This window comes from Scyliorhinus canicula, chromosome 31 (assembly GCF_902713615.1).
Source record: "Scyliorhinus canicula chromosome 31, sScyCan1.1, whole genome shotgun sequence".
NCBI classification, from domain to species: Eukaryota; Metazoa; Chordata; class Chondrichthyes; order Carcharhiniformes; family Scyliorhinidae; genus Scyliorhinus; species Scyliorhinus canicula.
The window spans coordinates 10730130-10801625 of record NC_052176.1 but is presented as its reverse complement, the minus strand read 5'-3'; the positions used below and the strand labels follow the sequence as shown (position 1 = coordinate 10801625).

The 71496-nt window shown below is 46.0% G+C and overlaps 1 protein-coding gene and 13 non-coding genes across 14 annotated transcripts; 10 read left to right on the top strand and 4 right to left on the bottom strand.

Moving 5' to 3' along the window:
- Positions 1-3969: 3969 nt before the first annotated feature.
- On the top strand, positions 3970-4036 carry trnak-cuu. The gene has a single exon. It is a non-coding gene; the product is annotated as a tRNA-Lys (tRNA).
- A 2669-nt stretch (positions 4037-6705) lies between these two features.
- On the bottom strand, positions 6706-6777 carry trnaw-cca. The gene has a single exon. It is a non-coding gene; the product is annotated as a tRNA-Trp (tRNA).
- A 4322-nt stretch (positions 6778-11099) lies between these two features.
- trnam-cau lies at positions 11100-11171 on the top strand. The gene has a single exon. It is a non-coding gene; the product is annotated as a tRNA-Met (tRNA).
- Positions 11172-18092: 6921 nt separating this feature from the next.
- On the top strand, positions 18093-18175 carry trnal-cag. The gene has a single exon. It is a non-coding gene; the product is annotated as a tRNA-Leu (tRNA).
- Positions 18176-22382: 4207 nt separating this feature from the next.
- trnal-aag lies at positions 22383-22465 on the top strand. Its single transcript has one exon. It is a non-coding gene; the product is annotated as a tRNA-Leu (tRNA).
- A 5232-nt stretch (positions 22466-27697) lies between these two features.
- trnal-aag lies at positions 27698-27780 on the top strand. The gene has a single exon. It is a non-coding gene; the product is annotated as a tRNA-Leu (tRNA).
- Positions 27781-39459: 11679 nt separating this feature from the next.
- trnar-ucg lies at positions 39460-39548 on the top strand. Its single transcript is given in 2 exon segments — positions 39460-39496; positions 39513-39548. It is a non-coding gene; the product is annotated as a tRNA-Arg (tRNA).
- A 4666-nt stretch (positions 39549-44214) lies between these two features.
- On the top strand, positions 44215-44287 carry trnak-cuu. Its single transcript has one exon. It is a non-coding gene; the product is annotated as a tRNA-Lys (tRNA).
- A 3317-nt stretch (positions 44288-47604) lies between these two features.
- Positions 47605-47676, bottom strand: trnaw-cca. The gene has a single exon. It is a non-coding gene; the product is annotated as a tRNA-Trp (tRNA).
- Positions 47677-48142: 466 nt separating this feature from the next.
- trnag-ucc lies at positions 48143-48214 on the bottom strand. Its single transcript has one exon. It is a non-coding gene; the product is annotated as a tRNA-Gly (tRNA).
- A 3639-nt stretch (positions 48215-51853) lies between these two features.
- trnam-cau lies at positions 51854-51925 on the top strand. Its single transcript has one exon. It is a non-coding gene; the product is annotated as a tRNA-Met (tRNA).
- Positions 51926-55410: 3485 nt separating this feature from the next.
- Positions 55411-57554, bottom strand: LOC119958861 (histone H2B-like). The gene is made up of 2 exons (XM_038787365.1): positions 57234-57554; positions 55411-55894 (listed from the first exon to the last, which is right to left on the bottom strand). The coding sequence occupies exons 1-2, from the start codon at positions 57552-57554 to the stop codon at positions 55553-55555; spliced, it is 663 nt and encodes a 220-aa protein (XP_038643293.1). The 3' UTR covers positions 55411-55552.
- A 1377-nt stretch (positions 57555-58931) lies between these two features.
- Positions 58932-59014, top strand: trnal-cag. The gene has a single exon. It is a non-coding gene; the product is annotated as a tRNA-Leu (tRNA).
- A 9506-nt stretch (positions 59015-68520) lies between these two features.
- trnal-aag lies at positions 68521-68603 on the top strand. The gene has a single exon. It is a non-coding gene; the product is annotated as a tRNA-Leu (tRNA).
- Positions 68604-71496: the final 2893 nt, after the last annotated feature.

Below are 71496 nucleotides of genomic sequence, written 5' to 3'. Positions count from 1 at the left end.
TTGTGAACAATTGTGGGCCAACACGGATCCCTGAGGGACACCACTAGCTACTGATTGCCAACCAGAGAAACACCCATTAATCCCCACTCTTTGCTTTCTATCAATTAACCAATCCTCTATCCATGCTACTACTTTACCCTTAATGCCATGCATCTTTATCTTATGCAGCAACCTTTTGTGTGGCACCTTGTCAAAGGCTTTCTGGAAATCCAGATATACCACATCCATCGGCTCCCCGTTACCTACTGCACTGGTAATGTCCTCAATAAATTCCACTAAATTAGTTAGGCATGACCTGCCCTTTACGAACCCATGCTGCGTCTGCCCAATGGGACAATTTCTATCCAGATGCCTCGCAATTTCTTCCTTGATGATAGATTCCAGCATCTTCCCTACTACCGAAGTTAAGCTCACTGGCCTATAATTTCCTGCTTTGTGCCTACTTCCTTTTTTAAACAGTGGAGTCACGTTTGCTAATTTCCAATCCACCGGGACCACCCCAGAGTCTAGTGAATTTCGGTAAATTATCACTAGTGCATCTGCAATTTCCCTATCCATCTCTTTTAGCACTCTGGGATGCATTCCATCAGGGCCAGGAGACTTGTCTACCTTTAGCCCCATTAGCTTGCCCATCACTACCTCCTTAGTGATAACAATCCTCTCAAGGTTCTCACCTGTCATAGCCTCATTTCTATCAGTCGCCGGCATGTTATTTGTGTCTTCCACTGTGAAGACCGACCCAAAAAACCTGTTCAGTTCCTCAGCCATTTTCTCATCTCCCATTATTAAAACTCCCTTCTCATCCTCTAAAGGACCAATATTTACCTTAGCCACTCTTTTTTGTCTTATATATTTGTAAAAACTTTTACTGTCTGTTTTTATATTCTGAGCAAGTTTACTCTCATACTCTATCTTACTCTTCTTTATAGCTTTTTTAGTAGCTTTCTGTTGCCCCCTAAAGATTTCCCAGTCCTCTAATCTCCCAGCAATCTTCACCACTTTATATGCTTTTTCCTTCAATTTGATACTCTCCCTTATTTCCTTCGATATCCACGGTCGATTTTCCCTCTTTCTACCGTCCTTCCTTTTTGTTGGTATGACCATCAAGTCCTGGTAGTGTCCTTGTAAATCACTTCCGCACTCTTTCTAGTTTAACAAAATCTTTCCGAAAATAGGCTGACCAGAACTGAACACAATATGTCATGTGTGCTCTTCTCAATGTCTTGTACAACTTCAACAAGACGTCCCAACTCTTGTATTCAATATTCTGACCTTAAAACCTAGCATGCTGAATGCCTTCTTCGCCACCCTGTCCATCTGCGACACCACCTTCAAGGAGCCGTGAACCTGTACCATAGATCTGTTTGTTCTGTAATTCTCCCCAACTCCCTACCATTAACTGAGTAGGTCAATCCCTGATTTGATCGACCAAAATGCATCACCTCACATTGATCCAAATTAAACTCCATCTGCCATTCATCGGCCCACTGGCCTAAGATGTTTAATAATGAGCTGAATCAACTGTTTTTTGTTCAGAGGGATGAAAGATTATATCACTGGATTGGGAATCCAGGGGCCTGAACTAATCTTTGGGACAGGGAATAAATCCCACCATTCAAATTCACTGATTGAATAGATTTTCAGGGGGTTGACAGGGTGGATGCTGAGAGGTCGTTTCCCCATGTGGGGGAGTCGAGGACCAGAGGGAATGATCTCAGAGTATGGGGCCTCACATTTAAACCAGAAATAATGAGTAATTTATTCTCTCAGAGTATAGTGTACCTGTGGAAATAGCGTTTCTAAGCGAATAGGATTGTCGAGGCTGGGTCAGCTAATATGTTCAAGATTTAATCAGTAAGGAAATCAACGGTTATGGGGATGAGGCGGGAAAGTGGGTTTGAGGATTATATCAGGACAATCATAACCTCGTTAAATGGTGGAACTTAGAGGGTGGGCCGAATGGCCTGCTTCTGCTCCTACGTCTTACAGTTTAATGAGATCATCTGATTAACTTGTTTTGACGGTTGGGCGGCCGGTTCTGGAAAGGCAATATCTGCCAGCAATGCCCCAGATGAAGCTGGCGTCTGTTTTGGAGCTTCTGAAGCCGCATGTTTTCTTGGTGCCAAACTGCTGCCGAAAGCTGGTGTCGTGATTTAAATCGATTATCAGACAGAGGATTACTAATATCTGTATACAGATTGGTGCTAGATGATTCATTCATCAGGGCTGTTGAATCTAAATTTCATGCTAGTTCCGCAATATACACAGAAATGTGTATTTTCTGACAGAGTTTAATTTGGATCAATGGGAGGTGATGCAGTTTGGTCGATCAAATCAGGGATTGACCTACTCAGTTAATGGTAGGGAGTTGGGGAGAATTACAGAACAAACATATCTATGGATACAGGTTCACAGCTCCTTGAAGGTGGTGTCACAGGTGGACAGGGTGGTGAAGAAGGCATTCAGCATGCTAGGTTTTAAGGACAGAATATTGAATACAAGAGTTGGGACGTCTTGTTCAAGTGGTACAAGACATTGAGAAGAGCACACATGAAATATTGTGTTCAGTTCTGGTCAGACTATTTTCGGAAAGATGTTGTTAAACTAGAAAGTGTGCGGAAGTAATTTACAAGGATGCTACCAGGACTTGATGGTCTGAGTGAAAAGTAGAGGCTGGACAGGCTGGGACTTTTTTACCTGCAGCGCAGGATGCTGAGGGGTGATGTCATAGAGGTCGATGAAATAATGAGGAGCATCTGGAACGGGCTGCCAGAGGCATTGCTAGAGGCGGGTATCATTATGTCTTTTAAAAATCAGTTCGACCGTTACATGGGCAGGTTGGGAATAGAGGGATATGGGCCAAATGCGGGCAAGTGGGACTAGCTTAGTGATAGAAACTGGGCGGCATTAACAAGCTGGGCCGAAGGGCTGTTTCCATGCTGCAAACATCTATGACTCTGTCTGTCTTCCTGGCGAAATTAGAATTTCCTCCACAGAATTGTATTGAACCGATTGATACATAATGTTATATTCTATACTATATCCAAGTCAAACAGACACTGTGGAAGCATCGGGAGCTAATCAAAATTGAATTGAATGAACAATGTTACAAGAAATTATATTCCAAAAAAATCCCTGCAATGTTTGGATGGAAAAGTGGAACTCTGAGCAGTAGAGTGAAAACTCGGCTGTCAGCAAGTATGATTCTATGTCAGTCGCGGGCTGAGGGGCTGAAGCCCTTGTGCCATACTGCCCACTTCCAACACCATGGAGAAATTCTGATCTCTCAAAGACTGGCGACCAAGGACTTGTAACAAAAAATAATGTATTTACTGTTTGAGCAGCTGCTCCAGGCTTGTGCCCTGAGCGCGATCCGGGAAGAACAGCTGATCATTGTGGATGCGTCATCACGTAACCACGTGACCATTCGGTGTGCACAGGTCTCCTTCTGTGCTGTCAGTTTCTCTGATTGAATTGCTTTAATCTGGATCTAGACTGGGAAGTTCGGTGCTGTTCCATGTAAAGCAAAAATGAACTTCTAGGATATTTCCAATAGAACAGATTTTCTTCCGCAAACAATTGAATCAGTGGAATTGTGCGTTTGGGGAGCCGGGAATTTCGAGTCTCTCAAGGCTTCTCTCCAAATCCAATGGTCATTTTTAAGGCCGATTCAACCGCTCCTCACATAAACACCGGGTCACCGTTCATCGCAGGAATGCAAGAAATTCCTGGAGTGATTCCAGGCTGGTTTTATAATGTTTTATATCGACCACATTATTAATGAATGACCGACTGAACATAGCTGCGATGATGAAATGGTTAAGGTGTTGAACTTTCCCCAGCAGGTTCGAGCCCTGCTCCCAGCGACCGAAGAATGAATCGGAATTTTAGGAAACTATGTGACACAAAATTCGCTGCTTAGCATTTCTAAGCTCCTCAGGAAGAGGGTTAAGGATGCTTTCGGAAGCAGCCCGGCTAGCTCAGTCGGTAGAGCATGGGACTCTTAATCCCAGGGTCGTGGGTCCCACGTTGGGCGGCTCATTGTTATCTGAGAATGTTCAGGTGAACGAACTGTTTTGTTAACAGGAACCCAAAGGTTCTGTCTCTGGACAATGAATCCAGCCGCCTGAACTCATCTTTCGTGAGAAGATTTGATAAATCTGGGATTGGAATTTCGTCTCAGTAATGGCGGAGAAAGGTTCTGCTTCAGACAGATTATATTTCCACAACCGGGAACACATTTCCACAACAGGGAATGATTTGAGACAACCACAGTGAATAACTGTCACCGGCAGAGTCACAATTCCACGACAGAGAGAACAGTTACACAGCAGAGAGCTCAGCACGGTAGCATGGTGGTTAGCATCAGTGCTTCACAGCGCCAGGGTCCCAGGTTCGATTCCTGGCTGGGTCACTGTCTGTGCGGAGTCTGCACGTACTCCGTGTGTGTGTGGGTTTCCTCCGGGTGCTCCGGTTTCCTCCCACAGTCCAAAGATGTGCGGGTTAGGTGGATTGGCCATGCTAAATTACCCGTAGTGTCCTAAAAAGTAATGCGTTTCTAAATACTTATTTTTGTATAAATTTAGAATACACTACTTTTCCAATTAAGGGCCAATTTAGCGTCTTTGGGTTGTGGGGGTGAAACCCACGCAGACATGGGAAGAATATGCAAACTCCACACGTGACCCAGGGCCGGAATGTGGTTTCTATTTATAAAGACTGTTCCGGATGGTAACTAAGGGCAATTTAGCATGGCCAATCCACCTAATCCACGTCTTCGCACTGTGTTGAGAAAACCGGAGCACCCGGAGGAAACCCGCGCAGATACGGGCAGAACGTGCAGACGCCGCACAGACAGTGAATCGAACCTGGAACCCTGGCGCCGTGAACCACTTGTGCTGCCGTGATTTGTGTCCAGAGAAGATATTGCAGCGAATATATCAGTGGAGAACACGTGAAGAAATGAGAACGACATTTTAAGACCGTTTCACCATTCTGTGGAACTGATATATCAAATACAAAACCGCACGCTTGTGCACCCAGGTAACTGGCTGAATGCAATGTTTGCACGGAACCCCGATAAACCTTTGATTTATTTGCTGAACAAGAATTTCCTCATCTCTGCCTTGAAGGTAATCAATGATCCGCTTCCGCCGATTCCTGAGGCAGAGTTCCAAAGTCGCACAGCTCACTGAGAGTGAGAAATTTCCTCATCTCCGTCCGAAAAGGGCGACATCCTTGTTTTTAACTGCCCACCACTTCTGGTCTCACCCACGAGCGGTGAGATATTTTTTAACGTGACGCAAGCCGGTAATCGAAACTGGAGCCTTGGAGACGTGAAGATACTGTGCTAACCACTGTGCTACCGTGCTGCCCAAACAGTTGGTTCAATACTCTCAGATAGTAATATGGAAACGCCCAACTTGGTGCTCGAAAGCACGACCCTGGGGTGTAGAGTTTTACGCTCCACCAGGCCGAGTTTCCTAATGGATTGGATTGGAATGGATTTGTTTATTGTCACGTGTCCCGAGGAACAGTGAAAAGTATTTTTCTGCAAGCAGCTCAACAGATCATTCAGTACATGGAAGAAAAGGGAATTAAACAAAATTCAAGAAAATACAAGAAAACACATGAGAATACATAATAGGGCTACACAAGATATGCAATGCAACTACATAAGCATTGGCATCGGTTAAAGCATACAGGCTGTAGTGTTAATGAGGTCAGTCAATAAGAGGGTCAATTGGGAGTTTGGTGACAGTGGAGAAGCAGCTGTTTTTGAGTCTGTTCGTCCGTGTTCTCAGACTTCTGTATCTCCTGCCCGATGGAAGAAGTTGGAAAAGTGAGTAAACCGGGTGGGAGGGATACTTGATTGTGCTGCCCACTTTCCCCCCAGCAGCGGGAGGTGTAGACGGAGTCCATGGATGGGAGGCAGGTTCGTGTGATGGACTGGGTGGTATTCACGACTCTCTGAAGTTCCTTGCGGTCCTGGGCCAAGCAGTTGCCATACCAGGCTGCGATGCAGCCCAATAGGATGCTTTCTATAGTGCATCTGTAAAATTTGGTAAAGGTTAATGTGGACATGCAAAATTTCCTTAGTTTCCTGAGGAAGTATAGGCGCTGTTGTGCTTTCTTGGTGATAGCATCGACGTGAGTGGACCAGGACAGATTTTTGGTGATGTGCACCCCTAGGAATTTGAAACTGCTAAACATCTCCATCTCGGCCCTGTTAATGCTGACAGGGGTGTGTACAGTACTTTGCTTCCTGAAGTCGATGACCAGCTCTTTAGTTTTGCTGACATTGAGGGAGAGATTGTTGTCGCCACACCACTCCACTAGGTTCTCTATCTCCCTCCTGTATTTGGACTCGTCGTTATTCGAGATCCGGCCCACTATGGTCGTATCGTCAGCAAAATTGTAGATAGAGTTGGAACCACGTTTTGCCATGCAGTGGTCTGTGTACAGGGAGTAGAGTACGGGGCTAAGCAGCCTTACGGGGCACCGGTATTGAGAACGATTGTGGAGGAGGGGTTGGTGTTCATTCTTACTGATGTTTGATGTTTGATAATGTTGGATGAAACTGCTCAAAAATATAAACTGAGCGTGCAAATCTGAAATATCCGGAAAAAAAATTAACAGCATTGTGATTTTGAGCAGAGTCATTTCCGGAACATTCCCACACAGAGATAAATTCCTGAAAACAGCTGAGCCTCACGTGATTTGAACACGCAACCTTGTGATCTGGAGTCAGACGCGCTACCGTTGCGCCACAAGCCCAACTGCTGAGCAGTTAGTGTTTCCCCTCATAGATTCATGTTTTATTTACAAGCAACGGCGAAAAAAACTCAAAGATGTCAGATTGAGGGATATTAAAGGGCCATGCAGTAAAGCAGCTGTACCACGTGGTTAAGGTGATGCACAATAACCCATTGTGCTCTGTACACGTGGCTTCAAATCCCATCCTCGTCTGTGACGTGTCTGTTGTGTTTCTGTTTGATCCACTTCGTGAGCGCGAAGTAAAAATGCTGCGATTTGTAGCTTTTGTTTGACGGCTGGTGGGGGGGGGGGGGATGGGGTGGGGGTGGGGGTGGGGTTGGGGCGGGGGTGGGGGTGGGGTTGGGGCGGGGGCGGTTAATAGTCGAACACTGTCCATACTGAAACCCAGTTAAAAAATTGGTAAATTCTTATTTCATTCCCCGCCGGACCTGCGCATAAATTCTGAGCGAAAAGTTGCTTCTCTTCCTCAGGAAGCGGGGCAGAAATTTCTAACTTGTTGATGCGATGGCCGGGAATCGAACGGGGGTCAACTGCTTGGAAGGCAGCTATGCTCACCACTATACCACCATCGCTCACTGGTTGGGTTCTTGTCATTTTGGTTCTTTTGATTAATTTGATAAACTGTTTCGGAACAAATACATACTTTGCGTAAGTTATTTCACTCCAATTTCAAATGCTCCTGGATGAAAATGTCCGTATCGTACGGCTCCCGTTCCGCCAGCAGACGGCACCAGTCCACAATAAATGTATTTATCTAATTATTTTTCATGTTCTATGTGTCATTACATAGGCCACTTACTCTGGTCTGCGACCTTAACTTGTCCTTGTGTCCTGATGCTGCCATTTTCACCCTGTTTAAATAATAATAGAATGCCTCCAGTGCAGAAGGAGGCCATTCGGCCCATCGAGTCGGTACCGAGCCTCGGAAAGAGCACACGATTTCGTCCTAATCACCCCTCACCTTTCGAATACGTCAGGGTGGCCGAGTTCAGGACGCAGTCTCCTCTGGAAGTAGGGGCTCGAATCCCACTTCTGACATTGACTTTTCCTCCGCGAGGCACCATCCAAACCTGGAACCCCTCCCTAACAGCACTGTGTGTGTACATACACCATATGGACTTGCAGCGGTTCCAGAATCCACCCCCCACCCCCTCATTCTCATGGACAATTAATGATAGGATGTAAATGTTTGGCCGAATCAGCGACAGCCACATCCAGAGAGATCTGCAATAACCCTCAGAGCAGGAAAGACAACTCATTGTCCTTTGACCCAAAAACTAAATACTGCGGATGCTGCAAATCTGAAACAAAGATTAGGGGCCTTACGGTAGCATGGTGGTTAGAATGAATGCTTCACAGATCCAGGGTCCCAGGTTCGATTCCCGGCTGGGTCACTGTCTGTGTGGAGTCTGCACATCCTCCCCGTGTGTGCGTGGGTTTCCTCCGCGTGCTCCGGTTTCCTCCCACAGTCCAAAGATGTGCGGGTTAGGTGGATTGGACATGCTAAATTGCCCGTAGTGTGAGGTTAATGGGGGGATTGTTGGGTTATGGGTATACGGGTTACGTGGGTTTAAGTAGGGTGATCATTGTTCGGCACAACATCGAGGGCCGAAGGGCCTGTTCTGTGCTGTACTGTTCTATAAAAAAAAGACAGAAAATGCTGGAATGTTCAGCTGATCCGGCAGCTTCTGTGAAGAGAGAAACAGGTCATTGCAATGAAAGGTCAGGATGTGAAATGTTGACTATTTCTGTTTTGACAGATACTACAGATCCGTAAAGTATACCAGTGTTCATAGAATTATAGAATTGACAGTGCAGAAGGAGGTCATTCGGCCCATCGAGTCTGCACCGGCTCTTGGAAAGAGCACCGGCTCCTGGAAAGATCCACCCCAACCACTAAAACTGGTCTCGTCCGGGATCGCTCGCATTTTACCGCAAATGAAAGTCCCTAAGCGAGAATCATACCCCGAGATAACGAGCCGACCTGCTGCTCTTTGTGATCAGCTGAACATCGTCACACTCTGTAACTTCGTGCGTGAATGTGTCTGTTCTCCAAAGAAAAATATGGATTAAAATCCCAGCCCAGCCATATTCCGGTTGACCATCTGTGCGATTGACAATTTCAATAACAGTGGGAAATGTGTTGGATTTCTAGTCGAAAAGTATGCCTTTTGCAGGTTTCAATTCACTGGAATATCTACAGAGATTGTAACGCGAGGACTGATTTCAGCTGCCATCATCCAGTTGTTAAATCTTTCCACTAGAAATCCAATGGATTTTCCCCTTTGACTTGTGTCCTGCTCCCAGAGGATCTGTTCAGTGTTTTCAAAAATGTTTTATTTTGAATCCTCTATGTCCAGAGAATTGTGACGCTGAAATTGCTCACACTTCTCGCCATTGTTATCTGTTCTGCAGGTACTGACTGTACCAACTACTAGAGCCATGCTCACAGGGCTGTGAGAGAGGCTTTCTTTCAGGTTGTTGGCCTCCTTTCGTCCATCACCAGCAACCGGATGTCTGCAGTGTACCTCGGAATGCCGAACCCCTCTTCCCAAGATGCAATTAATCAGGGACAAGGTGTTGGTTGAAGAGCAAATCAACGGTCTGAAGATTTGGTCTGAGATTGCTGGAGTTTTGTGAAGAGAACAATGTGGGGGTGCAATGTGACAATAGCAGGATAGGAGTTTGGGATATTATCCAGTCTGTGCTGGGGGGCTGCGGGAAGGAAGTTGTCTTGTCTGCCCACCCAAGCTGAATGTTAGGATTGAGTTGTGATCAGATTCCGAGAGGTGGTGAAATCCTTTCACTGAGTTTCAAGCTTACAGTGAGGTTGAGGGTCTTGAGTTACAGGAAGATATAGACGGGATGGGCAAATGGGCAGAAAAGTGGCTGATGGATTTTAACGCTGAAAAATAAGATATGGTGCCTTTGGTCGGGGATTTTCGCATTAACTTCATTGCAGTGTTAAGATAAGCCTCTTTGTGACAATAAAGAATATTATATTATTATAGGATTAATGTGAATGGCCTGACCCTGGGAAGTCCTGAGGAACAAAGGGCCCTTGGAGTGTTTGCCCATAGATCTCTGAAGGCAGAAGGGCAGGTTAATAGGGTGCTGGAAAAGGCATCTGAGATATTTGTCTTTATCAATCGGGGCATGGATTACAAAAGCAGGTCATGTAGTAGTTGTATAGAATGTTGGTGAGGCCAGAGCTGGAGTACCGTGTGCAATTCTGGTCACCACATGACAGGAAATATGTGACTGCACTGAATGGGGTGCAGATATGATTCAGCCGGATTTTGCTGGGGATGGAATATTTAAGATAAGAAGAGAGGTTGGATAGGCTTGTTCTTTTCTCTCTTGCAGGTACAGAGATGACTGAGGGGTGACCTGATCGAGGTGCACAAGATTAAAATAGGTATAGACAGGGCGGATAGGGAGCACCTGTTCCCCTCACTGGAAGGGTCTTTCACGAGGGGACATTGCATTATTCTGTGATTTTGTTACAGTTCAGATCTTGGAGGTATTGCTGCCGTATTCCAAGGCGGCGGTCGTCCAATTCTTAGAGCAAAAGCTTCCATCGAGGACGGGGTTCTCAATAGGAACAAACTGGAGGTCTGGGATGTTAGAATCTGCTGAACACTGATTCACTTTGATTCATTGTTGTGTCTCAGAATAAACACGAGGATTGTAGCTGTCCATTAAAACAAAAATAGAGTTCGGAAGTTTCTGGCCAGTAACTTCACAATGTCCACCATACATCACTCATCATCCTCAGCTGCAACACATCTGGTCCACATTTCCTCAGCAGAGAGCACAGTTTGACAGCAGAGAACACAGTCCCACAGCAGAGAGCACATTTCCACAGGAGAGATCGCAGTTTCCCAGCGAAGTGCCCAGTTCACAGCAGAGATCATATTCCACAGCAGAGAGCAGTTACACAGTACAGAGATCTCGGCTCCACAGTAGAAATCACAGTTCAGCGGGAGAGAATATACTTAAATTTCGGAAAGCAGATTAATTAACGTCAGGGGAAACCTTTCAATAACAGAGCGAAGTTGCAGAGAACACAGTTACACAAGAGGAAGAGGGTAGATTTTAGGAGGGAACACTTTCTATATATGATCAGACAGTCGATTCTCCTTTGCGTGTGTGTTATCTTGTGTAAGGTGACAGTGTCCTGCTGCTGTTGTGTGGGTGTGTGTGTTTTCCATTGTTGGTGAGTTATGCAGTGGAATTGTGCCGCCAGGGTGCGCTGTCGAGAACAAGTGCTCCTGATGAACAACACTGCGGAAGTCCAGAATTGTATCCTTTCAATCGAGAGCAGAGTGGCGCAGCGGAAGCGTGCTGGGCCCATAACCCAGAGGTCGATGGATCGAAACCATTCTCTGCTAGTTATTTTTTTACTTTCCGGTACAGTAGAAAGAAACATTCAGCTGCTCGCCACAAGTCTGTCTGATCTGACATTTCTTTACAGGACACGGTTTTGTTTTACTCGGCTTCCCCCTTCCAGCAAACACTTAATATGTGCAATCAATGTCTGAAATGGCATTTACTCACACAGGGACACACACTGTAAATGTTGCAAACACCCACAATCGCAGGCTTTCCATGACTGCACAATGTTTAGCACCATTCACAACTCCTCTGTTAATGAAACAGTCCATGTCCAAATGCACCAACCTGGACAATACCCAGGCTTGGGCTGAAATGTTCCAGGAAAAGACCATTCCCATACCAGCCACCACGAACAGGCGCCGGAATGTGGCGACTAGGGGCTTTTCACAGTAACTTATTTTGAAGCCTACTTGCGACAATAAGCGGTTTTCATGTTTTCATATTTCATAATAAGTGAGAATCTAACCATCACCCCTTGACATTCACCGGAATTACCATCACTGAAACCCTACTACCTACATCTTACTGATTGCCATTGGCCAGGAACTGAACTGTTCATATAAATACTGCAGCTGCAAGGCAGGTCAAAGACTCGGACTCCTGTGGCGAGTCACTCACTCCCTGGCTCCCCAAACCCTGTCGACACGGCATAAATCAGGAATGTAATGGAATGATTTCCATTTCCTTAAATTGTTAAAATTTCAACAACACTGAATAAGTTTCACATCATCTAGGACAAGGTATCCCGCTTGATCGGCATCCCATCTGTAAACACTCACTCGCTCCACCACTGATGCAGATTGGCAGCGTGTATACCAGCTACAGGATTCACTGCAGGAAGTCACCAAGGCTCCTTTGGCAACACCTTCCAAACCTACATCCACCACCATCTAGAGAGGGACAAGGGCGGCCGACACATAGCGACACCACGACCTGGAGGCTCTCCTCCAGCCACTCAATACCCTGTTTTGGAAATATATCGCTGTTACTTCACTGTAGCTGGATTAATTATTTCGTTGATACAATGTATCTGTCTCTGTGTATATCTGTGTGTGTGCACATATGTGTTTATTTATTTGCATGTGTATTTGAGAATATATGTGAATGTTTATGTGCCTGTGTGTATATACCTGTGTGTGCGGGTGTGTACTACTGTGTGAGTATAATGTGTATGGCTCTGTATACTGTGTATACACGTGTATATATATAACTGTGTGTGTGTATACCTGTGTGTGTATGTTTGTGTGTACGTGTGTGTGCATAATTTGTGTGGGCCTGTATACTGTGTGTGTATCTGAGTGTAGACGTGTGTGTATTGGTGTGTGTGTGCATACCTGTCTGTGTGTGCGTGTGCAGTCTTCCATTTGTATGTCATTATTGTTTCCTCTCTGAGAGTCTTTTAACCATTTCTAAATCTCTCAGAGGTACAATTGTTGAGTCTGTTGCTTTTTGCGACTGCTACTGATGAGTGAGTACAGAGCCTTTCAGCATCTTACTCTCAACAACTGTTTGAGAATTATCCTGAATCTGTCATGTTCCAGGACTCAGTGTGAGGATGGATTGTAGTATGAACATGTGTTTGAGGATTATCCTGTACTTGTAAGTCTCTGTGACTCAATGTGAGGATGCGATTCAGAATGTGACCTTTCAATCTCAGGGACAGTTTATAAGTTTGCATTCATTCCACGTAAATTTCCAGCACAGAAAGAGACCATTGCTGTGGGAGGTTTTAAGCAAACAATGTGTGATAGTTTTGGACCGGCATTTAATATCAAACACAATTGTGAAAGATAATGTAACCTTCAATCTGATACTGGATTGTTCTGGAAGTTTAACTCAAGATGCTCACATGGATTTGATCTGTGACACTCAGTCTGATTCTGAGTCAGAATTCTGACATGAATGTAAAATGGACCACAGTCTGGAATTGCGGCAGTGTCTTCCATCTGGAACAGATTGAGTGAGGATTTTCGAATAGTTTGCAAGTTACTGCTCAGTTCTCAAGTCATCGAAATTGTATTGTATCATTTATTTTCATAAATTAGGTGAGTTTTAAATGAGAATCAGAATTTATATCTTTGTCACATTCAGCATATCTCAATCTGAGAATGGAGCTGATATTTGGGTTTGCATCTAATGTATTTGTAAGGACACACTCTGGGGATTAGTACAGCCACCCATAATGTGAGTGATGTGACTCGTATTTAACTCGAATCTCAGAGTACATTATTAAGGTTAATTGTGTAATTCTTAACTGGAAGCCAGTTTTCTCTGATATTGATAATTTCACTAAGCCTGTTCCATTGTGGAACTGATACAGTGATGATGAGAGTGGGTGAGAATTTGCACTGGGATTTATGGAGCCTCCTGTCAGTGGTACTGAGTTAGGGTGACATGGACACAGCGTCTGTCTCTCCTGCTGTTTGATTGATGGGTTGAAAATGTGTCTCTGGAACTATTTCTGCTGCCTGAGACTGTGGAACTGATGACCTGTCTGTGTCTCTGTGCTCTGTCCGTGACAATGTCCGGACTGTGTGTGAGGAGCAGGCGACACTCTTCCCTGTAACTTGTGTGGAGCAGACGTCACATTTATTCATGTTCAAAATATTTTGATATTTGTCTGTGGATACAAATTATATTTGAAAACTTAAGTGCAGTCAACAATTAACCAATCACAGGCCAGGCAGAAGAATCTGGAGGTTTTGATTGGCTGACATTTTCAAATTCGAAACTCCCGCCAATTTCGGTTCAAGAAAATCCCAAATAACGGAACGGATCATTTTTCAGGAAACTATTTGAATCTCACACTTTGTGATCTGTTTATTGGATTTTCCCTCCCAGAATCCTGGCTCTATTTTGGGAACAGTTTGAATTTGTCAGTCTCTTATCTGTAACCGGCGGTCATAAAACCCCGTTCAGCAATTTAAAACAGAGCAAATCTCAACTCTGCAAAAGCAGAAACATAGAGATTACCAACCAACTCCTTCACACAGGCTACACAGGGACAGAGAGAAAGGGCTGATTTCTGAGCCTCTCTCCTGAAAGCGGCCGGGAATGTTACACTGGGAAGTGTGGAGAGAATCCCCGACTCTATCCCGCCGGTGGAACAGGCAGCTTTGTGTCCGGGGAATAGGGAGGGCCGGGGAGAGGCAGATCTTAAAGCGCTGCAATGGACACAGGTCCTGTGTGTGCTCAAATCTCGCTGATTCCGTCTCCGGGAAACTGCGGAATAAACACATCAGACCGAAAATAACCTCTTCATTCCCGCCTTTACTCTGTTCCGGGAGCGGGAACCAGGTCACCCGAGAGAAACAAAATAATAATTACCTCATGAATTCAACTCCCCAATTGTTAAACTCTGAATATATTTATCATTAAATTTATATAATTCCCTTCTGAAATTGTGTTTCTCCTCATTATCCGTCACAAATACCAGACTGGGTTTAAAATCCGCTCTCAATTCAGTTTGAGTGTCTCGTCTCTGTGAAACTATCTGTGACGGGCGGGTATGAAGCCACATTCACAACATTCTGGAACGGGACAAATCTCTATCCTCCACAAAGAGATTTCTCATGAAGTCAATGCGGGAAAAGATGGTGCAGCTTTTTCACAGAGATTGTGGGTGGCTCTAAAAAGAGCTGTTGTGGTTTTCAGTCCATTGTGCAGTGTTACTTGGAGCTGGTATGCTTGGTGACAGCCTCTCTCCCGGGCGCTTGTTGTAATGGGCCAGGCGGGAAGCCTCACCCGCGATACGACGAAAATATCGCTGACGAACGAGTTCATGATGCTCATGGCCTTGGAGGAGATGCCGGTGTCGGGGTGAACCTGCTTCATCACTTTGTAGATGTAGATGGAGTAACTCTCCTTCCTCGACCTTCGCCGCTTCTTGCCGCCCTTTACTGCCGGTTTCTTAATGACTTTCTTGGCTCCCTACTTGGACACAAGGTGAACGCGCAGGCGCCGCACAGACAGCTCGCTGGAGCTGTGAAGCAACTGTTCTAACCACTGTGCTACTGTGCTGCCCCATTTGATTGCAAGTACAAAGCCACAGCCACTCCGTCTAACTGAACTGCTTTTAACAGGACAGTCATTGACAATTTGTTCGATATAAAGCATTATAAACCCAGCCTGAAATCACTCCAGGAAGTTAGTGCTTTCATGCGATGTCCGGAGTCCCAATCTGTCTGTGAGAAGGGATAGAATCTCCGTCGAAAAAGGCCATTGGATTTGGAGACCAATACTTGAACTATTGGAAAATCTCAGCTTCCGAAACGCACTGTTCCTCTCATTACATTATTTGTGCAACAATATCAGTTACATTGGAAATATCGTGGAAATTCAACTGTTATTGAAAACATTGTGGACAGTCGGTGAAGAAGTTGTGTATTTACTGCGGAGCATTAAACAACCAATCAGAAAGTGTGCCAGCTTGCACCTGGCCAAATTTAACCAGCTCCGATGCCTTTAAATTCCAGATTCACGAAATCAGTGAATTTAAATTTCACCAGCTGCCGTCCTGGGATTTATTCTCTGTCCCAAAGATTATTGCTGTCCCCTGGATTCCCAATCCAGTGATATAACCTTTCACGCCGTGAACAAAAAACAGATCATTCATCAAATCATTAAACATCATCCTGAGGAGATTAGAATTCCCTCCACAGGATTGGTTTGAATCGATTGACACACAACATTTTGTTCGAATTGGAGCATCGATTATTTGTTCAGATCAAACAGATAGTGTTGACTGCTTAGCATCTAAACAAAGCACAAAGATGAGAGATAATTGAACGAACAGAATAGCAAGAAAGTAAGGTCTGAGAAAATCCCGGCCATGTTTGGAAGGATAGGAAGAATGTAAATAGCAGAGAATAGCCTCGATTCCTCGACTCCGATTAGACACGGCACGTCGCTCAGATCTTGGACTCTCAATATCTTCGGGTGAGGAACAGGACGGCGGCAGTTCGGTCTTTGTTGATTGGAGCAAACTGATCAATGCAGCAATGCGAAGCTCCTTAACCCCGAGCGGCACGGACAGGGGTGGCGCTCAGATACAGGACTCTAGCTGGCGATCAAAAGTAAGAAAAGCATATCTTGTTTGAAATGAAATGACAATGAAGATAGAATTTAAGTCGATTTGTGTACGAATCTTAGATTCGACTTCAATGCATCAGGATGGCTGCGCGGTCAAAGGTGCCGCGTTCAGATCGCAGTCGCTTCTGGAAGCGAGGGTTCGAATCCCACTCCTATTGTTTTCTTTTCCTCCAAGAGGTTAAATTTCTCCAGCAAGATTTTAAACCTCAGGAAGATCCAATTCCTCCAATTCAATGGAAAATCGTTGGTCTCAGGACATGAGATTCCTGCTAAAATACGCACAGCAAGACCCGACAGGCGGCAGCCCAGTTAATGACTCGATAATCTCTGGTTGATGAATTAATATTGAGCCCAGGACTTCGGGTAAAAATCGTCTTCTCTTGTTGTAAATAGTCTGGCTGGTTGGATTGTTCACATCCGTCCGAGAGGGGAAGTTGGGAACTCGGTTTCTGTTGTGATTTATTGTTCGATAATGCTTTATTTCCTTATTGAGAGCCATCCACGAACATCAGTATGTATCTATATTGCTCCTCTGTGGGGTACTACTGGATAACGTTTCTAATCCAGATTTGACAAAGGGTCACCTGGACTCGAAACGTTAGTTGTTTTCTCTCCCTACACATGCTGTCAGACCTGCTGAGACTTTAAAGCATTTTCACTGTGGGTCCCTATTTGTGAGCTTTACAATGTTGTAATGTGTCATGCTGTCTCCTTGATTCCTGGGACGAATGTCGGGATGAGCCAGCAAGAAAGATTCTGATTGGTATTTGCTGCAAAGCAAACAGGAACGTGCGTTATGATTACTTTTGATGAGAGGGAGAATGTAAATAGCCGAGAATAGCCCCGTTTCCTCGACCACGGCGTAACGGCCCAGCACGCTTCCGCTGCGGCACTCTGCTCCCTGAACCAGGAGCTGCGACATTACTGCCCTTCGGTAGCCAGACAACTATTCACTTTCTCATTTGTTCTTCCAACAAGAACAGACGTTTGAGCACACTGATTCTGGTCAGCATAGTTCAGATATTTTTCTTTCGTGCTGAATGGTTGTTCTGTGAAGGCGATGTTATTTTTTCTGTGACGTTGTTCTGATGGGAAAGTGGGGAGTGACTGGAATCACCTTCATAGAAGGAAGTTCCGGGCGGCAGTTTCACATCTCTGGCACCATTGATCAACCTGTTACTGATTTCTTCAAACTTTGCCTCAAGTACGACTACGGAGGGCATCAACCACGACCAGAGTGGCGCTGCGCAAGCCTGGTGAGCCCATAACCTAGAAGTCGATGGATCAAAACCATCCTCTGCTATTTTATTTTCTCACTCTCACCAAAAGCAAACAAGTCGCGAGCACCCAGCAGAACATCCGCCTTCTTCTTTATTAGCATCAAACTTTTGCTTTCAGTCTGTTCCGCTCTTTGACACCTGTTCTTCAGCTACCCACAGTACAGTCGAGGTGACAAAGTTGACTTCTCCCAAAGACTCTTCTGCCTCCTCCACTGGCTGAATGTTCTCCGGTTTGGGTATTGGTGGGGTTCTTCGGCTGCTTGTCTGTGAAAGCAGCACCGGAAGCAGCTGTGGAGAGAGATTCCAGTCGCCAGAATGTAATTCTCCAATTGGATACTTCACGTCGCTCAGATCTTCGACTCTCAATATCTTCCTGTGAGGATCAGAAAGACCGGGAATTTGGTCTTTGTTGATTGGAGCAATATGCAGCAATGAGAAGCTCCTTACCCCCACCGGCTTGAACAAGGATGGCATCAGATCCAGGACTGACGATGAGGATAGAATTTAAGTCGATTTGTGCACGGATCTTAATTTAAACGACAACGCATCAGGATGGCCGAGCGGTCTATGGCGCTGCGTTCAGGTCGCAGTCTCCTCTGGAGACGTGGGTTCGAATCCCACTCCTGATATTGAGTTTTCTCCCACGAGGTTAGATTTCTCCGGCTAGATTTTCAACCTCAGAAAGTTAAAAAATCTCCCTTTCAAAGGCAAAGCTTTGTTCTCAGGAGATTCCTGCTGAAATACGCACAGCAAGTCCGGCAGGTGCCCAGTTAATGACTCGATGTTCTCCTTCAGGGACTCTGGTTGAGGAGTTAATATTGATCCCTGGATTCCGGGTGAAATTCGACTTCTCTTGTTTTAAATAGTCTGGCTGGCTGGATTGTTCACACACGTCCGAGAGGGGAAGTTGGCAACTCGGTTTCTCCTGTCCCGGATGAATTTCCTTCTGTTTGGACACGGGAGGAGTTATTTGTCTACTTGTCTGTGAAAGCAGCACCAGAAGCAGCTGTGGAGAGAGTTTCCAGTCGCCAGGATGCAACTGTCTAATTGGATCCATCACGCCGCTCAGATCTCAGACTCTCAATACCTTCGTGTGAGGAACAGGTCAGCGTCAGTTCCGTCTTTGTTAAATGGAGCAAACAGGAAAAGCACATCTAGTTTGAAATGAAATGGCGATGAAGAAAGAATTTAAATCGATTTGTGCACGTAGCATATCCGTTGCCATAACGCGTCAGGGTGGCAGAGCGGTTGCAAGCACAGCGTCAATGTCGCAGCTTTCTCTGGAGGTGTGGGTTCGAATCCCACTTCTGCCATTCACTTTTCCTCAACGAGGTTAAGTTTCTCCTGCAAAATGCTCAACTCCAAGGAGATCCTACACCTCTCATTCAATGTGTAAGCAGAGGTTTCTGGCCCTGAGATTCCAGCTGGAATCCGCACAGCACGATCCCACAAACAGAAGCCCAGTTCAAGACTGAATGGACTGTTTAGTGACTATGGTTGAGGAATTAATATTCATCCCAGGACACCGGGTAAAATTTATCTTCTTTTGGTGTAAATTGTCTGGCTGATTGGATTGTCGAGGTGACTCAGAAGACCTCTCCCAGAATCCTCTTGTGCCGCCTTTTCTGGATGAACTTCCTCCAGTTTGCACACTGAACGGGTTCTTTGGCTACTTGTCTGTGAAAGCAGCCCCAGAAGCAGCTGTGGAGAGAGATTCCAGTCGCCAGGATGCAACTGTCTCATTGGATCCTTCCCGCTGCTCAGATCTCAGACTCTCAATATCTTCGTGTGAGGAACAGGTCGGCGGCAGTTCGGTCTTTGTTGATCGCAGAAAACTGATCAATGCAGCAATGAGAAGCTCCTTGACCCCCCAGCGGCTTGGACAAGGATGGCACTCAGATACAGGAATCTGGCTGGGGTTGAAAAACAGGAAAGGTACATCTGGTTTGAAATGAAATGACGATGAAGATACAACTTAAATCGATTTGTGCACGGAGCATATCTTTGCGGTAGCGGGTCAGGATGGCCGAGCGGTCTAAGGCGCTGTGTTAAGGTCGCAATCTCCTCTGGAGGGTTCGAATCCCACTCCCAACATTTACTTTTCCTCCAGGTGGCTACGTTTCTCCAGCATAATGTTCAACTCCAGGATGAACCAGACCTCCCATTCAATGGGGAAGCGGTGGTCTCAGGACATGAGATTCCTGGTTAAATTCGCAACCCAGGACCCCACAGGCAGAAGGTCTGTCCATGACTGGTTGCTCACTGCAGATTGCAGATTGCTCACTGTCTCCGGTTAATGAATTAATGTTCATACCAGGGCGCCGAGCAATATGCCTCTTCTCTTCTCGTAAATAGCCTGTCTGGTTGAATTGTCGAGGTGACTCAGTTGACCTCTCCCAGAATCCTTTTCTGCCGCCTTTCCTGGAGGAACGTCCTCCTGTTTGCATACAGGAGGGGTTATTCGGTAACTGGTCTGTGAAAGCAGCCCCAGAAGCAGCTGTGGAGAGAGATTACAGTCACCACGATGCAACTGTCCAATTGGATCCATCACGCGGCTCAGGTCTTAGTCTCTCAATACCTTCGTGTGAGGAACAGGTAAGCGGCAGTTCGGTCTTTGTTGATCGCAGAAAACTGATCAATGCAGCAATCAGAAGCTCCTTCACCTCCAGCGGCTTGGAGAAGGTTGGCACTCTGATACATGACTCTGGTTGGTGTTCAAAAATAGGAAAGGCACATTTAGTTTCAAAAGAAATGACAATGAAGATAAAATGTGTTGCACCTGATGATCATGAGTGATGTACGGTGGACATTGGGAACATACTGGCCAGAAACTTCCGAAATCTATTTTTGTTTTAATGGACAGCTACAATCCACGTGTATATTCTAGGCTCAACAATGAATAAAAGTGAATCAGTTTTCAGCAATTTCTAACGTCCCAGACCTCCAGTTTGTTCCTATTGAGAACCCGTCCTCGATGGAAGCTTTTTCTCTAAGAATTGGACCTCCGCCGTCTGGGAATACGGCAGCAATACCTCCAAGATCTAATCTGTAACAAAATCACAGAATAATGCAATGTCCCCTCCTGACTGACCCTTCTCCTGAGGGGACAGGTGCTCCCTATGCGCCCTGTCTATACCTATCATAATCCAGCACCCCTCGAAAAGATCACCCCTCAGTCATCTCTGCCCCTGCAAGAGAGAAAAAAACAAGCCTATCCAACCTGTCTTCAAATCTTCAATGTTCCATCCCCAGCAAAATCCGGCTCAATCATGTCTGCACCCCATTCAGTGCAGTCACATATTTCCTGTCATATGGTGACCAGAATTGCACACGGTACTCCAGCTGTGACCTCACCAACATTCTATACAACTACTACATGATCTGTCTGCTTTTGTAATCCATGCCCCGATTGATAAAGACAAATATCTTAGATGCCTTTTCCAGCACTCTATTAACCTGACCTTCAGCATTCAGAGATCTATGGACAAACAGTCCAAGGTCCCTTTGTTCCTCAGGACTTCCCAGTGTCAGGCCATTCACATTAATCCTATAATAATATAATATTCTTTATTGTCACAAATAGGCTTATCTTAACACTGCAATGAAGTTACTGCGAAAATCCCCGACCAAAGGCATCATATCTTATTATTCAGAGTTAAAATACATCAGCCATTTTTCGGCCCATTTGACCATCCCGTCTATATCTTCCTGTAACTCAAGACCCTCAACCTCACTGTAAACTTGAAACTCAATGAAAGAATTTCACTCTCCTCTCGGAATCTGATCACCACCACAATCCGAACATTCAGCTTTGGTGGGCAGACAAGACAACTTCCTTCCCGCAGCCACCCAGCACAGATTGGATAATATCCCAAACTCCTATCCTTCTATTGACACATTGCTCCACCATTTTGTTCTCTTCACAAAACTCCAGGAATTTCCGACCATATCTTCAGACTGTTGATTTGGTCTTCAACAAACACCTTGTCCCTGATTAATTCCATCTTGGGAAGAGGGGCTCGACATTCCGAGGTACTCTGCAGACATCCGGTTGCTGGTGATGGACCAAAGGAGGCCAACAACCTGAAAGAAAGCCTCTCTCACAGCCCTGTGAGCGTGGCTCCATTAGACGGTCCGGTCAATACCTCAACGAGGTTAGGTTTCTCCAGCAAAACGCTCAACTCCAGGGAGATCCAACACCTCTCATTCAATGGGGAAGCAGAGGCTTCAGGACATGAGATTCCAACTTGAATCCGCACAGCAAGATCCCACAGGAAGAAGCCAAGTTCAAGACTGAATGACCTGTTTAGTGACTATGGAGGAATTAATATTGATCCCAGGACACCGGGTAAAACTCATCTTCTTTTGTTGTAAATAGTATGGCTGATTGGATTGCCGAGGTGACTCAGAAGACCTCTCCCAGAATCCTCTTGTGCCGCCTTTTCTGGATGAACTTCTTCCACTTTGCACACTGAACGGGTTCTTTGGCTACTTGTCTGTGAAAGCAGCCACAGAAGCTGCTGTGGAGAGAGATTCCAGTCGCCAGGATGCAACTGTCTCATTGGATCCTTCCCGCCGCTCAGATCTCAGACTCTCAATATCTTCGTGTGAGGAACAGGTCGGCGGCAGTTCGGTCTTTGTTGATCGCAGAAAACTGATCAATGCAGCAATGAGAAGCTCCTTGACCCCCCAGCGGCTTGGACAAGGATGGCACTCAGATACAGGACACTGGCTGGGGTTGAAAAATAGGAAAAGTACATCTAGTTTGAAATGAAATGACAATGAAGATACACATTAAATCGATTTGCGCACGGAGCATGTCTTTTGCCACAGCGCGTCAGGATGGCCGAGCGGTCTAAGGCGCTGCGTTAAGGTCGCAGTCTCCTCTAGAGGCGTGGGTTCGAATCCCACTCCTGACATTAATTTTTCCTCCAGGTGGTTACGTTTCTCCAGCATAACGTTCAACTCCAGGATGATCCAGACTTCCCATTCAATGTGGAAGCGGTGGTCTCAGGACATAATATTCCTGGTTAGATTCGCACCCCAGAACCCCACAGGCTTCGTGTGAGGAACAGGTCGGCGGCAGTTCGGTCTTTGTTGATGGCAGTAAACTGAACAATGCAGCAACGAGAGGCTCCTTGACCCCCTAGCGGCTTGGAGAAGGTTAGCACACTGATACAGGACTCTGGCTGGGGTTCAAAAATAGGAAAAGAACATGTAGTTTCAAATGAAATGACAATGAAGGTATCATTTGTTGCACCAGATGATCATGAGTGATGTACGGTGGACATTGTGAACTTACTGGCCAGAAACGTCCGAACTCTATTTTTGTTTTAATGGACAGCTACAATCCACGTGTTTGTTCTAGGGCACAACAATGAATAAAAGTGAATCAGTGTTCAGCAGTTTCTAACACCCCAGACCTCCAGTTTGTTCCTATTGAGAACCCCGTCCTCGATGGAAGCTTTTTCTCTAAGAATTGGACCTCCGTCGCCTGGGAATACGGCAGCAATACCTCTAAGATCTGATCTGTAACAAAATCACAGAATAATGCAATGTCCCCTCGGTGACTGACACTTCTCCTGAGGGGAACAGGTGCTCCCTGTCCGCCCTGTCTATGCCTATCATAATCGAGTACCCCTCGAACAGATCACCGCTCAGTCATCTCTGTTCAAGCAAGAGAGAAGAAAACAAGCCTATCCAACCTCTCTTCAAATCTCAAAGTTTCCATCCCCAGTAAAATCCGGCTGAATCATATCTGCACCCCATTCCGTGCAGTCACATATTTCCTGTCATGTGGTGACCAGAATTGCACGCGGTACTCCAGCTGTGGCCTCACCAACATTCTCTACAACTCCAACATGACCTGTCTGCTTTTGTAATCCATGCCCCGATTGATAAAGACAAATATCTTAGATGCCTTTGCCAGCATCCTATTAACCTGACCTTCAGCCTTCAGAGATCTATGGACAAACAGTCCAAGGTCCCTTTGTCCCTCTGGGCTTCCCACTGTCAGGCCATTCACATTAATCCTATGATAATATAATATTCTTTATTGTCACAAATAGGCTTATCTTAACACTGCAATGACGTTACTGCCAAAATCCCCGACCAAAGGCATCATATCTTATTATTCAGAGTTAAAATCCATCAGCCATTTTTCTGCCCATTTGACCATCCCGTCTATATCTTCCTGTAACTCAAGACCCTCAACCTCACTGTAAACTTGAAACTCAGTGAAAGGATTTCACTCTCCTCTCGGAATCTGCTCACCACCACAATCCGAACATTGAGCTTTGGTGGGCAGACAAGACAACTTCCTTCCCGCAGCCCCCCCCCCCCCCCCAGCACAGACTGGATAATTTTCCAAACTCCTATCCTGCTATTGACACATTGCTCCACCACTTTGTTCTCTTCACAAAACTCCAGGAATTTCAAACCAAATCTTCAGACCGTTGGTTTGCTCTTCAACCAACACCTTGTCCCTGATTAATTCCATCTTGGGAAGAGGGGCTCGACATTCCGAGGTACTCTGCAGACATCCGGTTGCTGGTGATGGACCAAAGGAGGCCAACAACCTGAAAGAAAGCCTCTCTCACAGCCCTGTGAGCATGGCTCCATTAGACGGTTCGGTCAATACCTCAACGAGGTTAAGTTTCTCCAGCAAAACGCTCAGCTCCAGGGAGATCCAACACCTCTCATTCAATGGGGAAGCAGAGGCTTCAGGACATGAGATTCCAGCTTGAATCCGCACAGCAAGATCCCACAGGAAGAAGCCAAGTTCAAGACTGAATGACATGTTCAGTGACTCTGGTTGAGGAATTAATATTGATCCCAGGACACCGGGTAAAATTTATCTTCTTTTATTGTAAATAGTCTGGCTGATTGGATTGTCGAGGTGACTAAGCAGACCTCTCCCAGAATCCTCTTGTGCCGCCTTTTCTGGATGAACTTCCTCCACTTTGCACACTGAACGGGTTCTTTGGCTACTTGTCTGTGAATGCAGCCCCAGAAGCAGCTGTGGAGAGAGATTCCAGTCGCCAGGAGGCAACTGTCTCATTGGATCCTTGCCGCCGCTCAGATCTCAGACTCTCAATATCTTCGTGTGAGGAACAGGTCGGCGGCAGTTCGGTCTTTGTTGATCGCAGAAAACTGATCAATGCAGCAATGAGAAGCTCCTTGACCCCCCCCCCCCCAGCGGCTTGGACAAGGATGGCACTCAGATACAGGATCTGGCTGGGGTTGAAAAATAGGAAAAGTACATCTAGTTTGAAATGAAATGACAATGAAGATACAACTTAAATCGATTTGTGCACGGAGCATATGTTTTGCAACAGCGCTTCAGGATGGCCGAGAGGTCGAACGCGCTGCGTTTAAGTCGCAGTCTCCTCTGGAGGCGTGGGTTCGAATCCAACTCCTGACATTAACTTTTCCACCAGGTGGTTACGTTTCTCCAGCATAATGGTCAATTCCAGGATGAACCAGATCTCCCATTCAATGGGGAATCGGTGGTCTCAGGACATGAGATTCCTGGTTAAATTCGCACCCCAGGACCCCACAGGCAGAAGGCCTGTCCATGATTGGTTAATCTGCTCACTTCCTCCGGTTAATGAATTAATATTCATACCAGGGCGCCGAACAAAATGCCTCTTCCCTTCTCGTAAATAGCCTGTCTGGTTGGATTGTCGAGGTGACGCAGTTGACCTCTCCCAGAATCCTTTTCTGCCCGCTTTCCTGGAGGAAATTCCTCCTGTTTGCACACTGGAGGGGTTATTCGGCTACTTTTCTGTGAAAGCAGCACCACAAGCAGGCGTGGAGAGAGATTACAGTCGCCAAGATGCAACTGTCTAATTGGATCCATCACGCCGCTCAGATCTTAGTCTCTCAATACCTTCGTGTGAGGAACAGGTAGGCGCCAGTTCGGTCTTTGATGATTGGAGCAAACTGATCAATGTAGCAGTGAAAAGCTCCTTAATCTCCAGCGGCTTGGATAAGGTTAGCACTCTGATACAGGACTCTGGCTGGGGTTCAAAAATAGTAAAGGCACATTTAGTTTCAAATGAAATGACAATGATGATATAATTTGTTGCACCTGATCATCATGAGTGATGTACGGTGGATATTGTGAACTTACTGGCCAGAAACTTCTGAACTCTATTTTTGTTTAAATGGACAGCTACAATCCACGTGTTTATTCAAGAACACAACAATGAATAAAAGTGAATCAGTGTTCAGCAGTTTCTAACATCCCAGACCTACAGGTTGTTCCTATTGAGAACCCCGTCCTCGATGGAAGCTTTTTCTCTAAGAATTGGACCTCCGCCGCCTGGGAATACGGCAGCAATACCTCCAAGATCTGATCTGTAACAAAATCACAGAATAATGCAATGTCCCCTCGTGACTGACACTTCTCCTGAGGGGAACAGGTGCTCCCTATCCGCCCTGTCTATACCTATCATAATCTAGCACCCCTCGAAAAGATCACCCCTCAGTCATCTCGGTTCCTGCAAGAGAGAAAAAGACAAGCCTATCCAACCTCTCTTCAAATCTTCAATGTTCCATCCCCTGCAAAATCCGGCTGAATCATATCTGCACCCCATTCAGTTCAGTCACATATTTCCTGTCATATGGTGACCAGAATTGCACACGGTACTCCAGCAGTTGCCTCACCAACATTCTATACAACTACTACATGATGTGTCTGCTTTTGTAATCCATGCCCCGATTGATAAAGACAAATATCTCAGATGCCTTTTCCAGCACCTGATTAACCTGCCCTTCTTCCTGCAGAGATCTATGCACAAACACTCCAAGGTCCCTTTGTTCCTCAGGGCTTCCCAGTGTCAGGCCATTCACATTAATCCTATAATAATATAATATAATTTATTGTCACAAATAGGCTTATCTTAACACTGCAATGAAGTTACTGCGAAAATCCCCGACCAAAGGCATCATATCTTATTTTTCAGCGTTAAAATCCATCAGCCATTTTTCTGCCCATTTGACCAGCCCGTCTATATCTTCCTGTAACTCAAGACCCTCAACCTCACTGTAAACTTGAAACTCAGTGAAAGGATTTCACTCTCCTCTCGGAATCTGCTCACCACCTTCAATCCTAACATTCAGCTTTGGTGGGCAGACAAAACAACTTCCTTCCCGCAGCCCCCCAGCACAGACTGGATAATATCCCAAACTCCTATCCTGCTATTGTCACATTGCTCCCCCACGTTGTTCTCTTCACAAAACTCCAGCAATTTCATACCAAATCTTCAGACCGTTGATTTGGCCTTCAACCAACACCTTGTCCCTGATTAATTCCATCTTGGGAAGAGGGGCTCGACATTCCGAGGTACTCTGCAGACATCCGGTTGCTAGTGATGTACCAAAGGAGGCCAACAACCTGAAAGAAAGCCTCCCTCACAGCCCTGTGAGCGTGGCTCCATTAGACGGTACAGTCAATACCTCAACGAGGTTTCTCCAGCAAAACGCTCAACTCCAGGGAGATCCAACACCTCCCATTCAATGGGGAACCAGAGGTTTCAGGACATGAGATTCCAGCTGGAATCCGCACAGCAAGATCCCACAGGCAGAAGCCCAGTTCAAGACTGAATGACCTGATCAGTGACTCTGGTTGAGGAATTAGTATTGACCCCAGGACACAGGGTAAAATTAATCTTCTTTTGTTGTAAATAGTCAGGATGATTGGATTGTCGAAGTGACTCAGAAGACCTCTCCCAGAATCCTATTGTGCAGCCTTTTCTTGATGAACTTCTTCCAGTTTCACACTGAACGGGTTCTTTTGCGACTGGTCTGTGAAAGCAGTCCCAGAAGCAGCTGTGGAGAGAGATTCCAGTCGCCAGGATGCAACTGTCTCATTGGATCCTTCCCGCCGCTCAGATCTCAGACTCTCAATATCTTCGTGTGAGGAACAGGTCGGCGGCAGTTCGGTCTTTGTTGATCGCAGAAAACTGATCAATGCAGCAATGAGAAGCTCCTTGACCTCCCCAGCGGATTGGACAAGGATGGCACTCAGATACAGGACTCTGGCTGGGGTTGAAAAATAGGAAAAGTACATCTAGTTTGAAATGAAATGACAATGAAGATACAACTTATCTCGATGGATGCACGGAGCATATCTTTTGCCGTAAGGCGTCAGGATTGCGGAGCGGTTGAAGGCGCTGCGTTAAGGTCGCAGTCTCCTCTGGAGGCGTGGGTTCGAATCCCACTCCTGACATTAACTTTTCCTCCTGGTGGTTACGTTTCTCCAGCACATTGTTAAACTCCAGGTTGATCCAGACCTCCCATTCAATGGGGAAGCGGTGGTCTCAGGACATGATATTCCTGGTTAGATTCGCACCCCAGAACCCCACAGGCTTCGTGTGAGGAACAGGTCGGCGGCAGTTCGGTCTTTGTTGATTGCAGAAAACTGAACAATGCAGCAATGAGAAAAAAAACAAGCCGATCCAACCTCTCTTCATATCTTAAATGTTCCATCCCCAGCAAACTCCGGCTGAATCACATCTGCTCCCCATTCAGTGCAGTCACATATTTCCTGTCATGTGGTGACCAGAATTGCACACGGTACTGCAGCTGTGGCCTCACCAACATTCTATACAACTACTACATGATCTGTCTGCTTTTGTAATCCATGCCCCGATTGATAAAGACAAATATCTCAGATTCCTTTGCTAGCACCCTATTAACCTGCCCTTCTGCCTGCAGAGATCTATGCACAAACACTCCAAGGTCCCTTTGTTCCTCAGGACTTCCCAGTGTCAGGCCATTCACATTAATCCTATAATAATATAATAGCCTTTATTGTCACAAATAGGCTTATCTTAACACTGCAATGAAGTTACTGCACAAATCCCCGACCAAAGGCATCATATCTTATTTTTCAGCGTTAAAATCCATCAGCCACTTTTCTGCCCACTTGACCATCCTGTCTATATCTTCCTGTAACTCAAGACCCTCAATCTCACTGTAAGCTTGAAACTCAGTGAAAGGATTTCACCCTCCTCTCGGAATCTGATCACCACCTCAATCCTAACATTCAGCTTTGGTGGGCAGACAAGACAACTTCCTTCCCGCAGCCCCCCCCCCCCCCAGCACAGACTGGATAATATCTCAAACTCCTATCCTGTTATTGACACATTGCACCCCCACCTTGTTCTCTTCACAAAACTCCAGGAATCACCGACCAAATCTTCAGACCGTTGGTCTGAAGGCCAACAACCTGAAAGAAAGCCTCTCTCACAGCCCTGTGAGCGTGGCTCCATTTGACGGTTCGGTCAGTACCTGCAGAATAGATAACAATGGAGAGAAGTGTGAGCAATTTCAGCGTCACAATTCTCTGGACATAGTGGATTCAAAATAAAACATTTTTGAAAACACTGAACAGATCCTCTGGGAGCAGCACTCAAGTCAATGGGGAAAATCCAATGGATTTCTAGTGGAAAGATTTAACAACTGGATGATGACTGCTGAAATCAGTCCTCGCGTTACAATCTCTATAGATATTCCAGTGAATTGAAACCTGCAAAAGGCATACTTTTCGACTAGAAATCCAACACATTTCCCACTGTTATGGAAGTTGTCAATCGCACAGATGGTCAAACGGAATATGGCTGGGCTGGGATTTAATCCATATTTTTCTTTGGGGAACAGACACTTTCACGCACTAAGTAACAGAATGTGACGATGTTCAGTTAATCAGAAGGTGTAGCAGGTCGGCTCGTTGGTCTAGGGGTATGATTCTCGCGTAGGGACTTGCGGTAAAATGCGAGAGGTCCCGGGTTCAAATACCGGACGAGCCCAGTTTTTGGGGTTGGGGTGGATCTTTCCAGGAACCGGTCCTCTTTCCAAGAGCCGGTGCAGACATGATGGGCCGAATGACCTCCTTCTGCACTGTCAATTCTATAATTCTATGAACACTGGTATACTTTAGGGATCTGTAGTATCTGTGAAAAGAGAAATAGTTAACATTTCACATCTTGACCTTTCATTGCAATGACCTGTTTCTCTCTCCACAGAAGCTGCCGGGTCAGCTGAATATTTCCAGCATGTTCTGTCTTTGTTTCAGATTTGCAGCATCCGCAGTATTTTGTTTTTGGGTCAAAGGACAATGGGGGCCTTTCCTGCCCTCAGGGTTATTGCAGGTCTCTCTGGCTGTGGCGGTCGCTGATTCGGCCAAACAATTAAAATCTAACATTAATTGTCCTTGAGAATGGGGGGGGGGGGGGGGGGTGATTCTGGAACGTCTGCAAGTCCATATGGTATATGTACTCACACAGTGCTGTTAGGGAGGGGTTCCAGGTTTGGATGGTGCCTCGCGGAGGAAAAGTCAATGTCAGGAGTGGAATTCGAACCCTGACCTCCAGAGGAAACTGCGCCCTGAACTCGGCTGTCCTGACATATTCGAAAGGTTAGGTGCGATTAGGACGAAATCGGCTGCTCTTTCAGAGGGTCGGTACCGACTCGATGGGCCGATTGGCCACCTTCTGCACTGGAGGTATTCTATTATTATTTAAACAGGGTAAAAATGGCGGGATCAGGGCACAAGGACAAGTTTAGGTCGCAGACCAGAGTAAGTGTCCGATGCAATGAGACATAGAACATGAAAAATAATTAGATAAATACATTTATTGTGGACTGGTGCCATCTGCTGGCTGAACGGGAGCCGGACGACACGGGCACTTTCATTCAGGAGCATTTTAAACTGGAGTGAAATAACTTACGCAAAGTAAGTATTTGTTACGAAACAGTTTATCAAGTTAATCTAAAGAACCAAAAGGACAGAAATCTAATCAGTGAGCGATGGTGGTATAGTGGTGAGCATAGCTGCCTTCCAAGCCGTTGCCTCGGGATCATTTCCCGGCCATCGCAAAAACATGTTGGAAATTTCTGCCCCACTTCCTGAGTAAGATAAACAACTTTTCGCTCAGAATTTTAGCGCAGTTCCGGCGGGGAATGAAATAAGAATTTACCAATTTTTTAACGGGCTTTCAGTATGCACAGTGTTCGACTGTTAACCGCCCCCGCCCCCGCCCCCACCCCCGCCCCCACCCCCACCCACCCACCGTCAAACAAAAGTTAAAAATCGCAGCATTTATACTTCGCGCTCACGAAGTGGCCGAAACAGAAACACAACAGACACGTAACAGACGAGGATGGGATTTGAAGCCACGTGTACAGAGCACAATGGCTCATTGTGCATCACCTTAAGCACGTGGTACAGCTGCTTTACTTCATGGCCCTTTGATATCCCTCAATCTGACTTCTTTGAGTTTTTTTCGCCGTTGGGTGTAAATAAAACATGAATCTATGAGGGGAAACACTAACTGCTCAGCAGTTGGGCTTGTGGCGCAACGGTAGCGCGTCTGACTCCAGATCAGAAGGTTGCGTATTCAAATCACGACAGATTTTCTGCAGCTGGTTTCAAGGATTTATTTACGTGTGGGAATGTTCCCGAAGTGACTATGTTCAAAATCACAATGCTGGTAATTTTTTCCGGATATTTCAGATTTACCCGCTCAGTTTATTTTTTGAGCAGTTCCATCAAACATTATCAAACATCAAACATCAGTAAGAATGAACACCAACACCTCCTCCACAATAGTCCTCAATACCGGTGCCCCGCTAGGCTGCGTACTTAGCCCCCTACTCTACTCCCTGTACACAGACGACTGCGTGGCAAAACTTGGTTCCAACTCTATCTACAAGTTTGCTGACGATACGGCCATAGTGGGCCGGATTTCGAATAACGACGAGTCCAAATACAGGAGGGAGATAGAGAACCTAGTAGAGTTGTGTAACGACAACAATCTCTCCCTCAATGCCAGCAAAACTCAAGAGCTGGTCACCGACTTCAGAAAGCAAAGTACTGTACACACCCCTGTCAGCATCAACGGGGCCCAGATGGAGATGGTTAGCAGTTTCAAATTCCTAGCGGTGCACATCACCAGAAATCTGTCCTGGTCCGCTCACGTCGATGCTATCACCAAGAAAGCACAACAGCGCCTATACTTCCTCAGGAAACTAAGGAAATTCGGCATGTCCACATTAACCCTTCCCAACTTTTACAGATGCACTATAGAAAGCATCCTATCAGGCTGCATCACAACCTGGTATGGCAACGGCTCGGCCCAGGACCGCAAGGAACTTCAGAGAGTCGTAAATACCACCCAGTCCATCACACAAACCTGCCTCCCATCCATGGGCTCCATCTACACCTCCCGCTGCCGGGGGGAATGCGGGCAGCATAATCAAAGATCACTCCCACCCGGCTTACTCACTTTTCCAACTTCTTCCATCGGGCAGGAGATACAGAAGTCTGAGAACACGCACGAACAGACTCAAAAACAGCTTCTTCCCCACTGTCACCAAACTCCTAAATGACCCTCTTATTGACTGACCTCATTAACAGTACACCCTGTATGCTGCAACCGATGACAATGCTTATGTAATTACATTGCATATCTTGTGTAGCCCAATTATGTATTCTCATGTGATTTCTTGTAATTTTCTTGAATTTTGTTTCATTCCCTTTTCTTCCATGTACTGAATGATCTGTTGAGCTGCTTGCAGAAAAATACTTTTCACTGTACCTCGGTACACGTGACAATAAACAAATCCATTCCAATCCAATCCATTAGGAAACTCGGCCAGCTTAGTTGGTGGAGCGTAAAACTCTACATCCCAGGGTCGTGCGTTCGAGCACCAAGTTGGGCGTTTCCATATTACTATCTGAGAGTATTGAACCAAATCTTTGGGCAGCACGGTAGCACAGTGGTTAGCACAGCCTCTTCACGTCTCCAAGGCCCCAGTTTCGATTACCGGCTTGCGTCACGTTAAAAAGATCTCACTGCTCGTGGGCGTGACCAGAAGTGGAGGGCAGTTAAAAACAAGGATGTCGCCCTTTTCGGACGGAGATGAGGAAATTTCTCACTCTCAGTGAGCTGTGAGACTTTGGAACTCTGCCTCAGGAATCGGCGGAGGCGGATCATTGATGACCTTCAAGGCGGAGATGGGGAAATTCTTGTTCAGCAAATAAATCAAAGGTTTATCGGGGTTACGTGCAAACATTGCATTCAGCCAGTTACCTAGGTGCACAAGCGTGCAGTTTTGTATTTGATATATCAGTTCCACACAATGGTGAAACGGTCTTAAAATGTCATTTCTTCACGTGTCCTCCACTGATATATTCGCTGCAATAACTTTTCTGGGCACAAATCACGGCAGCACAAGTGGTTCACCGCGCCAGGGTTCCAGGTTCGATTCACTGTCTGTGCGGAGTCTGCACCTTCTGCCCCCGTCTGCGTGGTTTTCCTCCGGGTACTACGGTTTTCTCCCCACAGTGCGAAGACGTGGATTAGGTGGATTGGCCATGCTAAATTGCCCTTAGTTACCATACGGGACCAGTCTTTATAAATAGAAACCTCACTCCGGCCCTGGGTCATTGCCCGTGTGAAGTTTGCATATTCTTCCCATGTCTGCGTGGGTTTCACCCCCACAACCCAAAGATGTGCAAGGTATGTGGATTAGCCACGCTAAATTGGCCCTTAATTGGAAAAGTAGGGTACTCTAAATTTATACAGAAATATGTAAATAGAAACGCCGTGCACAAAGGCAAAGCCGCTCTGGAGATTCGTCACAAAATCCTGAAACAGAAATAGACAACGTTGGATAACTCGGCTGGTCTGGCAGCATCTGTGTAGAGAGAAACAGAGTTACAGTTTGCAGTCCAGTATGACCCGGCTTCCCATTCTCTGTTTCCCTCTCCACAGCTGCTGCCAGACCAGAAAACAGGATGAAAATTCGATGATGATGGGATGCGCTCCCACAGGACAATGGATTAGCAGTCCGTCGCCTGAACACTCAGCCACCTCAACCCGCAAGCGCGTTACTCAAATCAAAGGTTTGTCGGGTCCAAGCAACCATTGTATTCAGCCAGCGGCGTGGTTGCACAAGCGTGCGTCTGTTTTTACTTGAGGATACATTCAGAATCCCACATCATGATCAAACGACCTTTAAATACCGTGACCGTTTCTTCATGTGTTCTGCAGTGATTTATTCGCCGCAATAACTTCCCTGAATTTCCCGATTTCAGTCAATGACACCATCCGTGCTCGTCCGGGATTTGAACCCGGGACCCCTGGCATTTTATCGCAGCTGAGAATCAATGTCAATGTCAGGAGTGGGATTCGAACCCTACTCTCCAGAGGAGACTGCGACCTGATGTATCCAAACGGTTCGGAGGGGATTGCGCCGAGTTGGGGTGCGCTTTCCGTGGGTCAGTGCAGACTGGATGGGACGTATCGTCTCCTTCTGCACTGGAGGGATTCTATGATTACTTAAACAGGGTGTAAACGGCAGCATCAGGACACAAGGACAAGATAAGGTCTGAGGCCAAAGCAAGAGTCCTCTGTAATGACTCACAGAACATCAGAAATAAATACATTTATTGTGGACTGGTGCCATCTGCTGGCTGAACGGGAGCCGCCCGACACGGACACTTTCATTCAGGAACATTTTAAATTGGAGACAAATAACATAAACATAGTAAGACTTTTTTTACGAAACAATTTATCAAATGAATGCAAAGCATCAAAAGGATTCAACGTTGGACAGTAAGTGATGGGGGTATCCTGGTGAGCAGAGCTGCCTTCCAAGCTAGTTGAACTGGGTTCGATTCCCGGCCATCGCAATAATAAATTGATCGGAAGCATTTGCGTGATTTCGTGGGTTTCGACCTGGAGAAAGTGAGGTGGCTGGAGGCAGGAATCTTCGCTTGCTGTAAATAGTCTGGTTGGATTGTTCACATCCGTCTGAGAGGGGAAACTGTGATCTCGGTTTCTATTGTGGTTTATTATTGGATATTGTTACATATCCTTATTGCCCCTCTGTAGGTATTCCTGGAAATTTGTATATAATCCTTCTCGGTGTTAAAGGATTTGAAAACACTGAAAAACTCCTGGTTCTACCTTTACCAAATGACATGACTGTCAATAAAACATAACTCACTCCAATCAGTGGAGATGTGATATTGGCATCGATAATACTCACACACCACAGCAGATGTTGTCTGTTTCCCTCAGAGGTAGTCAATTGACGAGCTTCCCTACTTTGCTACTTTGAGCGTCACAATGTTGTAACGCTGTCTGCTTCATTCCTGGGAACAATGTCTGGATCACACTGGAAGCAAGACTTTGATACTAATTTACTGAAAGGAAAAGGCGGATGTGCTGCAGGGTGATAGCGACATGTTTGAATTCTTTGAGGAGGTGACAAGTAGGTTAGACCAGGGAAACCCAGTGGATGTGGTCTATCTGGATTTCCAAAAGGCCTTTGATAAGGTGCCACACAGGAGGCTGCTGAGTAAGGTGAGGGCCCATGGTGTTCGAGGTGAGCTACTGGAATGGGTTGAGGATTGGCTGTCTGACAGAAGGCAGAGAGTTGCGATAAAAGGTTCTTTTTCGGAATGGCAGCCGGTGACCAGCGGTATCCCAAAGGGTTCAGTGTTGGGGCCGCAGATGTTCACCATATATATTAATGATCTGGATGAAGGGACTGGGGGCATTCTAGCGAAGTTTGCCGATGATACGAAGTTAGGTGGTCAGGCAGGTAGTGCTGAGGAAGTGGGGAGGCTGCAGAAGGATCTAGACAGTTTGGGAGAGTGGTGCAGGAAATGGCTGATGCAATTCAACGTGAGAAAATGTGAGGTCTTGCACTTTGGAAAAAAGGATCCAAGCATAGACTACTTTCTAAACGGTGAGAAAATTCATAATGCCAAAGTACAAAGGGATCTGGGAGTGCTAGTCGAGGATTCCCTAAAGGTAAACATGCAGGTTGAATCTGTGATTAAGAAAGCGAATGCAATGTTGTCATTTATCTCAAGAGGGTTGGAATATAAAAGCAGCGATGTGCTACTGAGCCTTTATAAGGCTCTGGTTAGGCCCCATTTGGAGTATTGTGTCCAGTTTTGGGCCCCACATCTCAGGAAGGACATACTGGCACTGGAGCGTGTCCAGCGGAGATTCACATGGATGATCCCTGGAATGGCGGGTCTAACATATGATGAACGGCTGAGGATCCTGGGATTGTATTCATTGGAGTTTAGAAGGTTAAGGGGAGATCTAATAGAAACTTACAAGATAATACATGGCTTAGAAAGGGTGGACGCAAATAAACTGTTTCCGTTAGGCGAGGAGACGAGGACCCGTGGGCACAGCCTTAGAATTAGAGGGGGTAAATTCAGAACAGAAATGCGGAGACATTTCTTCAGCCAGAGAGTGGTGGGCCTGTGGAATTCATTGCCGCTGAGTGCAGTGGATGCCGGGACGCTAAATGGCTTCAAGTCAGAGATAGATAAATTCTTGATGTCGCGAGGAATTAAAGGCTACGGGGAGAATGCTGGTAGGTGGAGTTGAAATGCCTATCAGCCATGATTGAATGGCGGAGTGGACTCGATGGGCTGAATGGCCTTACTTCCACTCCTGTGTCTTATGGTCTTATGGTTTACTTTTGGTGTGACTAAGAATATAAATAGCAGAGGATGGTTTCGATCCATCGACCTCTAGGTTATGGGCCCAGCGCGCTTCCGCTGTGCCACTCTGCTCCATATATCCATTCTGTTCGCAATGACTGCTCAGCCGTGGCCAGATACCGATGCACCTGCTCCATTTTTTTCTTCAACGAAAACCCACGTGTTGTGAAGCTCACCCTGGCTGGACAACAACACAAACATCAGCGCGGCTGTAACAGACAGAGAAAGACACACAGAAAAAGCAGGAAGAGAATATCAGGGCACACACAATGCCACACAGAAAAGGTGCCAAGCAAACCAGCAAGATACTGAGATGGACAAACTGGTTATTTAGGAAAAAGAGGTTTTCCGTTGCAGAAAGATAGGCAATTAAATGTATTTCCTGCTGTGTAACTGTTCTCTCTGCTGTGTAACTGTGCTCTCTGCTGTGGAACTGAGCCTTCTGCTGTGTAACTGTGCTCTCTGCTGTGTAACTGTGCTCTCTGCTGTGTAACTGAGCTCTCTGCTGTGTAACTGTGCTCTCTGCTGTGTAACTGTGCTCTCTGCAGTGTAACTGTGCTCTCTGCTGTGTGACTGTTCTCTCTGCTGTGTAACTGCTCTCTGCTGTGTCACTGTTCTCTATGCTGTGTCACTGTGCTCTCTGCTGTGTAACTGTTCCCTCTGCTGTGTCACTGTTCTCTATGCCGTGTCGCTGTGCTCTCTGCTGTGTAACTGAGCTCTCTGCTGTGTCACTGTGCTCTCTGCTGTGTAACTGTTCCCTCTGCTGTGTCACTATTCTCTCTGCTGTGTCACTGTGCTCTCTGCTGAGTAACTGTTCCCTCTGCTGTGTCACTGTTCTCTATGCTGTGTCGCTGTGCTCTCTGCTGTGTCACTGTGCTCTCTGCTGTGTCACTGTGCTCTCTGCTGTGTCACTGTGCTCTCTGCAGTGTAACTGTTCCCTCTGCTGTGTCACTGTTCTCTCTGCTGTGTAACTGTGCTCTCTGCTGTGGAACTGAGCCTTCTGCTGTGTAACTGTGCTCTCTGCTGTGTAACTGTGCTCTCTGCTGTGTAACTGAGCTCTCTGCTGTGTAACTGTGCTCTCTGCTGTGGAACTGAGCCTTCTGCTGTGTAACTGTGCTCTCTGCTGTGTCACTGTTCTCTCTGCTGTGTCACTGTTCTCTCTGCTGAGTAACTGTTCCCTCTGCTGTGTCACTGTTCTCTATGCTGTGTCGCTGTGCTCTCTGCTGTGTCACTGTGCTCTCTGCTGTGTCACTGTTCTCTATGCTGTGTCACTGAGCTATCTGCTGTGTAACTGTTCCCTCTGCTGTGTCACTGTTCTCTCTGCTGTGTCACTGTGCTCTCTGCTGAGTAACTGTTTCCTCTGCTGTGTCACTGTTATCTATGCTGTGTCGCTGTGCTCTCTGCTGTGTCACTGTGCTCTCTGCTGTGTCACTGTTCTCTATGCTGTGTCACTGTGCTCTCTGCTGTGTACTGTTCCCTCTGCTGTGTCACTGTTCTCTCTGCTGTGTAACTGTGCTCTCTGCTGTGGAACTGAGCCTTTGCTGTGTAACTGTGCTCTCTGCTGTGTAACTGTGCTCTCTGCTGTGTAACTGAGCTCTCTGCTGTGTAACTGTGCTCTCTGCTGTGTAACTGTGCTCTCTGCTGTGTAACTGTGCTCTCTGCTGTGTGACTGTTCTCTCTGCTGTGTAACTGTGCTCTCTGCTGTGTAACTGTTCCCTCTGCTGTGTCACTGTTCTCTATGCTGTGTCGCTGTGCTCTCTGCTGTGTCACTGTACTCTCTGCTGTGTCACTGTTCTCTATGCTGTGTCACTGTGCTCTCTGCTGTGTAACTGTTCCCTCTGCTGTGTCACTGTTCTCTCTGCTGTGTCCCTGTGCTCTCTGCTGAGTAACTGTTCTCTATTCTGTGTCACTGTGCTCTCTGCTGAGTAACTGAGCTCCCTGCTGTGTCACTGTGCTCTCTGCTGAGTAACTGAGCTCCCTGCTGTGTCACTGTGCTCTCTGCTGAGTAACTGAGCTCCCTGCTGTGTCACTGTAAAATGAGGATGCGCCCAACGCCCAACCCACGACCCTGGGATTAAGAGTCCCATGCTCTACCGACTGAGCTGGCCAGGCTGGTGCCAAAAGCGCCATTAACCCTCCTCCTGGGGAGCTTAGAATTGCTAAGCAGCGAACTTTGTGTCACAAAGTTTCCTAAAATTCCGATTAATTCTTCGGTCGCTGGGAGCAGGGCTCGAACCTTCTGGGGAAAGTCCAACACCTTAACCACTCGATCATCGCAGCTATGTTCAGTAGGTTATTCATTAATAATGTGGTCGATATAAAACATTATATAACCAGCCTGGAATCACTCCAGGAAGTTCTTGCATTCCTGCGATGAACGGTGCCCCGGTGGTTATGCGGGGAGCGGTTGAATCGGCCTTAAAAATGACCATTGGATTTCGAGAGAAGCCTTGAGAGACTCGAAATTCCCGGCTCTCTAAACGCTCAATTCCACTGATTCAATTGTTTGCGAAAGAAAATCAGTTACATTGGAAATATCCTAGAAGTTCATTTTTGCTTTACATGGAACAGCACCGAACTTCCCAGTCCAGTCTTCCCAGTTTAGATCCAAATTAAAGCAATGCAATCAGAGAAACTGTGAAGTGGAGACGCCGGCGTTGGACTGGGGTGAGCACAGTAAGAAGTCTTACAACACCAGGTTAAAGTCCTGGATTCACCTGAGGAAGGAGCTCCGCTCCGAAAGCTCGTGTTTGAAACAAGCCTGTTGGACTTTAAACTGGTGTTGTAAGACTTCTTACTGTGATCATAGAAACTGACAGCACAGAAGGAGACCTGTGCAGACCGAATGGTCACGTGATTGCGTGATGACGCATCCACAATGATCAGCTGTTCTCCCCCGATCGCGCTCAGAGCACAAGCCTGGAGCAGCTGCTCAAACAGTAAATACATTATTTTTTGTTACTTGTCCTTGGTCGCCAGTCTTTGAGAGATCAGAATTTCTCCATGGTGTCAGGAGTGGGCAGTATGGCACAAGGGCTACACCCCTTCAGCCGCTACTGACTTAGAATCATAGAATCCATACAGGGCAAAAGAAGACCATTCGGCACAACGAACATGTACTGACCTTCCGAAGGCTCACGCACCTGCCCTCCACTGGAATATTGGGTCCGATGGAGAAACTCTGCCCCCCACTTCCAACCCCTGAAATCCGCCCCCCCCTCTCATGAATGGGGTGCAGGATTGGAGGGTCAGTGCAGACTCGATGGGATGAATGGCCTCCTTCTGAATTGTACTGGTTTCTATGGAAATAAATATGATCGCAGTATTTATTCACAAGGGATAAACATTGGCTCATATGCCACAGGCGGTGGCCCCGTGGCCTAATGGATAAGGCGTCTGACTTCGATGAATTTGATGATGATATTAGAAGATTGCAGGTTCGAGTCCTGCCGCGGTCATTTTACACAGAATTCCGGTGGAACTTGCTGACAGCCGAGTTTTCACTCCTCAGCTCCAAGGTCCTTTCCATCCAAAGATTGCAACGAATTGCAATTTTTGGAATATAATTTCGTGTAACATTTTTCATTCAATTCGCTCTCATCCTAGTATTGTGTTTCGCTCCCGATGCATCCACAGTGTCTATTTGACTTGGATAAAGTATAGAATAAAATATGATGTATCAATCGGTTCAATACAATTCTGTGGAGGAAATTAATATCGCTAGGAATACAGAGAGAGTCAAAGAGTCATAGATGTTTGCAGCATGGAAACAGCCCTTCGGCCCAGCTTGTTAATGCCGCCCAGTTTCTATCACTAAGCTAGTCCCACTTTCCCGCATTTGGCCCATATCCCTCTGTGCCCACCATTGGTAGAGGCGGGTATCGTTTTGTCTTTCAAAAAATCAGTTAGAAAGTTACATGGGCAGCATGTAACTTTCTAACTGATTTTTAAAAGACAAAATGATACCCGCCCCTCCCACTGCCTCTGGCAATCCGTTCCAGATTCTCCTCATTACCTTATTTATGCTCCTCATTATTTCATAGACCTCTATGACATCACCCGAAACGTCCTACGCTCCAGGAAAAAAAGTCCCAGCCGATCCAGCCTCCACTTTTCACTCAGACCATCAAGTCCTGGTAGCATCCTTGTAAATCATTTCCGCACTCTTTCTAGTTTAACAATATCCTTCCGGAAATAGTCTGACCAGAACTGAACACAATATTTCATGTGTGGTCTTACCAATGTCTTCTACCACTTGAACAAGACGTCCAAACTCTTGTATTCAATATTCTGACCTTGAAACCTAGCATGCTGAATGCCTTCCTCACCACCCTGTCCACCTGCGACACCACCTTCAAGGAGCTGTGAACCTGTACCCCTAGCTCTGTTTGTTCTGTAATTCAGCCCTCAGCATCCTACGCTGCAGGTAAAAAAGTCCCAGCCTCTCCAGCCTCTACTTTTCACTCATAAGAACATAAGAACTAGGAGCAGGAGTAGGCCATCTGGCCCCTCGAGCCTGCTCCGCCATTCAATTAGATCATGGCTGATCTTTTGTGGACTCATCTCCACTTTCCGGCCCGAACACCATAACCCTTAATCCCTTTATTCTTCAAAAAACTATCTATCTTTACCTTAAAAACATGTAATGAAGGAGCCTCAACTGCTTCACTGGGCAAGGAATTCCATAGATTCACAACCCTTTGGGCGAAGAAGTTCCTCCTAAACTCAGTCCTAAATCTACTTTCCCTTATTTTGAGGCTATGTCCCCTAGTTCTGCTGTCACCCGCCAGTGGAAACAACCTGCCCGCATCTATCCTATCTATTCCCTTCATAATTTTAAATGTTTCTATAAGATCCCCCCTCATCCTTCTAAATTCCAATGAGTACAGTCCCAGTCTACTCAAACTCTCCTCATAATCCAACCCCTTCAGCTCTGGGATTAACCTAGTGAATCTCCTCTGCACACCCTCCAGCGCCAGTACGTCCTTTCTCGAGTACGGAGACCAAAGCTGAACACAATACTCCAGGTGTGGCCTCACTAACACCTCATACAATTGCAATATAACCTCCCTAGTCTTAAACTCCATCCCTCTAGCAATGAAGGACAAAATTTCATTTGCCTTCTTAATCACCTGTTGCACTTGTAAACCAACCTTCTGTGACTCATGCACTAGCACACCCAAGTCTCTCTGAACAGCGGCATGCTTTAATATTTTATCGTTTAAATAATAATCCCGTTTGCCTTTATTCCTACCAAAATGGATAACCTCACATTTTTCAACATTGTATTCCATTTGCCAGACCCTAGCCCATTCACTTAACCTATCCAAATCCCACTGCAGACTTCCAGTATCCTCTGCACTTTTCGTTTTACCACTCATCGTAGTGTCATCTGCAACTTTGCACACATTGCCCGTGGTCCCCAACTCCAAATCATCTATGTAAATTGTGAACAATTGTGGGCCCAACACGGATCCCTGAGGGACACCACTAGCTACTGATTTCCAACCAGAGAAACACCCATTAACACCAACTCTTTGCTTTCTATTAATTAACTAATCCTCTATCCATGCTACTACTTTACCCTTAATGCCATGCATCTTTATCTTATGCAGCAAACTTTTGTGTGGCACCTTGTCAAAGGCTTTCTGGCAATCCAGATATGCCACATCCATCGGCACCCCGTTATCTACTGCACTGGTAATGTCCTCAAAAAATTCCACTAAATTAGTTAGGCATGACCTGCCCTTTACGAACCCATGCTGCGTCTGCCCAATGGGACAATTTCTATCCAGATGCCTCGCAATTTCTTCCTTGATGATAGATTCCAGTATCTTCCCTACTACCGAAGTTAAGCTCACTGGCCTATGGTTTCCTGCTTTCTGCCTACCTCCTTTTTTAAACAGTGGCGTCACGTTTGCTAATTTCCAATCCACCGGGACCACCCCAGCGTCTAGTGAATTTCGGTAAATTATCACTAGTGCATCTGCAATTTCCCTAGCCATCTCTTTTAGCACTCTGGGATGCATTCCTTCAGGGCCAGGAGACCTGTCTACCTTTAGCCCTATTAGCTTGCCCATCACTACCTCCTTAGTGATAACAATCCTCTCAGGGTCCTCACCTGTCATAGCCTCATTTCTATCAGTCGCTGGCATGTTATTTGTGTCTTCCACTGTGAAGACCGACCCAAAAAACCTGTTCAGTTACTCAGCCATTTCTTCATTTCCCATTACTAAAACTCCCTTCTCATCCTCTAAAGGACCAATATTTACCTTAGCCACTCTTTTTTGTTTTATATATTTGTAAAAACTTTTACTGTCTGTTTTTATATTCTGAACAAGTTTACGCTCATACTCTACCTTACTCTTCTTTATAGCTTTCTGTTGCCCCCTAAAGATTTCCCAGTCCTCTAATCTCCCAGCAATCTTTGCCACTTTATATGCTTTTTCCTTCAATTTGATACTCTCCCTTATTTCCTTAGATATCCACGGTCGATTTTCCCTCTTTCTACCGTCCTTCCTTTTTGTTGGTATGTCCATCAAGTCCTGGTAGTGTCCTTGTAAATCACTTCCGCACTCTTTCGAGTTTAACAAAATCTTTCCGAAAATAGGCTGACCAGAACTGAACACAATATTTCATGTGTGCTCTTCTCAATGTCTTGTACAACTTCAACAAGACGTCCCAACTCTTGTATTCAATATTCTGACCTTAAAACCTAGCATGCTGAATGCCTTCTTCACCACCCAGTCCACCTGCGACACCACCTTCAAGGAGCCGTGAACCTGTTCCATAGACCTGTTTGTTCTGTAATTCTCCCCAACCCCCTACCATTAACTGAGTAGGTCAATCCCTGATTTGATCGACCAAAATGCATCACCTCACGTTGATCCAAATTAAACTCCATCTGCCATTCATCGGCCCACTGGCCTAAGATGTTTAATAATCAGCTGAATCAACTGTTTTTTGTTCAGAGGGATGAAAGATTATGTCACTGGATTTGAATTCCAGGGGCCTGAACTAATCTTTGGGACAGGGAATAAATCCCACCATTCAAATTCACTGATTGAATAGATTTTCAGGGGGTTGACAAGCCAATGTTTATCCCATGTTAATAAATACTATGATCATATCTGTTTCCATAGAAACCAGTATAATTCAGAAGGAGGCCATTCACCCCATCGAGTCTGCACTGACACTCGAATCCTGCACCTCATTAATGAGAGGGGATTTCAGGGGTTGGAAGTGGGGGGCAGAGTTTCTCCATCGGACCCAATATTCCAGTGGAGGGCAGGTGCGTGAGCATTCGGAGGGTCAGTATATGTTCGTTGTGCCGAATGGTCTTCCTTTGCACTGTAGGGATTCTATGATTCTATGTCAGTAGCGGGCTGAGGCGGTGAAGCCCTTGCGTCATACTGTCCGCTCCCGACACCATGGAGAAATTCTGATCTCTCAAAGACTGGCGACCAAGGACTTGTAACAAAAAATAATGTATTTACTGTTTTTGCAGCTGCTCCAGGCTTGTGCTCTGAGCGCGATCCGGGGAGAACAGCTGATCATTGTGGATGCGTCATCACGTAACCACGGGACCATTCGGTCAGCACAGGTCTCCTTCTGTGCTGTCAGTTTCTCTGATTGAATTGCTTTACTCTGGATCTAGACTGGGAAGTTCGGAGCTGTTCCATGTAATGCAAAAATGAACTTCTGGGATATTTCCAATGTAACTGATTTTCTTCCGCAAACAATTGAATCAGTGGAATTGAGCGTTTAGGGAGCCGGGAATTTCGAGTCTCTCAAGGCTTCTCTCCAAATCCAATGGTCATTTTTAAGGCCGGTTCAACCACAAATCACATAAACACCGGGGCACCGTTCATCGCAAGAACTTCCTGGAGTGATTTCAGGCTGGTTTTATAATGTTTTATATCGACCACATTATTAATGAATGACCGACTGAACATAGCTGCGATCATCAAATGGTTAAGGTGTTGGACTTTCCCCAGAAGGTTCGATCCCTGCTCCCAGCGACCGAAGAATGAATCGGAATTTTAGGAAACTATGTGACACAAAGTTCGCTGCTTAGTATTTCTAAGCTGCTCAGGAGGAGGGTTACGGATGCTTTTGGAAGCAGCCCGGCTAGCTCAGTCGGTAGAACATGGGACTCTTAATTCCAGCGTCGTGGGTTCGAGCCCCACGTTGGGCGGCTCATTTTTATCTGAGAATGTTCAGGTGAACGAACTGTTTTGATAACAGGAACACAAGGTTCTGTCTCTGGACGAGGAATCCAGCCGCCTGAACTAATCTTTCGTGAGAAGATTTGATAAATCTGGGATTGGAATTTCGTCTCAGTAATGGCGGAGAAAAGTTCTGCTTCAGACGGATTATATTTCCACAACCGGGAACACATTTCCACAACAGGGGATGATTTGAGACAACCACAGTGAAGATCTGTCACCGGCAGAGTCACGGTTCCACGACAGAGAGAACAGTTACTCAGCAGAAAGCTCAGTTTCTCAGCAGAGAGAACAGTTACACAGCAGGGAGCTCAGTTACTCAGCAGATAGAACAGTTACACAGCAGAGAGCACTGTTACACAGCAGAGAGAACAGTTACAGAGCAGAGTACAGTTACGCAGCAGAGAGCACTGTTACACAGCAGAGAGAACAGTTACACAGCAGAGAGAACAGTTACACAGCAGAGAGAACAGTTACACAGCAGAGAGAACAGTTACACAGCAGGGAGCTCAGTTACACAGCAGGGAGAACAGTGACACAGCAGAAAGAACAGGTACACAGCAGAGAGAACAGGTACACAGCAGAGAAAACAGTGACACAGCAGAAAGCTCAGTTACTCAGCAGATAAAACAGTGACACAGCAGAGAGAACAGTTACACAGCAGAGAAAACAGTGACACAGCAGAGAGAGCAGTTACGCAGCAAAGAGCACAGTTACGCAGCAGAGAGCACAGTTACACAGCAGAGAGCTCAGTTACGCAGCAGAGAGCACAGTTACACAGCAGAGAAAACAGTGACACAGCAGAGAGAACAGTTACACAGCAGAAAGCACAGTTACTCAGCAGAGAGAACAGTGACACAGCAGAGAGAACAGGTACAGAACGGTGGCTTTGTGCTCGGCGTTTCTATTTACTTATTTTTGTATAAATAGAATACACTACTTTTCCAATTAAGGGCCAATTTAGCGTGGCCAATGCACATCTTTGGGTTGTGGGGGTGAAACCCACGCAGACATGGGAAGAATATGCAAACTCCACACGGGCAGTGACCCAGGGCCGGAATGAGGTTTCTATATATAAAGACTGGTCCCGTATGGTAACTAAGGGCAATTTAGCATGGCCAATCCACCTAATCCACGTCTTCGCACTGTGGGGAGAAAACCGGAGCACCCGGCGGAAACCCACGCAGACACGGGCAGAAGGTGCAGACTCCGCACAGACAGTGAATTGAACCTGGAACCCTGGCGCTGTGAACCACTTGTGCTGCCGTGATTTGTGTCCAGAGAAGATATTGCAGCGAATATATCAGTGGAGAACACGTGAAGAAATGAGAACGACATTTTAAGACCGTTTCACCATTGTGTGGAACTGATATATCAAATACAAAACCGCACGCTTGTGCACCCAGGTCACTGTCTGAATGCAATGTTTGCACGTAACCCCGATAAACCTTTGATTAATTTGCTGAACAAGAATTTCCCCATCTCTGCCTTGAAGGTAATCAATGATCTGCTTCCGCTGATTCCTGAGGCAGAGTTCCAGAGTCGCACAGCTCACTGAGAGTGAGAAATTTCCACATCTCCGTCCGAAAAGGGCGACATCCTTGTTTTTAACTGCCCACCACTTCTGGTCTCACCCACGAGCGGTGAGATCTTTCTAACATGACGCAAGCCGGTAATCGAAACTGGAGCCTTGGAGACGTGAAGATACTGTGCAAACCACTGTGCTACCGTGCTGCCCTAACAGTTGGTTCAATACTCTCAGATAGTAATATGGAAACGCCCAACTTGGTGCTCGATCGCACGACCCTGGGATGTGGAGTTTTACGCTCCACCAACTAAGCTGGCCGAGTTTCCTAATGGATTGGATTGGAATGGATTTGTTTATTGTCACGTGTACCGAGGTACAGTGAAAAGTATTTTTCTGCAAACAGCTCAACAGATCATTCAGTGCATGCAAGAAAAGGGAATTAAACAAAATTCAAGAAAATACAAGAAAACACATGAGAATACATAATAGGGCTTCACAAGATATGCAATGTAACTACATTTCCTTCATTACATGTTTTTAAGGTAAAGATAGATAGTTTTTTGAAGAATAAAGGATTTAAGGGTTATGGAGTTCGGGCCGGAAAGTGGAGCTGAGTCCACAAAAGATCAGCCATGATCTAATTGAATGGCGGAGCAGGCTCGAGGGGCCAGATGGCCTACTCCTGCTCCTAGTTCTTACGTTCTTATGTTCTTATAAGCATTGGCATCGGTTGAAACATACAGGGTGTAGTGTTAATGAGGTCAGTCAATAAGAGGGTCAATTAGGAGTTTGGTGACAGTGGAGAAGAAGCTGTTTTTGAGTCTGTTCGTCCGTGTTCTCAGACTTCTGTATCTCCTGCCCGATGGAAGAAGTTGGCAAAGTGAGTAAACCGGGTTGGAGGGATCCTTGATTATGCTGCCCACTTTCCCCCCAGCTGCGGGAGGTGTAGACGGAGTCCATGGATGGGAGGCAGGTTCGTGTGTTGGACTGGGTGGTATTCACGACTCTCTGAAGTTCCTTGCGGTCCTGGGCCGAGCAGTTGCCATACCAGGCTGTGATGCAGCCCGATAGGATGCTTTCTATAGTGCATCTGTAAAATTTGGTAAGGGTTAATGTGGACATGCAAAATTTCCTTAGTTTCCTGAGGAAGTATAGGCGCTGTTGTGCTTTCTTGGTGATAGCATCGACGTGAGGGGACCGGGAAAAGATTTTTGGTGATGTGCACCGCTAGGAATTTGAAACTGCTAACCATCTCCACCTCGGCTCCGTTGATGCTGACAGGGGTGTGCACAGTACTTTGCTTCCTGAAGTAGATGACCAGCTCTTTAGTTTTGCTGGCATTGAGGGAGAGATTGTTGTCGCTACACCACTCCAGTAGGTTCTCTATCTCCCCCCTGTATTCGGACTCGTCGTTATTCGAGATCCGGCCCACTATGGTCGTTTCGTCAGCAAAATTGTAGATAGAGTTGGAACCAAGTTTTGCCACGCAGTCGTCTGTGTACAGGTAGTAGAGTAGGGAGCTAAGCAGCCTTACGGGGCACCGGTATTGAGGACTATTGTGGAGGAGGTGTTGGTGTTCATTCTTACTGATGTTTGATGTTTGATAATGTTGGATGGAACTGCTCAAATATATAAACTGAGCGTGTAAATCTGAAATATCCGGAAAGAAATTACCAGCATCGTGATTTTGAGCGGAGTCACTTCCGGAACATTCCCACACAGAGATATATTCCTGAAAACAGCTGCAGATAACCTACCTGAGCCTGACGTGATTTGAACACGCAACTTTCTGATCTGGAGTCAGACGCGCTACCGTTGCGCCACAAGCCCAACTGCTGAGCAGTTAGTGTTTCCCCTCATAGATTCATGTTTTATTTTCACCCAACGGCGAAAAACTCAAAGAAGTCAGATTGAGGGATATTAAAGGGCCATGCAGTAAAGCAGCTGTACCACGTGGTTAAGGTGATGCACAATAGCCCATTGTGCTCTGTACGCGTGGCTTCAAATCCCATCCTCGTCTGTAACGTGTCTGTTGTGTTTCTGTTTGGGCCACTTCGTGAGCGCGAAGTAAAAATGCTGCGATTTTTAACTTTTGTTTGACGGCTGGTGGGGGTTGGGTGGGGGTGGGGGTGGGGGTGGGCTGGGGGCGGTTAATAGTCGAACACTGTCCATACTGAAACCCCGCAAAAAAATTGGTAAATTCTCATTTCATTCCCTGCCGGACCTGCGCATACATTCTGAGCGAAAAGTTGTTCCTCTTACTCAGGTAGTGGGGCAGAAATTTCCAACTTGTTTTTGCGATGGCCGGGAATCGAACTCGGGTCAACTGCTTGGAAGGCAGCTATGCTCACCACTATACCACCATCGCTCACTGGTTGGGTCTTTGTCCTTTTGCTTCTTTAGATTAATTTGAAAAACTGTTTCGGAACAAATACTTACTTTGCGTAAGTTATTTCACTCCAATTTAAAATGCTCCTGAATGAAAGTGTCCGTGTCGTCCGGCTCCCGTTCCGCCAGCAGATGACACCAGTCCACAATAAATGTAATTGTCTAATTATTTTTCATGTTCGATGTGTCATTACATAGGACACTTACTCTGGTCTGCGACCTTAACTTGTCCTTGTGCCCTGATGCTGCCATTTTCACCCTGTTTAAATAATCATAGAATGCCTCCAGTGCAGAAGGTGGCCATTCGGCCCATCGAGTCGGTACCGACCCTCGGAAAGACCACCCGATTTCGTCCTAATCGCACCGAACCTTTCGAATACGTCAGGCTGGCCGAGTTCAGGTCGCAGTCTCCTCTGGAAGTATTGGCTCGAATTCCACACCTGACATTGACTTTTCCTCCGCGGGGCACCATCCAAACCTGGAACCCCTCCCGAACAGCACTGTGTGTGTACATACACCATATGGACTTGCAGCGGTTCCTGAATCACACACCCCCCCCCCCATCCATCATTCTCAAGGTCAATTCATGATAGGACGTAATAGAACATAGAACATAGAACAGTACAGCACAGAACAGGCCCTTCGGCCCTCGATGTTGTGCCGAGCCATGATCACCCTACTCAAACCCACGTAACCCGTATACCCGTAACCCAACAATCCCCCCATTAACCTTACACTACGGGCAATTTAACATGGCCAATCCACCTAACCCGCACATCTTTGGACTGTGGGAGGAAACCGGAGCACCCGGTTTTTGGCCGAATCAGCGACAGCCACAGCCAGAGATATCTGCAATAACCCTCAGAGCAGGAAAGACAACTCATTGTCCTTTGACCCAAAAACAAAATACTGCGGATGCTGCAAATCTGAAACAAAGACAGAAAATGCTGGAAATATTCAGCTGACCCGGCAGCTCTGTGTAGAGAGAAACAGGTCATTGCAATGAAAGGTCAGGATGTGAAATGGTAACTATTTCTCTTTTCACAGATACTACAGATCCCTAAAGTATACCAGTGTTTATAGAATTATAGAATTGACAGTGCAGAAGGAGGTCATTCGGCCCATCGAGTCTGCACCGGCCCTTGGAAAGAGCACCATCTCCTGGAAAGATCCACCCCAACCCCAAAAGCTGGGCTCCGAACCCGGGACCTCTCGCATTTTACCGCAAATGAAAGTCACTAAGCGAGAATCATACCCCTAGACCAACGAGCCGAACTGCTGTTCTTTGGGGTTAGTTGAACATCGTCACACTCTGTAACTTAGTGCGTGAAAGTGTCTGTTCCCCAAAGAAAAATATGGATTAAAATCCCAGCCCAGCTATATTCCGTTTGACCATCTGTGCGATTGACAACTTCCATAACAGTGGGAAATGTATTGGATTTCTAGTCGAAAAGTATGCCTTTTGCAGGTTTCAATTCACTGGAATATCTATAGAGATTGTAACGCGAGGACTGATTTCAGCTGTCATCATCCAGTTGTTAAATCTTTCCACTAGAAATCCATTGGATTTTCCCCATTGACTAGAGTGCTGCTGCCAGAGGATCTGTTCAGTGTTTTCAAAAATGTTTTATTTTGAATCCTCTATGTCCAGAGAATTGTGACGCTGAAATTGCTCACACTTCTCTCCATTGTTATCTGTTCTGCAGGTATTGACTGTACCGACTAATGGAGCCATGCTCACAGGGCTGTGAGAGAGGCTTTCTTTCAGGTTGTTGGCCTCCTTTGGTCCATCACCAGCAACTGGATGTCTGCAGAGTACCTCGGAATGTCGAACCCCTCTTCCCAAGATGGAATTAATCAGGGACAAGGTGTGAGTTGAAGAGCAAATCAACGGTCTGAAGATTGGGTCTGAGATTCCTGGAGTTTTGTGAAGTGAACAAGTTGGTGGAGCAATGTGACAATAGCAGGATAGGAGTTTGGGATATTATCCAGTCTGTGCTGCGGGGCTGCGGGAAGTAAGTTGTCTTGTCTGCCCACCAAAGCTGAATGTTAGGATTGAGGCGGTGATCAGATTCCGAGATGAGAGTGAAATCCTTTCACTGAGTTTCAAGTTTACAGTGAGGTTGAGGGTCTTGAGTTACAGGAAGATATAGACGGGATGGTCAAATGGGCAGAAAAGTGGCTGATGGATTTTAACGCTGAAAAATAAGATATGATGCCTTTGGTCGGGGATTTTCGCAGTAACTTCATTGCAGTGTTAAGATAAGCCTCTTTGTGACAATAAAGAATATTATATTATTTTGGATTAATGTGAATGGCCTGACACTGGGAAGTCCTGCGGAACAAAGGGGCCTTGGACTGTTTGTCCATAGATCTCTGCAGGCAGAAGGGCAGGTTAATAGGCTGCTGGAAAAGGCATCTGAGATATTTGTCTTTATCAATCGGGGCATAGATTACAAAAGCAGACAGGTCACGTTGGAGTTGTATAGAATGTTGGTGAGGTCACAGCTGGAGTACCGTGTGCAATTCTGGTCACCATATAACAGGAAATATGTGACTGCACTGAATGGGGTGCAGAGGTGATTCAGCCGGTTGTTGTTTGGGATGGAACATTTAAGATATGAAGAGAGGTTGGATACGCTTGATTTTTTTTCTCTTGCAGGAACAGAGATGACTGAGGGGTGATCTGATCGAGGTGCACAAGATTATGATAGGTATAGACAGAGCGGATATGGAGCACCTGTCCCCCTCACGAGAAGGGTATGTCACGAGGGGACATTGCATTATTCTGTGATTTTGTTACAGATCAGATCTTGAAGGATTTGCTGCCGTATTCCCAGGCGGCGGTGGTCCAATTCTTAGAGCAAAAGCTTCCATCGAGGACGGGGTTCTCAATAGGAACAAACTGGAGGTCTGGGATGTTAGAAACTGCTGAACACTGATTCACTTTTATTCATTGTTGTGTCTCAGAATAAACACGTGGATTGTAGCTGTCCAAAAAAACAAAAATAGAGTTCGGAAGTTTCTGGCCAGTAAGTTCACAATGTCCACCATACACCACTCATCATCCTCAGCTGCATCACATCTGGTCCACATTTCCTCAGCAGAGAGCACAGTTTGACAGCAGAGAACACAGTCCCACAGCAGAGAGCACATTTCCACAGGAGAGATGGCAGTTTCCCAGCGGAGTGCCCAGTTCACAGCAGAGATCATATTCCACAGCAGAGAGCAGTTACACAGTATAGAGATCTCGGCTCCACAGTAGAAATCACAGTTCAGCGGGAGAGAATATACTTAAATTTCGGAAAGCAGTTTAATTAACGTCAGGGGAAACCTTTCAATAACAGAGCGAAGATGCAGAGAACACAGTTACACAAGAGGAAAGAGGGTAGATTTTAGGAGGGAACACTTTCTATATATGATCAGACAGTCGATTCTCCTTTGCGTGTGTGTTATCTTGTGTAAGGTGACAGTGTCCTGCTGCTGTTGTGTGGTTGTGTGTGTTTTCCATTGTTGGTGAGTTATACAGTGGAATTGTGCCGCCAGGGTGCGCTGTCGAGAACATGTGCTCCTGATGAACAACATTGCGGAAGTCCAGAATTGTATCCTTTCAATCGAGAGCAGAGTGGCGCAGCGGAAGCGTGCTGGGCCCATAACCCAGAGGTCGATGGATCGAAACCATTCTCTGCTAGTTATTTTTTTACTTTCCGGTGCAGTAGAAAGAAACATTCAGCTGCTCGCCACAAATCTGTCTGATCTGACATTTCTTTACAGGACACCGTTTTGTTTTACTCGGCTTCCCCCTTCCAGCAAACACTTAATATGTGCAATCAATGTCTGGAATGACATTTACTCTGACAGGGACACACGCTGTAAATGTTGCAAACACCCACAATCTCAGGCTTTCCATGACTGCACAATGTTTAGCACCATTCACAACTCCTCTGTTAATGAAACAGTCCATGTCCAAATGCACCAACCTGGACAATATCCAGGCTTGGGCTGAAATGTTCCAGGAAAAGACCATTCCCATACCAGCCTCCCCGAACAGGCGCCGGAACGTGGCGACTCGGGGCTTTTCACAGTGACTTATTTTGAAGCCTACTTGCGACAATAAGGGGTTTTCATATTTTCATATTTCATAATAAGTGAGAATGTAACCATCACCCCTTGACATTCACAGGAATTACCATCACTGAAACCCTACTCCCAACATCTTACTGATTGCGTTTGGCCAGGAACTGAACTGCTCATATAAATACTGCAGCTGCAAGGCAGGTCAATGACTCGGACTCCTGTGGCGAGTCACTCACTCCCTGGCTCCCCAAACCCTGTCGACACGGCATAAATCAGGAATGTAATGGAATAATTTCCATTTCCTTAAATTGTTGCAATTTCAACAACACTGAATAAGTTTGACACCATCTAGGACAAGGCATCCCGCTTGATCGGCATCCCATCTGTAAACCCTCACTCGCTCCACCACTGATGCAGATTGGCAGCGTGTATACCAGCTACAGGATTCACTGCAGGAAGTCACCAAGGCTCCTTTGGCAACACCTTCCAAACCCACATCCACCACCATCTAGAGAGGGACAAGGGCGGCTGACACAGAGCGACACCACGACCTGGAGGCTCTCCTCCAGCCACTCACCATCCTGTTTTGGAAATATATCGCTGTCACTTCACTGTAGCTTGATAAATTATTTCGTTGATACAATGTATCTGTCTCTGTGTATATCTGTGTGTGTGCACATATGTGTTTATTTATATGTATATGTATTTGAGAATATGTGTGAATGTTTATGTGCCTGTGTGAATATACTTGTGTGTGCGGGTATGTACTACTGTGTGAGTATAATGTGTGTGGCTCTGTATACTGTGTGTACACGTGTATATATATAACTGTGTGTGTGTATACCTGTGTGTGTATGTTTCTGTGTACGTGTGTGTGTATAATTTGTGTGGGCCTGTATACTGTGTGTGTATCTGAGTGTATACGTGTGTGTATTGGTGTGTATGTGTATACCTGTCTGTGTATGCGCGTGCAGTCTTCCATTTGTATGTCATTATTGTTTCCTCTCTGAGAGTCTTTAACCATTTCTAAATCTCTCAGAGGTACAATTGTTGAGTCTGTTTCTTTTTGCGACTGCTATTGATGAGTGAGTACAGTGCCTTTCAGCATCTTACTCTCAACAACTGTTTGAGAATTATCCTGAATCGGTCATGTTCCAGGACTCAGTGTGAGGATGGATTGTAGTATGAACATGTGTTTGAGGATTATCCTGTACTTGTCAGGCTCTGTGGCTCAATGTGAGGATGCGAATCAGAATGTGACCTTTCAATCTCAGGGACAGTTTATAAGTTTGCATTCATTCCACGTACGTTTCCAGCACAGAAAGAGACCATTGCTGTGGGAGTTTTTAAGCAAACAATGTGTGATAGTTTTGGACCGGCATTTAATATCAAACACAATTGCGAAAGATAATGTAACCTTCAATCTGATACTGGATTGTTCTGGAATTTTAACTCAAGATGCTCACATTGATTTGATCTGTGATACTCAGTCTGATTCTGAGTCAGAATTCTGACATGAATGTAAAATGGACCACAGTCTGGAATTGCGGCAGTGTCTTCCATCTGGAACAGATTGAGTGAGGATTTTGGAATAGTTTGCAAGTTACAGCTCAGTTCTCAAGTCATCGAAGTTATATTGTATCATTTATTTTCATAAATTAGGTGAGTTTTAAATGAGAATCAGAATTTATATCTTTGTCACATTCAGCATATCTCAATCTGAGAATGGAGCTGATATTTGGGTTTGCATCTAATGTATTTGTGAGGACACACTCTGGGGATTAGTACAGCCACCCATGATGTGAGTGATGTGACGCGTATTTAACTCGAATCTCAGAGTACATTATTAAGGTTAATTGTGTAATTCTTAACCGGAAACCAGTTTTCTCTGATATTGATTATTTCACTAAGCCTGCTCCATTGTGGAACTGATACAGTGAGGATGAGAGTGGGTGAGAATTTGCACTGGGATTTATGGGGCCTCCTGTCAGTGGTACTGAGTTAGGGTGACATGGACACAGCGTCTGTCTCTCCTGCTGTTTGATTGATGTGTTGGAAATGTGTCTCTGGAACTATTTCTGCTGCCTGAGACTGTGGAACTGATGACCTGTCTGTGTCTCTGTGCTCTGTCACTGACAATGTCCGAAATGTGTGTGAGGAGCTGGCGACACACTTCCCTGTAACTTGTGTGGAGCAGACGTCACATTTATTCATGTTCAGAATATTTTTGTATTTGTCTGTGGATACAAATTATATTTGATAACTTAAGTGCAGTCAAGAATTAACCAATCACAGGCCAGGGAGAAAAATCTGGAGGTTTTGATTGGCTGACATTTTCAAATTCGAAACTCCCGCCAATTTCGGTTCAAGAAAATCCCAAATAACGGAACGGATCATTGTTCAGGAAACTATTTGAATCTCACACTTTGTGATCTGTTTATTGGATTTTCCCTCCCAAAATCCTGGCTCTATTTTAGGAACAGTTTGAATTTGTCAGTCTCTTATCTGTAACCGGCGGTAATAAAACCCCGTTCAGCAATTTAAAACGGAGCAAATCTCATCTCTCTGCATAAGCAGAAACATAGAGAAAAGGGCTGATTTCTGAGCCTCTCTCCTGAAAGCGGCCGGGAGTGTCGCACTGGTAAGTTTGGAGAGAATCCCCGACTCTATGCCGCCGGTGGAACAGGCAGCTTTGTGTCCGGAGAATAGGGAGGGCCGGGGAGAGGCAGATCTTAAAGCGCTGCAATGGACACAGGTCCTGTGTGTGCTCAAATCTCGCTAATTCCGTCCCCTGGGAAACTGCGGAATAAACACATCAGCCCGAAAATAACCTCTTCATTCCCGCCTTTACTCTGTTCCGGGAGCGGGAACCAGGTCACCCGAGAGAAACAAAATAATAATTTCCTGATGAATTCAACTCACCAATTGTTAAACTTTGAATATATTTATCATTAAATTTATATAATTCACTTCTGAAATTGTGTTTCTCCTCATTATCCGTCACAAATACCAGACTGGGTTTAAAATCCGCTCTCACTTCAGTTTGAGTGTCTATTCTGTGTGAAACTGTGACGGGTGGGTATGAAGCCACATTCACAACATTCTGGAACGGAACAAATCTCTATCCTCCACAAAGAGATTTCTCATGAAGTCAATGCGGGAAAACATGGTGCAGCTTTTTCACAGAGATTGTGGGTGGCTCTTAAAAGAGCCGTTGTGGTTTTCAGTCCATTGTGCAGTTTTACTTGGAGCTGGTGTACTTCGTGAGCGCCTTTGTCCCTTCCGACACGGCGTACTTGGCCAGTTCCCCGGGCAGCAGCAGGCGCACGGCGGTCTGGATCTCCCGGCAGCTGATGGTGTGGCGCTTGTTGTAATGGGCCAGGCGGGAAGCCTCACCCGCGATACGCTCGAAAATATCGTTGACGAACGAGTTCATGATGCTCATGGCCTTGGAGGCGATGCCGGTGTCGGGGTGAACCTGCTTCATCGCTTTGTAGATGTAGATGGAGTAACTCTCCTTCCTCGACCTTCGCCGCTTCTTGCCGCCCTTTACTGCCGGTTTCTTAATGACTTTCTTGGCTCCCTACTTGGGCACAAGGTGAACGCGCAGGCGCCGCACAGACAGCTCGCTGGAGCTGTGAAGCGACTGTTCTAACCACTGTGCTATTGTGCTGCCACTTTTGATTGCAAGTACAAAGTCACAGCCACTCCGCTAACTGAACTGCTTTTAACAGGACAGTCATTGACAATTTGTTCGATATATAGCATTATAAACCCAGCCTGAAATCACTCCAGGAAGTTAGTGCTTTCATGCGATGTCCGGAGTCCCAATCTGTCTGTGAGAAGGGATAGAAAAAGGCCATTGGATTTGGAGACCAACACTTGAACTATTGGAAAATCTCAGCTTCCGAAACGCACTGTTCGTCTGATTACATTATTTGTGCAACAATATCAGTTACATTGGAAGTATGGTGGAAATTCAACTGTTATTGAAAACATTGTGGAAAGTCCGTGAAGAAGTTGTGTATTTACTGCGGAGCATTAAACAACCAATCAGAAAATGTGCCAGCTTGCACCTGACTAAATGTAACCAGCTCCGATGCCTTTAAATTCCACATTCACGAAATCAGTGAATTTTAATTTCACCAGCTGCCGTCCTGGGATTTATTCTCTGTCCCAAAGATTATTGCTGTCCCCTGGATTCCCAATCCAGTGTCATAACCTTTCACCCCGTGAACAAACAGCAGATCATTCAGCAAATCATTAAACATCATCCTGAGGAGATTAGAATTCATTCCACAGGATTGGATTGAATCGATTGGCACACAACATTTTGTTCTAATTGGAGCATCGATTATTTGTCCAGATCAAACAGATAGTGTGGACTGCTTAGCATCTAAACAAAGCACCAAGATGAGAGATAATTGAACGAACAGAATAGCAAGAAAGTAAGGTCTGAGAAAATCCCGGCCATGTTTGGAAGGATAGGAAGAATGTAAATAGCAGAGAATAGCCTCGATTCCTCGACTCCGATTAGATACAGCACGTCGCTCAGATCTTGGACTCTCAATATCTTCGGGTGAGGAACAGGACGGCGGCAGTTCGGTCTTTGTTGATTGGAGCAAACTGATCAATGCAGCAATGCGAAGCTCCTTAACCCCGAGCGGCACGGATAGGGATGGCACTCAGATACAGGACTCTAGCTGGCGATCAAAAGTAGGAAAAGAATATCTTGTTTGAAATGAAATGACGATGAAGATAGAATTTAAGTCGATTTGTGAACGGATCTTAGATTCGACTTCAATGCATCAGGATGCCCGCGCGGTCAAAGGTGCCGCGTTCAGATCGCAATCGTTTCTGGAAGCGAGGGTTCGAACCCCACTCCTATCGTTTTCTTTGCCTACAAGAGGTTAAATTTCTACAGCAAGATTTTCAACCACAGGAAGATCCAAGTCCTCCAATTCAATGGAAAAGCGTTGGTCCCAGGACATGAGATTCCTGCTAAAATACGCACAGCAAGACCCGACAGGCGGCAGCCCAGTTAATGATTCGATAATCTCCTTCAGTGACTCTGGTTGAGGAATTAATATTGAGCCCAGGACTTCCGGTAAAATTCGTCTTCTCTTGTTGTAAATAGTCTGGCTGGTTGGATTGTTCACATCCGTCCGAGAGTGGAAGTTGGGAACTCGGTTTCTGTTGTGATTTATTGTTCGATAATGCTTTATTTCCTTATTGTGAGCCATCCACGAACATCAGTATGTATCTATATTGCTCCTCTGTGGGGTACGACTGGATAACGTTTCCAATCCAGATTTGACAAAGGATCACCTGGACTCGAAACGTTAGTTGTTTTCTCTCCCTGCACATGCTGTCAGACCTGCTGAGACTTTAAAGCATTTTCACTGTGGTTCCCTATTTGTGAGCTTTACAATGTTGTAATGTGTCATGCTGTCTCCTGGATTCCTGGGACGAATGTCGGGATGAGCCAGCAAGAAAGATTCTGGTAGGTATTTGCTGCAAAGCAAACAGGAACGTGCGTTATGATTACTTTTGATGAGAGGGAGAATGTAAATAGCCGAGATTAGCACCGTTTCCTCGACCTCGGCGTAACGGCCCAGCACGCTTCCGCTGCGGCACTCTGCTCCCTTAACCAGGAGCTGCGTCATTACTGCCCTTCGGTAGCCAGGCAACTATTCACTTTCTCATTTGTTCATTTGTTCCTCCAACAAGAACAGACGTTTGAGCACACTGATTCTGGTCTGCATAGTTCAGATATTTTACTTTCGTGCTGAATGGTTGTTCTGTGAAGGCGATGTTATTTCTCTGTGACGTTGTTCTGATGGGAAAGTGGGGAGTGACTGGAATCACCTTCACAGAAGGAAGTTCGGGGCGGCAGTTTCACATATCTGGCACCATTGATCAACCTGTTACTGATTTCTTCAAACTTTGCCTCATGTACGACTACGGAGTGCATCAACCACGAGCAGAGTGGCGCAGCGCAAGCCCGGTGAGCCCATAACCTAGAAGTCGATGGGTCAAAACCATCCTCTGCTATTTATTTTCTCACTCACACCAAAAGCAAACAAGTCGCGAGCACCCAGCAGAACATCCGCCTTCTTCTTTATTAGCATCAAACTTTTGCTTTCAGTCTGATCCGCTCTTTGACACCTGTTCTTCAGCTACCCATAGTACAGTCGAGGTGACTAAGTTGACTTCTCCCAAAGAATCATCTGACGCCTCCACTGGATGAATGTTCTCCTGTTTGGGTATTGGTGGATTTCTTCGGCTACTTGTCTGTGAAAGCAGCACCGGAAGCAGCTGTGGAGAGAGATTTCAGTCGCCAGAATGTAATTCTCCAATTGGATACGTCACGTCGCTCAGATCTTCGACTCTCAATATCTTCCTGTGAGGATCAGAAAGAGTGGGAATTTGGTCCTTGTTGATTGGAGCAACGTGATCAATGCAGCAATGAGAAGCTCCTTTCCCCATGCGGCTTGGACAGGGATGTGACTCTGGCTGGGGTTCAAAAGTAGGAAAAGCAGATGTTGTTGGAATAGAAATGACGATGAGGATTGAATTTAAGTCGATTTGTGCACGGATCTTAGTTTAAACTACAGCGCATCAGGATGGCCGAGCGGTCTAAGGCGTTGCGTTCAGGTCGCAGTCTCCTCTCAAGACGTGGGTTCGAATCCCACTCCTGATATTGAGTAACCCCCACGGGGTTAGATTTCTCCGGCTGTACTTTCAACCTCAGAAAGATAGAAAATCTCCCTCTCAAAGGCAAAGCTTTGTTCTCAGGAGATTCCTGCTTAAATACGCACAGCAAGTCCGGCAGGCGAAAGCCCAGTGAATGACTCGATATTCTCCTTCAGTGACTCTGGTTGACGAATTAATATTGATCCCAGGACTCCGGGTGAAATTCGACTTCACTTGTTGTAAATAGTCTGGCTGGTTGGATTGTTCACATCCGCCCGAGAGGGGAAGTTGGGAACTCGGTTTCTGTTGTGATTTATTGTTCGTTAATGCTTTATTTCCTTATTGGTAGCCATTCACGGACATCAGTATGTATCTATATTGCTCCTCTGTGGGGTACTACTGGATAACGTTTACAATCCAGATTTGACAAAGGGTCACCTGGACTCGAAACGTTAGTTGTTTTCTCTCCCTACACATGCTGTCAGACCTGCTGAGACTTTAAAGCATTTTCCCTCTGGTTCCCTATTTGTGAGCTTTACAATGTTGTAATGTGTCATGCTGTCTCCTTCATTCCCGGGACTAATGTCGGGATGAGCCAGCAAGAAAGATTCTGATAGGTATTTGCCGGAACGCAAACAGGAATGTGCGTTAGGGAGAATGTAAATAGCCGAGAATAGCCCCGTTTCCTCGACCTCGGTGTAACGGCCCGGCACACTTCCGCTGCGGCATTCTGCTCCCTTAACCAGGAGCTGCGACATTACTGCCCTTCGGTAGCCAGACAACTCTTCACTTTCTCATTTGTTCTTTCAGCAAGAACACACGTTTGAGCAGACTGATTCTGGTCAGTATAGTTCAGATATTTTACTTCCGTGCTGAATGGTTGTTCTGTGAAGGTGCTGTGATTTCTTTTGTGACGTTGCTCTGATGGGAAACTGGGGAGTGACTGGAATCACCTTCATAGAAGGAAGTTCGGGGCGGTAGTTTCACCTCTCTGGCACCATTGGTCAACCTGTTACTGATTTCTTCAAACTTTGCCTCAAGTCCGACACGCGACATATCAACCACGAGCAGAGTGGCGCAGTGGAAGCGTGCTGGGCCCATAACCCCGAAGTCGGTGATTCGAAACCATCCTCTGCTATTTATTTTCTCATTCACACCAAAAGCAAACAAGTCGCAATCACCCAGGAGCACATCAGCCTTTTACTTTGTTATAATCAAACTTTTGCTTTCTGTCTGATCCGCTCTTTGACACCGTTTCTTCAGCTAGCCACAGTACAGTCGAGGTGACTCAGTTGACTTGTCCCAGAACACTCTTCTGCCGCCTCCACTGGATTAACGTCCTCCTGTTTGGACACTGGAGGGGTTCTTCGGCTACTTGTCTGTGAAAGCAGCAAGGTAGCAGCTGTGGAGAGACAATCCAGTCGCCAGGTTGCAACGCTCCAATTGGATACCGCATGTTGCTCGGATCTTAGACTCTCAATACCTTCTTGTGAGGATGAGGTCGGGCGGAAATTCGGTCCTTGTTGATTGGAGCAAACTGATCAATGCAGCAACAAAAAGCTCCTTCAGCCCCTGCGGCTTGGGGAAGGATGGCACTCAGATACAGGACTCTTTCTGTGGCTCACAAGTAATAAAAACACATATAGATTCTAATTAAATGACGATGAAGATAGAATTAAAGTCGAGTTTTGCGCGGAGCGTACCTTCCGCCGCGCAGTGTCAGGGTGGTTGAGCATTCTAAGACGCTGTGTTGAAGTCGCAGTCATTTCTGGAAGCGTGGGTTCGAATACCACTCCAGACATTGACTTTTCCTCCACGAGATTACAGTTCTCCAGCAAAATGTTAAATCCCAGGAATATCCAATACCACCCATTCAATGGGGAAGCGGTGGCTTCAGGACATGAGATTACTGCTAAATTTCGCACAGCAAGAACCAACAGGTAAAAGCCTAGTTAATTACTGCGTAATCGGCACGGTGACTGGCTGAGGAATAAATATTGATTCCTGGACTCCGGGGAAAAATCGTCTTCTCTTGTTGTAAAAAGTGTGGCTGGTTGGATTGTTCACATCCGTACATGAGGGGAAGATGGGAGCTGGGTTTCTATTGTGATTTATTACTCGATAATGCTTTATTTCCTTATTGGTCTCCTGTGAGCTATTACTGGAAAACGTTGTCTATCTATTTTGTCCGTCTGCGGGGTCCTACTGGAACGCGCTTCAGTCCATCTTAGACAACGGGTCACCTGGACTCGAAACGATAGCTCTTCTTTCTCCACAGTTGCTGCCAGACATGTTGATATTTTACATCATGTTCTCTGTGGTTCCCTGTTTGTGACCTTCACAAAGTGTCATGCTGTCTCCTTCATTCCCGGAATAATGTCAGGATGAGACTGCATGAAATATTCTGATAGGTATTTGCTGCAAAGCAAACAGGAATGTGCGTCATGTTCACTTTTGGTGTGATGGAGAATGTAAATAGCCGAGAATAGCCCCGTTTCCTCGACCTCGGGGTAATGGCCCAGCACGCTTCCGCTGCGGCACTCTGCTCCTCAAACCAGGAGCTGCGACATCACTGCCCTGCGGTAGCCAGACAACTATTCACTTCCTCATTTGTTCTTTCAGCAAGAACGCACGTTTGAGCGCACTGATTCTGGTCAGCATAGTTCAGATATGTTACTGTCGTACTGAATGGTTGTTCTGTGAAGGTAACGTGATTTCTTCTGTGACATTGTTCTGATGGGAAAGTGGGGAGTGACTGGAATTACCTTCACAGAAGGAAGTTCGGAGCGGCACTTTCAGCTCCCTGTGAACATTGATCGACCTGTTACTGATTTCTTCAAAATTTGCCTGACGTCCGGTCCGACGGAGAGTTAACCAGGAGCAGAGTGGCACAGCGGAAGCGTGCTGGGCCCATTATCCCGAGGTGGATGGATTTAAACCATCTTCTGCTATTTGTTTTCTCACTCATACCAAAAGCAAACAAGTCGCTTTTGCCCAGCAGATCACCCTCCTTCTTCTTTATTGGCATCTAACTCTTGCTTTCAGTCTGATACCCCCTTTGACACCTGTTCTTCGGCTACCCACAGTACAGTTGAGGTGACTAAGTTGACTTCTCCCATTCACTTTTTTGCCGCCTCCACAGGATGAGCGTTCTCCTGTCAGGACTCTGGCTGGGGTTCAAAAGTAGGAAAAGCATATCTTGTTTGAAATGAAATGAGATGAAGATCGAATTTAAGTCGATTTGTGCACGGATCTTAGCTCTGACGATAACGCACAGGATGGCCGAGCGGTCCAAAGCGCTGCGTTCATATCGCAGTCTCCTTTGAAGGTGTGGGTTCGAATATCGGTCCTGATATTGAGTTTCCTTTAACGAGGTTACTTTTCTCCGGCTGTTTATCAACATCAGGAAGATCCAATATCTTCCAAAGGAAAAGATTTGTTCCTAGGACATGAGATTTCTGCTCTCATACGCACAGCAAGACCCCAAAGGCAAAAGCCCAGTTAATGACTCGATAATCTGCTTCAATAACTCTGGTTGAACAATTAATATTGATCCCAGGACTCCACGTAAAATTCGTCTTCTCTTGTTTGTAAATAATCTGCCTGGTTGGATTGTTCACATTCGTCCGAGGGGGGAAGTTGGGAACTCGGTTTCTATTGTAATTTATTGTTGAAGAAAGCATTGACAAAGGATCACCTGGACTCGGAACTCTCTCCCTGCAGATGCTGTCAGACCTGCTGACATTTTAAAGCATTTTCTCTGTGGTTCCCTATTTGTGAGCATTGCAATGTTGTAATCTGTCATGCTGTCTCCTTCATTCCCGGGACTAATGTCAGGATGCGACTGCAAGAAATATTCTGATTGGTATTTGCTGCAAAGCAAACAGGAATGCGCGTTATGTTTACTTTTGGTGTGAGGGAGAATGTAAATAGCCGAGAATAGCCCCGTTTTCTCGATTCTGGTCAGCATAGTTCAGGTATTTTACTTTCGTGCTGAATGGTTGCTCTGTGTATGTGAAGTGATTTCGTCTGTGACGTTGTTCTGATGGAAAAGTTGGGAGTAACTGGCATCATCTTCACAGAAGGAAATTCGGGGCGGCAGTTTCACCTCTCTGGGAATATTGATCGACCTGTTACTGATTTCTTCAAAATCTGCCTCATGTCCGGTCCCGCAAAGATTCAACTGCGAGCAGAGTGGCGCAGCGGGGGCGTGCTGGGCCCATAACCCAGAAGTCGATGGATCGAAACCATCCGCTGCTATTTATTTTCTCACTCACACCAAAAGCAAACAATTCAATTTTACCCAGCAGAACATCTGCCTTCTTCTTTATTAGTATCAAAGTTTGACTTTCAGTCCGATCCGCCCTTGACACCTGTTCTTCAGCTACCCACAGTACAGTCGATGTGACTAAGTTGACTTCTCGCAGAACTCTCTTTTGCCGCCTCTACTGGTAAAACGTTCTCCTGTTTCGACACTGGAGGGGTTCTTTGGCTTCTTGTCTGTGAAAGCAGCACCGGAAGCAGCTGTGGAGAGAGATTCCAGTCACCAGTCTGCAACTCTCCAATTGCATACTTCACGTCGTTCAGATCTCAAACTCTCAATATCTTCTGGTGAGGAACAGGTGGAGCGGGAATTCGGTCCTTGTTGATTGAGGGAAACTGATCAATGCAGCAATGAAAAGCTCGTTAACCCCCAGCGGCTTGGACAAAGATGGCACTCAGATACAGGACTCTGGCTGGGGTTCAAAAGTAGGAAAAGCATATCTTGTTTGAAATGAAATGACGATGAATTTAGATGTGGAGATGCCGGCGTTGGACTGGGGTGAGCACAGTAAGAAGTCTTACAACACCAGGTTAAAGTCCAACAGGTTTGTTTCAAACACGAATTTTCGGAGCACAGCTCCTTCCTCAGGTGGTTGGCGATGTATGTTCCAGCAACATTTATATAGACAAAGTCAGAGATGCTGGACAATGCTTGGAATGTGAGCATTTGCAGGTAATCGAATCATTACAGATCCAGGGAGAGGGATAATCACAGGTTAAAGATGTGTGAATTGTCTCAAGCCAGAACGGTTGGTGGGATTTTGCAAGTCCAGGCCAGATGGTTTGGGGTGGATGCAATGCGACATGAATCCAAGATTCCTGTTGAGGCCGCACTCATGCGTGCAAAACTTAGCGATAAGTTCTAGCACGGCAATTCTGCGTTGTCGCGTGTCCTGAAGACCGCCTTGGAGAACGCTTATGCAGAGATCAGAGGCTGAATGCCCTTGACTCCTGAAGTGTTCCCCGACTGGAAGGGAATATTCCTGCCTGGTAATTGTCGCACGATGCCCGTTCATTCGTTGTCGCAGTGTCTGCATGGTCTCGCCAATGTACCACGCTTCAGGACATCCTTTCCTGCAGTGTAAGAGGTAGACTACATTGGTCGAGTCACACGAATATGTGCCGCGTACCTGGTGGGTGGTGTTACCACGTGTAATGTTGGTATCCAAGTCGATTATGTGGCATGTTTTGCAGAGATTGCCCTGGCATGGTTGTGTGGTCGCTGTTCTGAAGGCTCGGTAATTTGCTGCAAACAAATTGCAGCAATTGTTTGCGCCGTTGTTTGAAGGCCAGAAGTGGGGGTGTGGGTATGACCTTGGTAAGATGTCCATCTTCATTGATGATGTATTGAAGGCTGCAAAGAAGATGTCGTAGTGTCTCCGCCCCAGGAAAGTACTGGACGACGAAAGGTACTCTGTCAGTGGTGTCCCGTGTTTGTCTTCTGAGGAGGTCGGTGCGGTTTTCTAATGTGGCACGTTGGAACTGTCGATCGATGAGTCGAGCGCCATATCCCGTTCGTACGAGAGCATCTTTCAGCATCTGTAGGAGTCTGTTACACTCCACCTCGTCTGAGCAGATCCTGTGTATGCGAAGGGCTTGTCCATAGGGGATGGCTTCTTTAATGTGTTTCGGGTGAAAGCTGGAGATGTGGAGCATCGTGAGGTTGTCTGTGGGCTTGCGGTAAAGCGAAGTGCTAAGGTGACCATCCTTGATGGAAATGAATGTGTCCAAGAATGTAACAGAATTTGGAGAATAGTCCATGGTGAGTCTGATGGTGGGATGGAATTTATTGATCTCATCGTGCAGTTGTTTCAGTGATTCTTCGCTGTGGGTCCAAAGGAACAAAATGTCATCGATGTGTCTGGTGTATAACATCGGTTGCAGGTCCTGTGTGGTGAGGAAGTCTTGTTCAAAGTTGTGCATGAATATGTTGCAATGAGGAATTAATACTCACCTAGGACTCCGGATAAATTTCCTCTTCACTTCTTGGAAATAGTCTGGCTGGTTGGATTGGCGAGGTGACGAGATTGAATTCACCCAGAATCCTTTTCCGTCTCCTGTCCTGGATGAATTTCCTTCTGTTTTGACACGGGAGGAGTTATTTGTCCACTTGTCTGTGAAAGCAGCACCAGAAGCAGCTGTGGAGAGAGTTTCCAGTCGCCAGGATGCAATTGTCTAATTGGATCCATCACGCCGCTCAGATCTCAGACTCTCAATACCTTCGTATGAGGAACAGGTCGGCGTCAGTTCCGTCTTTGTTCAATGGAGCAAACAGGAAAAGCACATCTAGTTTGAAATGAAATGGCGATGAAGAAAGAATTTAAATCGATTTGTGCACGTAGCATATCCTTTGCTCTGACGCGTCAGGATGGCCGAGCGGTCGAAAACGCAGCGTGAAGGTCGTAACTTACTCTGGAGACGTGGGTTCGGATCCCACTTCTGTCGTTCACATTTCCTCAACGAGGTTAAGTTTCTCCAGCAAAATGCTCAACTCTAAGGAGATCCAACACCTCTCATTCATTGGGGAAGCAGAGGTTTCAGGCCATGAGGTTCCAGATGGGATCCGCACAGCAAGATCCCACAGGCAGAAGCCAAGTTCAAGACTGAATGGCCTGTTTAGTGACTATGGTTGAGGAATTAATATTGATCCCAAGACACCGGGTAAAATTTATCTTCTTTTGGTGCTAATAGTCTGGCTGATTGGATTGTCGAGGTGACTCAGAAGACCTCTCCCAGAATCCTCTTGTGCCTCCTTTTCTGGATGAACTTCCTCCAGTTTGCACACTGAACGGGTTCTTTGGCTCCTTGTCTGTGAAAGCAGCCCCAGAAGCAGCTGTGGAGAGAGATTCCAGTCGCCAGGATGCAACTGTCTCATTGGATCCTTCCCGCTGCTCAGATCTCAGACTCTCAATACCGTCGTGTGAGGAACAGGTAGGCGGCAGCTCGGTCTTTGTTGATCGCAGAAAACTGATCAATGCAGCAATGAGAAGCTCCTTCACCCCCAGCGGCTTGGACAAGGTTGGCACTCTGATACATGACTCTGGCTGGGGTTCAAAAATAGGAAAGGCACATTTAGTTTCAAATGAAATGACAATGAAGATACAATCTGTTGCACCTGATGATCATGAGTGATGTACGGTGGACATTGGGAACTTACTGGCCAGAAACTTCCGAACTCTATTTTTGTTTTAATGGACAGCTACAATCCACGTGTATATTCTAGGGCACAACAATGAGTAAAAGTGAATCAGTTTTCAGCAGTTTCTAACGTCCCAGACCTCCAGATTGTTCCTATTGAGAACCCCGTCCTCGATGGAAGCTTTTTCTCAAAGAATTGGACCACCGCCGTCGGGGAATATGGCAGCAAATCCTCCAAGATCTGATTTGTAACAAAATCACAGAATAATGCAATGTCCCCTCGTGACTGACCCTTCTCCTGAGGGGAACAGGTGCTCCCTATCCGCCCTGTCTATACCTATCATAATCTAGTACCCCTCGAAATGATCACCCCTCAGTCATCCCTGTTCCTGCAAGAGTGAAAAAAGAAGCCTATCAAACCTCTCTTCAAATCTTCCATGTTCCATCCCCAGCAAAATCCGGCTCAATCATATCTGCACCCCATTCAGTGCAGTCACATATTTCCTGTCATATGGTGACCAGAATTGCACACGGTACTCCAGCAGTGGCCTCACCAACATTCTATACAACTACTACATGATCTGTCTGCTTTTGTAATCCATGCCCCGATTGATAAAGTCATATATCTCAGATGACTTTTCCGGCACCCTTTTAACCTGCCCTTCTGCCTGCAGAGATCTATGCACAAACACTCCAAGGACCTTTTTTTCCTCAGGGCTTCCCAGTGTCAGGCCATTCACATTAATCCTAAAATAATATAATATACTTTATTGTCACAAAGAGGCTTATCTTAACACTGCAATGACGTTACTGCGAAAATCCCCGACCAAAGGCATCATATCTTATTTTTCAGCGTTAAAATCCATCAGCCATTTTTCTGCCCATTTGACCATCCCGTCTATATCTTCCTGTAACTCAAGACCCTGGACCTCAATGTAAGGTTGAAACTCAGTGATAGGATTTCGCTTTCCTCTCGGAATCTGATCAGCACCACAAACCGAACATTCAGCTTGGGTGGGCAGACAAGACAACTTCCTTCCCGCAGCCCCTCAGCACAGACTGGATAATATCCCAAACTCCTATTCTGCTATTGACACATTGCTCCACCACTTTGTTCTCTTCACAAAATTCCAGCAATTTCATACCAAATCTTCAGACCGTTGATTTGGTCTTCAACCAACACCTTGTCCCTGATTAATTCCATCTTGGGAAGAGGGGCTCGACATTCCGAGGTACTCTGCAGACATCCGGTTGCTGGTGATGGACCAAAGAAGGCCGACAACCTGAAATAAAGCCTCTCTCACAGCCCTGTGAGCGTGGCTCCATTAGACGGTTCGGTCAATACCTCAACGAGGTTAAGTTTCTCCAGCAAAACGCTCAACTCCAGGGAGATCCAACACCTCTCATTCAATGGGGAAGCAGAGGTTTCAGTACATGAGATTCCTGCTGGAATCAGCACAACAAGATCCCACAGGCAGAAGCTCAGTTCAAGACTGAATGACCTGTTTAGTAACTCTGGTTGAGGAATTGATATTGATCCCAGGACAAGAGGTAAAATTTATCTTATTTTGTTGTAAATAGTCTGGCTGGTTGGATTGTCGAGGTGACTCAGACGACCTCTCCCAGAATCCTCTTGTGCCTCCTTTTCTGGATGAACTTCCTCCAGCTTGCACACTGAACGGGTTCTTTGACTACTTGTCTGTGAAAGCAGCCCCAGAAGCAGCTGCGGAGAGAGATTCCAGTCGCCAGGATGCAACTGTCTCATTGGATCCTTCCCGCTGCTCAGATCGCAGACTCTCAATATCTTCGTGTGAGGAACAGGTCGGCGGCAGTTCGGTCTTTGTTGATCTCAGAAAACTGATCACTGCAGCAATGAAAAGCTCCTTGACCCCCCCCCCTCCCCCCCCAGCGGCTTGGACAAGGATGGCACTCAGATACAGGACACTGGCTGGGGTTGAAAAACAGGAAAAGTACATCTAGTTTGAAATGAAATGACAATGAAGATACAACTTAAATCGATTTGTGCACGGAGCATATCCTTTGCCATACCGCGTCAGGATGGCCGAGCGGTCGAAGGCGCTGCGTTAAGGTCTCAGTCTTCTGTGGAGGCGTGGGTTCGAATCCCACTCCTGACATTACCTTTTCCTCCAGATGGTTACGTTTCTCCAGCAAAATGTTCAACTCCAGGATGATCCAAACCTCCCATTCAATGGGGAAGCGGTGGTCTCAGGACATGAGATTCATGGTTAAATTCGCAACCCATGACCCGACAGTCAGAAGGGCTGTCCATGACTGGTTAATCTGCTCACTGACTCTGGTTAAGGAATTAATATTCATACCAGGGCGCCGAGCAAAATGCCTCTCCTCTTTTCGTAAATAGCCTGTCTGGTTGGATTGTCGAGGTGACTCAGTTGACCTCTCCCAGAATCCTTTTCTGCCGCCTTTCCTGGAGGACCGTCCTCCTGTTTGCACACTGGAGGGGTTATTCGGCAACTGGTCTGTGAAAGCAGCACCAGAAGCAGCTGTGGAGAGAGATTACAGTCACCACGATGCAACTGTCTAATTGGATCCATCACGCCGCTCAGGTCTTAGTCTCTCAATACCTTCGTGTGAGGAATAGTTAGGCGGCACTTCGGTCTTTGTTGATCGCAGAAAACTGATCAATGCAGCAATGAGAAGCAGCTTCACCCCCAGCGGCTTGGACAAGGTTGGCAGCCTAATACATGACTCTGGCTGTGGTTCAAAAATAGGAAAGGCACATTTAGTTTCAAATGAAATGACAATGAAGATAAAATTTGTTGCACCTGATGATCATGAGTGATGTACGCTGGACATTGTGAACTTACTGGCCAGAAACTTCCGAACTCTATTATTGTTTTAATGGACAGCTACAATCCACATGTATAATCTAGGGCACTACAATGAATAAAAGTGAATCAGTTTTCAGCAATTTCTAACGTCCCAGACCTCCAGTTTGTTCCTCTTGAGAACCCCGTCCTCGATGGAAGCTTTTTCTCAAAGAATTGGACCTCCGTCGTCTGGGAATACGGCAGCAATACCTCCAAGACCTGATCTGTAGCAAAATCACAGAATAATGCAATGTCCCCTCGTGACTGACCCTTCTCCTGAGGGGAACAGGTGCTCCCTATCCGCCCTGTCTATACCTATCATAATCTAGTACCCCTCGAAAAGATCACCCCTCAGTCATCTCTGTTCCTGAAAGAGAGAAAAAAAACAAGCCTATCCAACCTCTCTTCAAATCTTCAATGTTCCATCCCCAGCAAAATCCGGCTGAATCATATATGCACCCCATTCAGTGCAGTCACATATTTCCTGTCATATGGTGACCAGAATTGCACACGGTACTCCAGCAGTGGCCTCACCAACATGCTGTACAACTACTACATGATCTGTCTGCTTTTGTAATCCATGCCCCGATTGATAACGACATATATCTCAAATGCCTTTTCCGGCACACTTTTAACCTGCCCTTCTGCCTGCATAGATCAATGCACAAACACTCCAAGGTCCCTTTGTTCCTCAGGGCTTCCCAGAGTCAGGCCATTCACGTTAATTCTAAAATAATATAACATACTTTATTGTCACAAATAGGCTTATCTTAACACTGCAATGAAGTTACTGCGATAATCCCCGACCAAAGGCATCATATCTTATTTTTCAGCGTTAAAATCCGTCAGCCACTTTTCTGCCCATTTGACCATCCCGTCTATAGAACATAGAACATAGAACATAGAACGATACAGCGCAGTACAGGCCCTTCGGCCCTCGATGTTGCACCGACATGGAAAAGAAAAAACTAAAGGCCATCTAACCTACACTATGCCCTTATCATCCATATGCTTATCCAATAAATTTTTAAATGCCCTCAATGTTGGCGAGTTCACTACTGTTGCAGGTAGGGCATTCCACGACCTCACCACTCTTTGCGTAAAAAACCCACCTCTGACCTCTGTCCTATATCTATTACCCCTCAATTTAAGGCTATGTCCCCTCGTGCTAGCCACCTCCATCCGCGGGAGAAGGCTCTCGCTGTCCACCCTATCTAACCCTCTGATCATTTTGTATGCCTCTATTAAGTCACCTCTTAACCTTCTTCTCTCTAACGAAAACAACCTCAAGTCCATCAGCCTTTCCTCATAAGATTTTCCCTCCATACCAGGCAACATCCTGGTAAATCTCCTCTGCACCCGTTCCAAAGCTTCCACGTCCTTCCTATAATGAGGCGACCAGAACTGTACGCAATACTCCAAATGCGGCCGTACCAGAGTTTGGTACAGCTGCATCATGACCTCATGGCTCCGGAACTCAATCCCTCTACCAATAAAGGCCAACACACCATAGGCCTTCTTCACAACCCTATCAACCTGGGTGGCAACTTTCAGGGATCTATGTACATGGACACCGAGATCTCTCTGCTCATCCACACTACCAAGAATTTTACCATTAGCCAAATATTCCGCATTCCTGTTATTCTTTCCAAAGTGAATCACCTCACACTTCTCCACATTAAACTCCATTTGCCACCTCTCAGCCCAGCTCTGCAGCTTATCTATGTCCCTCTGTAACCTGCAACATCCTTCCGCACTGTCTACAACTCCACCGACTTTAGTGTCGTCTGCAAATTTACTCACCCATCCTTCTGCGCCCTCCTCTAGGTCATTTATAAAAATGACAAACAGCAACGGCCCCAGAACAGATCCTTGTGGTACGCCACTCGTAACTGAACTCCATTCTGAACATTTCCCATCAACTACCACTCTCTGTCTTCTTTCAACTAGCCAATTTCTGATCCACATCTCTAAATCACCCTCAATCCCCAGCCTCCGTATTTTCTGCAATAGCCGACCGTGGGGAACCTTATCAAACGCTTTACTGAAATCCATATACACCACATCAACTGCTCTACCCTCGTCTACCTGTTCAGTCACCTTCTCAAAGAACTCGATAAGGTTTGTGAGGCATGACCTACCCTTCACAAAACCATGCTGACTATCCCTAATCATATTA

Coding starts and splice junctions, on each gene's coding strand:
- LOC119958861 (XM_038787365.1), bottom strand. CDS start 57,554: ATGGCTCACAATAAGGAAATAAAGCATTATCGAACAATAAATCACAAC. Junction 55,895..57,233: donor CTGTGGTTGAAAATCTTGCT/GTAGAAATTTAA, acceptor GTGCCCAAGTAG/GGAGCCAAGAAAGTCATTAA.